The 72,089-nt window shown below is 47.6% G+C and overlaps 1 long non-coding RNA gene across 16 annotated transcripts; it reads left to right on the forward strand.

Moving 5' to 3' along the window:
• The first annotated feature begins 6,853 nt into the window (after window positions 1-6,853).
• On the forward strand, window positions 6,854-17,027 carry LOC109780448 (uncharacterized). Of its 16 annotated transcripts, none has more exons than XR_012187555.1 (11): window positions 6,893-7,670; window positions 7,798-7,920; window positions 8,026-8,116; window positions 11,312-11,411; window positions 11,544-11,621; window positions 11,716-11,803; window positions 12,509-12,598; window positions 13,735-13,869; window positions 14,144-14,246; window positions 15,921-16,126; window positions 16,224-17,027. It is a non-coding gene; the product is annotated as an uncharacterized lncRNA (long non-coding RNA). The 16 variants fall into 16 exon arrangements; XR_012187559.1 differs by having other exon boundaries at window positions 14,144-14,205; XR_012187561.1 differs by having other exon boundaries at window positions 13,808-13,869; window positions 14,144-14,205.
• Window positions 17,028-72,089: the final 55,062 nt, after the last annotated feature.

Genomic DNA, 72,089 nt, shown 5'->3' on the forward strand with positions numbered 1-72,089 from the left:
AAACTGACTTCTGCTCCAGTGCTTGCTCTGCCAGATACTAAGAAGGATTTTGTCATTTACTGCGATGCTTCACGACAAGGATTAGGCTGTGTCCTAATGCAAGAGCGCAGAGTGATTGCTTATGCCTCTCGTCAGTTGCGCCCTCACGAAGAGAACTACCCAGTTCGTGACCTCGAGCTTGCTGCTGTCATCCATGCACTGAAACAGTGGTGACATTATCTTCTTGGTAATCATTGCGAGATCTTCACGGACCACCAAAGTCTGAAGTACCTGTTTACCCAGCCAGATTTGAACCTCCGTCAGGAGAGATGGATGGAGATCGTAGCAGACTTTAACATGGGCATTTCTTATACACCAGGCAAGGCTAATGTAATGGCTGATGCTTTGAGCCGCAAGTCATATTGCAATCACCTCGAGGTCTGAAAAGTTCAGCCCTCGCTTGTTGAAGAATTCAGAAAGTTGAACCTCCATATTGTTCCTCCTGGTGCACTCGCACCCCCTCCTCCAGAATTCTGCAAGATGAACCTCTGTGTTGTTTCCCAGGGTTCCCTCAACACCCTCGCTATCGAACCAGATCTCTTGGACTCCATCAAGAGAATGCAGGGATATGACTCTGAAGTTGAGAAGATTAAACGCTACCTCGCAGAAGGAAAGCCCTCATTCTTCACTGTTACTGATGATGGCACTTTGTACTTCAAAGGCCGCCTAGTGGTGCCGTGTAAGGAGAAAAACCTGGATATGACTAATTTGGTTATGGGAGAAGCTCATGACACTCCGTTGTCTATTCATCCCGGTAGTACCATGATGTACCAAGACATTCGTCAGAGATTCTGGTGGTCTAATATGAAGCAAGACATTGCTCGTTATGTTGCTGAATGTGACGTTTGCCGTCGTATCAAAGCAAAACATCAAAGGCCTGTTGGAACTCTGCAACCTATCTCTATTCCGGAATGGAAATGGGACCATGTTGAAATGGACTTCGTCACTGGATTTCCCAAATCGCAGAAAGGTAATGATGCTATACTTGTCTTCATTGACCGGCTTTCCAAAGTTGCAAACTTTCTGGCCGTCAAAGAAACGATCACTGCTAGTCAGCTGGCAACCCTTTACATGTCCATAATTGTTTCACTCCACGGTATTCCATTGGTTCTCAGCTCAGGCCATGGCAGCTTATTCACTTCAAGATTCTGGGCAAGTTTCCAAGAAGCTATGGGAACTCATCTGTCTTTCAGTACTGCTTTTCACCCTCAGTCGCAGGGACAAGTTGAACGTGTCAATAAAGTTCTCGAAGACATGCTTCGAGCTTGTGTCATTTCCTTTGGCAAGAAATGGGAGGAATCTCTCCCGTATGCTGAGTTCTCCTACAACAATAGCTATCAAGCTAGTCTGAAGATGGCCCCATTCGAAGTGTTATATGGACGAAAGTGCCGAACCCCTCTGAACTGGTCAGAAACTGGGGAACGTCCACTCTTCGGTCCGAATATTATCCAACACGCCGAAGAACAAGTCCGCGTCATTCGCGAGAATCTCAAGACTGCTCAGTCATGTCAAAAGAGTAATTATGACCGTCATCATAAAGACATGGTCTATCAACCTGGCGAAAAGGCTTACCTTCGAGTCACACCAATGAAGGGTGCACACCGCTTCGGGATCAAGGGCAAGCTAGCTCCTCGCTATATTGGTCCTTTCACTATTCTAGAAAGGCATGGAAAAGTGGCATACCAGTTGGAGCTTCCGTCGAACCTTTCTCAGGTTCACGATGTGTTCCACGTGTCACAACTCCGCCGCTGCTTCAAGGACCCAATCCCAGCAGTGGATCATGAAGTGCTTGAGTTGCAACAGGACCTCTCCTATAAAGAGCATCCAGTCCGCATTCTCAACCAAGCTGAACGCCACACACGTCAGAAGGCGATCAAGTTCCTCAAGGTCCAGTGGTCGCATCACTCTGAAGACGAAGCCACCTGGGAACGCGAGGATCGCCTGCGTGATGAATACCCCGCTTTGTTTCCTTCTACCTCCTAAATCTCGGGACGAGATTTCTTGTAGTGGAGGAGAATTGTAACGCCCGGATAGTTATGCTACAGTAATCCCATGCTAATGTTGCCACGTCACCGCATTTACTATTGTTAACCTCGCGATGATTCAATCCCGTTCGTTTTCAAAATTCAAATTTAAATCAAACAACAAAAATGAATAAAAGAAAAGGAGAAAGCAAAAAAACAAAAAACAAAAGAAGACCCCCGGCCCAACTGGGCCAATCAGCCCAGCCGGCCGGCCCACACCCGCTGCCCCTGGCCTATTAGGCCACTCCCACCCGAACCCTAACCACCAAACCCCCACTTCCCCCACGCACCCACGCTCCTCTCCTCCCCCCGATTCAGGATCTGGATCGGGCCACGCCCCGACCCCGCCGCTCGCCCCGACGCCATCGCCCGTCTCCCCGTCGCCTCCCGCACGACGCCCGCCCCCCTCGACCCGAGCTGGATCGGGGGTTCGATCCCGCTGCGCCCCGGCGCTCTCCCGTCGCCCGACAACCGCCACCGCGCGGAGCCCCCCTCGCCGGACCGCCTTCCCGACTACGCCGGATCGTCCCCGTCGTCGACCACCGCCTCCCCGAGCTCACTTTAGCACCTCTACATGGCCTCATGAGCATGCTCTCCCTTTCCCCCTCTCTTCGTTCGCAGTACGGCGCCATCCGCGGCCGCGCTCCGGCCCGCCTCGCCCTGCAGCCGCGTTCGCCTGCTCGCGGACAGCCGTCGCTTCTAGGCCGGCCACACCGCTCGTTCGTCCCGTCCCGCAGCCGCTCGCCACCCCTACCACATCCCCGTGGCTGCTGTGCTTGCCTGCGCATGACCGCGCCGCGCCAGGCCACTTCCTTGCCGCGCGCCGCCGCGCTCCACCGTGCGACGCCCCGCCTGCCTCCGGCTTCCCTCGCCCCGCTCTCACACCGCTCGGCTCACCTCCATGCTGCGCCCCGCGTGGCCTCCGCCGCGCCGCGCCCTGCCGGCCCCTCGCCGCTCCGGCCGGCGCCCCGTAGCCGCGGCCACCCTCGCCAGCGCCTCGCCGAGGCCACGACCTCCGCCGGCGCCCTCTGTTACCCCCGTGCGGGTGCACGGGCACTCCTACCCACACGCCCAGTAAACCCGCCCCGTTAGGCCCGAGTGGGCCACTCATAGTGGCCCAGCCACCCACTGAAAAAAAGTAAAAAATATATTAAAAAATATATTTAATTAGAGTTTGCTTAATTAACTTAACCTGCTAAATAACTACCTAATCTATAATTAGTTAGATGTGTGTATGACAGGGGGTCCCACCCCTGTTGACCAGTCAAACGTTGACTTGTCAACTGGGTCCCCCTGGCCCACCTGCCAGCCACTGGGTACACTCTTGTGTACACTGTGCTGGGTGCGCCTAGCATTTTAGCATTTATTTTCGTATTAAAATTAATTTCAGAATATTAATAAAACTTTGAAAATTAATAGAAATTAAATCGTAGCTCGGATGAAAAAGTTTTCTACATGAAAGTTGCTCAGAATTTCGTGACGAATCCGAATACGCGGTTCGTTCTTCCGCCACACATCCCTAGCATAGAGAACATGCAACTTTCCCCCTCCGTTTCATCTAGCCGAAAAAGCCTAACTTCGGGAAAACTTTCCGGATGTTTTCCCCCTTCGCCGGTATCGTGTAGCACCGCGATAGAACACCCCTAGCCCTGCGTGTTACCGCCGTCATGCATCTGTGTTGCATCTGTTTGCATTATATTTACTGTTTCTTCCCCCTCTTCTCTCCGGTAGACCCCGAGACCGCTGTTGATGCCCCTGTGATGGACTACGTCGACGACGACCCTTGTTCCCTTTCAGCGGAGCTTCCAGGCAAGCCCCCCCCTTTTTGATCATCCCGATATCGCCCATTCTATACCCTCATGCTTGCATTAGATTTTGCTACTGTAATTGATTGCTCCTATTCTGATGCATAGCCTGCTTTTGTACCTGCTATTGTTACCTACCTGCTTATCCTAAACTGCTTAGTATAGGTTGGATAGTGATCCATCAGTGACCTCCACCTTGTCCTTGTTGCCCCTGCTTCATCTTTGATGACTCGATCAACGTGATCGATGACCAGAGCCTGACACCTCACATCACATCACACCCTTTAATTGCTCGACTCTGCAGAGCTATTATCGAGTGCCAAGGGTGATCCCTCATAATGCACTCCTGATGATAATTCTGTAGTGTAGCTATTCGTTCGTGGTCATCGAGGGTGATTTCCTCTTTCACCATTCCCGATACGGCTCTGTCGTTCAACACCTCAAGTGTGAACCTCGAGGGTGGTCCCTCTTACGTTCACCTTGATGATTACATTGAGTGGAATCCTCCGGGGGTGATTCCTCGGGTTTTCCCCTTGATGTTTGGACACACGGTTACCTTGACATTACTTGAGACCTTTGGGAAAGTCGGGCAGGCCCGGAGAGCACCCGCAAGATGGTTACGAGGCACGGCCGGGCAGGCAGGCCGCCCCCGAGTGGGCTGGGCTAGCCCTTGCCGTATTTCCTCGAGACGGGGCGACAGGGTCACATTATCGCGAGTCTCTGCTCGTCTCCGCAAGCTAATAATACACTATGGTTTGGGTATTTGTTCTGAGTTGGCTTTTGGCCTCTACGCACTAACCACCGCGCGAGAATAGTTATGGGCCTCGATGTCGCAGTATCAGCCGAAGCTTTGTCAGACGTCCAGTTCAGCATTGCGGCACGGCTGGGCCGGCACCCAGAGGTGGTGCCTAGGTCCGCCCTGCACGCAACGACACGGAGTGCTACGGGCGATGGGCCCAGACCCCGGAGTGCTTAGGATGTAGACCGGCGGGGACCTCTCTGCTGAGCCTAGGTAGGGCTACGACTTGTTGATCTTCCGAGGCCGGGCATTGACCCAGAAAACTGTGTCCGGCCAGAGTGATCGAGCGTGTTGGAAAACATGGTGCACCCCTGCAGGGAAGATATATATTCGAATACCGTGTCCACGGTAATGGACGTTCAGACTTGTATCCTGATCTTATACAACTAGAAATGGATACTTGATATGTGATGGATATGTGGCTCCGGGATTGCTTTCTCGCAGGGAGTCGAGGAAGGATCTCTGGGCGTTAATGTTACAACATGCTTGTTAATTATAAACTGCTATTCTTTACTCTTCTACATGCTGCAAGATGCTTGGAGCTGCTTGAAGATGCTAGTCTTCGATAGGCTAGGCCTTCCCCTCTATCCTGGCATTCTGCAGTTCAGTCCACAGATACAGCCCTTCCATTTGATACCAATGCATACTTAGTATAGATCTGATGCTTGCGAGTACTTTGGATGAGTACTCACGGTTGCTTTGCTACCCTTTTTTCCCCTTCATTCTTCTTTCCGGTTGATGCAACCAGATGGTGGATCCTTGGAGCCAGATGCCACCGCCGACGGATACTACTACATGGAGACCGACGACGACTAGGAGTAGTTAGGAGGTCCCAGGCAGGAGGCCTTTCCTCTTCGATCGTTAATTTTTATGCTAGCCTTCTTAAGGCATCTTTGTCTAACTTATGTCTGTACTCAGATATTGTTGCTTTCGCTGACTCTTGTGTATCGAGCTTGTATTCGAGCCCTCGAGGCCCCTGGCTTGTAATATGAAGCTTGTATTATTTTATTTGTGTCTAGAGTTGTGTTGTGATATCTTCCTGTGAGTCCCCGATCTTGGTCGTACACATTTGTGTGTATGATTAGTGTACGGTCGAATCGGGGGCGTCACACGGCTGCAGGTGTAGGAGCGGCGGCGGCGGCCCACTGGGGTACCCCGCCTGGAGCGGCACCATCGGCGGCCCGCTAAGTGCAGGCGCGCCCTGGGACGGCCACTGCAGCGGTGGGTAGCTGTAGGCGGAGCCGGCGGGGGCAGTCCGACCCGGTACAGGCGGATGCCCTGGACGGCCGTCACGGGATCCCGCAAGGTGCTGGTTACTTCTTCCGGCGTGAAGACGGCGGCTGACGACACAACAGTAGTGACCGGGGCTGGCGAGATTACAACGGTGGTGTCCCGGGCCGGCGGAATTGCAGCGGTGGTGACCGGGGCCGGCGGAGTTGGGGGCCCGTCGGTGGTGATGGTCATCTGCAAGGTGGAGGTGGTCGGCATCGGCGGCGTTGGCTTTGGAGAAGACATGATCGATCCTGAGTCTCTGGATACTAAATTGGTAGAACCCAGGGTCCTACCGGTCCTGCTCCTCAGGTTGTAGGAGAAGGCAGGGGCTTGACGGAGACGAGGGCGCGGCGGCCGGCGCACGGGCGCCACTCGCGATTGAGAAGGAGGGAGGCGGCGAGAGAGAGAGGGGTGCAGTTAGGGTTTAAGGTCCGGCTCCTCTGGGAGCCGGGCAATAAAATCTCTACTATTAATATATATCTATACCTACTATTAAAGGGAGGTAATATTCTTGGTTTTGTCCCGCTTCGTTTGGTCCCGCTTTAATTAATTTCATGTACGCTATTTGGTTTCGTTACTTGCCACCGTATTGGTCCAATGAAGGAAGCCTATCTGGTGGCATACTGTGGCCCAGGTTCGGAAAAATAAAATAAAATTGCCGATGAATGGATTTTTTTCTCCCGTTGCAACGCACGGGGCTTTTGCTAGTCTACTAATAAAGGGGATTGAACGTCGTGATGGTCCGACCTTCCCACACCACGGATGATCTGTCCTCCACCTCCGCTTCTCCCATCCCCGCTCGAAAAAAAAGCAAAAAAAGAAAAAAAATGAAAAGAGACCCACTGCCCACGAACGCACGTCCCACACCCACCCGTCCTCCTCATCTCCCGCACCCTTCGCTCCCGATCCCGTCTCCCTCCTCATCTCCCGCACCCCACCCCGTCGCTCCAGATGCCGCCTCTCTCTCCGATCCAGAGAAAAACCTTCTCCGGCTCCCCCCTCCTCGCCCGCCCCGCGGTCGCGGCCCTTGCCGTCGGCGGTAGGAGCCAGTCCCATCGATAAACTTTCCACTCCTCCCTCTTATCTCCACCACTCTAGATCACGTTCGTCCATTGGCAAGCTTGGTGGCGGCGCAGAAGGAGAGCTCCTACGCACCACCGGTTCTTTACAGCCTATGTGAACTGCAGCAGCACCAGGTCGACGCTGTCGTTGGTGTACGACGCCTTTGTCTGCGTTGCCGGGGGTGGTCGTACTACAGGCTGTCCAACGGTACGTCGGTGCCGGAGGACGTACTGGGCCTGGGAGTGGTGTGCAGGTGCTGCTCGATTTTGGTTGTTCCGTATGCTGGCCGCCGGGAACGCCGTCAGGGCGGGGTTCTAGGTGCGACGGAAGGCCGACGCCAGGTGGTGCGGCGAGTGCTAGGCCTCCGGAGGGCGCTGCGGGTATGACACGGGGGCGTCGGATGATCACACATGCTTCTGCTTCGGCGGTCAGGCTAGCGGGTCGTGTTCTACTTCTTCGTCAAGTTCAGTTACCCAATAGTTGATCTGAGAGGTAATTGGTTGGTCAGTGATGTTTGATTAATCTAAGCAACCTTGAGATGTGCGATGGGCGAACGTGAGCGGCGGCCAACGGCAGACATGGACTCAAGCCAACACAGGTACACGGCGGAGCAACTCACCTGCTGGTCTCCACTTCGCAGGTGGCAAGCAGGCAACAGCTGCCACCAAGGTATGTGCTTTTTTTATTCCTTTTCAGATCCATTTTGTTCACACGGGCCTCAAAAAAAATTGGGGATCAACAAATTGATCGCTCGGAGTAATGAGCATACATATTCTTTCTTATGTTTTATTGTCAGCACATGGAATTTTTGGTGGTCAACCCATCAGCCAATGCCCTCATGATCTGCGCTTGGTGTACTTACACTTTTTTTGGGACTAAGGCAGTAGTGCGGCTTTAATGAGAAGATTTACAGAATCTGGTGGTGCTTACATTTTGATCTATGCATCTTTTCCCAGATTTGAATAACTGTGAGTTTGTGACCATCGCCCTTGGCATCTTTTATGATGTATTTTTTGTGTGTTAGGTCAAGCAGTTCCTGTGAAATGACTTTGGGAATGGGGTGGTTCACTGGGGTAATTAGCGGTACCACCACATGCTGACATGGATTGTACGAGGTATGTATTTTCAGCTTGTTAATCAGGATGAAGTGGAATACATCATAAATATTCTTTGCATGACCGGTCAGGGACATATCAACACGTCCACTTAATCCAGTTAATCCATGTTCAGTTCCTTAGTTTGCCTACCATTGTCCGGATTTACCATGTATTATTTGACCGGAAAAAATGCATTGTTAATCGCTTCGACGAACAAGTGAATATGTAGGCTGTATCCCTCTTTAGTTTTTTAACAGTCCGTTTCACTGACTCACTACTCCATCATAGATTAAGGTCAAGAATTTTTCATGTATTGTCCCTTCTTAAATATGCTGCACTTGCTTTCTTCTGTCAGCATTTTAGAAATATAAATTTCCTCAGTTGATTTCTTATCCCGTTACCCCCATGTATGTATTGGTTGTTGAGCATAGTTCACTGTTACAAAGATAGGTCAGTAGTCAGTAAGATAACTAACATTTTAAAATAAGGTGGTATTGTTCCAATTTACTGGCGGTGCATTTTCGCCCTTAATGTTGTTGTTCTTGTATCATCTCTGAAGTTCTGATTAAGACTAATGATCTGTTCACACAAGTCTTAAGAAAGGAGTGTGAAATTAATTTGTTAGCAAAGAATCTAGAGTTAGACTTACTCGATGGTTGATCAGTCAAGTGACATAATGATCTGGATGTGTTGGCAAAATTTCTTTGCAAGTGCATGGAGAAGCTAAGGAATATGTCAGCCACTTTCGGATATTGTGATGTTATTGCTATATATTAAATGTGCTAGATCTCAGTTCACATATCATAATCTGTCAAATTGTGATTATGATATTTTGTTTCTCAAAAAAATTAGAGTCAGGTATGATGACTTAATAATACTGAGACTTAAACTCAGCTACCAAGTATTAATAAATTAATGTTGCATCTACTAATAGCCTAAATTAATGTTTCATGTTACATATTCATACAAAGTTTACGTGTAATTAGCATGTGTGTTCTCATTTGTCCATTTTTAAATAGTTTTAGGGAATAACTAAATACTAATTTGAAATGAATAAGATTATTTTAACTAAGACCAAGTGTAGTTTGATTCTCCTTTTAGTTTCTAACAGAGCAAGGAATTAGTTTTCTGTTTAATAGCAGAATAATCAGACTTGTATCACTTTACTCACGTTAGTTGTAAACAAGTTACCTGGGTTTCTAATCGAGCTGACATGCTGCTTCTTTATATAATGCAATCTACTTATAAAGAAGGTGATTTGTTAACCCCTTTCCGTTGTAGACATAGTATGTTGAATTGGTATTCCCAGTCTATCATGTTAATTAGAAAACCTTATGCCTAAAATGCTTTAAAATGTCATCATTTGTTTTTTCCCAGCCATTTTTTTTATCATCACATCGTTGTCATGGCATGCTCAAGAAATTACCAGTGTGACTTGCCTTATCCAGCCATTGTCTGAACTCACTGCTTAGTTTGGTTGCTAATGTAGTCAGTACCGGCTTGCATTGTAGTTCTCTTTAGTCCGAGCAATGGCTGGAACTAATTTTCACGGCTCAAAAGTAGTCCCAGCCACCGCTCCATGGAAGAACTAATACTGCTGCTTTCTGTTTGGTATAATTTTTTTGGTTTGTTAGTCTTTATATGAGGTTTAACTATTGTAGCTAAGAGAGAAACACGAGAAAGAAGCCATTACAATCACTTGTTACATTGGGAAAACATCAAAAGCTTGTAATGTTTGTATTCACGAAACAAAATGATTATTTGGTAAATATATTTTCTTATGTCGTAGCAATACACATGTATCTAGCTTTCTTATTCAACAAGAACGAGAAATACACTTCCAGATCTGACCTGGTTGAGGAGGAAATGTTGACATGTTTTTTGACTTGGTTTTCCTTGATTTCTTACAATTTTTCTTTCCATTTTCTTGAGTTTGTGCAGGTTTATCCCATGTTAGCTGTTGTCAGTGTTCTGATCTGAATCATAGGGGAAGTTGAAGTAGATAGAATAACCATATATGTCCTACTACATGAAGCATTTTTCTGTTTGATAAGCTATGTTGTGCTGCATTACCACATCTCATATGAAAATTAATTCTGATATACCCGAAGTCCCCTACCATGGAGAAGGATATGCTGCTAAGAGATGGAGTTGGTAGTTATACTATCTACTAAAATACCAGTTTGTGGCTTCATACAAGTATAGGCGCTAAAGCTCTTCAATATTTTTTCTGTTGAGATAAATCACCTAGCATGCATTTCTCCATTATGTTGATTTCCTTATTTTCCATGATATGCTGCACAAAGCTAGGAGACAACATTCTTGTAACCGATGGTGTATTGGTTATGCTGGTTTGCCAACAATTCTAGAATTTCCTCTCAAACAATGAATTTTTGAATTAGCAGTCGCTTTGAATGTTAAGCTACCGAGTCATATGCTATTGAGTTGTCATTTATGCAAAAAATTCAAGTACTCAAGGAGAATGTTGAATTATTTCTTTAATTTGATATTCTCAATAATAGACACTATATGTTTTTGTACGTTTCTTGCAGCCACAAAAGCGTTATCTTTATATTGTGTTGAAAGAAACATTGGCATTGCACTATGCGTAAATAAGAAAAAAAATCATGTCATCATCTCTCACGATATGTGAAGATCGTTCCATAGAGTTGCTAACATTAATAAAAGGTTTAAAGCGGTGGTATGGTGAGATGATAAACTTTTAAAGCAACGACAATGCTAAAACTAGGACAGACAAAGAAAATGAAGGTAGAGGGAAGGTGGGGCAGGGAGGTAGATGGTGCTTGTGTAAGGAAAGAAGCGGGAGAGATAATTGGCATTTGTTGCTGGTATATGAATGAAAATCACATGGCGTTATGCTTGACATACAATTCTGAATCAGAACAACTGGGAGATACATGTGTTTTTGTTATTCCATTGCAAACACTCTACAATAATTGTACCATCCATGTGTTTGTATTATTCCGTGGCAACGCACGGGCATCAAACTAGTTACTCTTATTGCTTGATCTTAAAATAGTTTTACAGCTAGTATATATAACCACGATGCTAAAAATAAGATAACTTGTGGGCCAAGCCCCTAACTAAACCTGCCCGGTGGGCCTCCTACGGGCATAAGTCTGCCCGGTCATAACACATATAGTGCATCATTACTGGCTACATTGAATTCAATTTTATTTTGTTTTTCTGCAGATTGTTTCTAGGTGGCTGCTGATGAATCATGTGAGGATGGCGTAGAACTCACCAGAGGGAAAATAACAAACTGTGGGAACCAAATCAAACAACTGAGAAGGTAAAATTAGGGAAGGATTAGCGGTCCAGTGTTTCGGTAATTTCTGGAGTGGTTGAATTGGTCGAACAAACTTCATATCAAACTACCTCAGCTAATCCCCCCCATGTATACTGATGTAAATGCATGTTTAAGGCGAACAATTTATCAGGTGTGGGGTTGTGATGGTTCTGGTGGGTGGCTGCAGCTATGAGGCCGAGCTAATCGAGTTGTGTGAGACCCCTCCAGCGTCCCCAAGATCATGGTTCATACTTTTTTTTGGATGTGTTAAATGGCCGCTGACAAGCAGAATTCTTTGTTTTTGCAGCTATGCACGACAATATTTTACACGTCATAAGTCCTTGTGATGAGGGTCTATAGTACATAGGTTGGGCAGGTCCCGATGGATTGAAAAGGTAAATAGATCTCTTCTTGTGATTGATTTATTTGTGCTTTTGTTTGGATGGGTTTAAGAGGTGAGCGAGGTTTGTGAATTTTTTTCCAGTGTGGTCGATCTTGGTTTCAGACACAATCATGCCTTTATGAGTCTTGTTTTGTGTGTTCGTGCAACTAATTATATGCTTATATTCGTTAGCTATGGAACTCTTCGTACTCACTGGCAGTTTCGTTAGTTCTGAAGTTTGATGAAAAATTGATTTTGCAACTACAGTGGTTAGCGAATGATTTTTTTGGTACTTGTTGAGCATTTAGTTAGAGATGATTCAATATAGGGTGGATTATCCATTTTTGCTAATTATTTTTAGACATTGTCATCTTATTGAAACTTTATTTTATTACCTTCTATCATACTAACACCATGCATAGTATTTGTTTCCATCAGAAAATAACTTCATTATCTGTTTGCTCAAAATTTATAAAGAAAAAAAACATATGATACGCTGGTCTTGTGGAACATTCATGTATTAAGCCTGTCTTAATAATACCGCCTGCTCATTGTTAATGTATGCGCCACCCAATGGTTGCTCCTGCCTAATTATATGGATGATGGCAGTAGACATGCTTGTTCTATGGGTTACCTGCTTGTTGTTTTTATGCATTTTCTCATGGATCATTTTTTTTTCCATTGTAGCCCACTGATTTTGTCTATAACATGCTGGTAGGTTCTTCGCTCAACTGGATTGTAGGTTGCTTTCCGTGCTCTCGTAGCCTTGTCTGCTGAGTACTTTTCGTCTGCTGCTCTACTTACCAAGGTTTGTGCTTGCCCACCCGAATACCCTATTACTCCCAATCTTTCTGTTTCAGTTTTGCTTCTTGATTTATTTTCCTGCTTGCATATATATCATCTATCTCACTTCAGTTTCAGGTTCTCTGGCTGCTACACTGAACATGTGTATTTCACACTACTCACTCTTTGTTGTGCCTACTTCAGTTTTGCATGTTTAAATATTTGTGGTTTGGTCATGTGTATCACATATCTTTCAGCATTTGAGTTTCACAGTTTTCAATGTTTTGTTGGCCACGTGTATCACTAATGACACTTATGCAAGTGCTTATTTTGATTTTATTTTTTGGTATGTTTTACTGGTGACATATATTTCACATATCTCACTTAGTTCAGTGCCTGCCACATAATTACTACTCCCTCCGTCCCATAATATAAGAGCGTTTTTGACACTAGTGTAGTGTAAAAAACGCTCTTATATTATGGGACGGAGGGAGTATTTGTGATTTTGGTATGTACTAGCTTTGATTTGGCTGGTTTCAAGTGAGGAACATGAGTGGGCTGATGTATTAGGCATGCCCATGGGAAGGCAGTGTTTTCTATGGTAGAATTAGTATGGTGATATACTGCACATACTCAAGCCATAAATGCTTCCACGATAGTGTGGCATATTCTCTGACTTCATTCCTGTGTGTTCTGGAAGAGGAAAAACAATTATGTTTGTCTCCCGCCGTGTTCTGGAAGAGGAATAAGTATTCCAACACTGATAGCTCAGTTAGTGTGATATGGAGATGGTTTATTCCATGGAAGAGTAGTCACCACTTTTTGTGAAGATAATTCCCGAGACTCAAGACATTGGTCATGTTAAAGCTTTAGGTGCTTGGAGATTATTTGCTGACAAATCTACTATTGTTTCCTTCTAACTATCTGCTGCCATTTCTCATTATATCGTTCTAATATATCTACCAAAAAGGATTTGAGAATGCTTGCTTATTTATTAAGAATTTCCTCTTTCTTTGACTGGAGCTTTTTTAGTTCATGGTTGATGTCAATTTCATACTATTAGGTGGTTGTCGATAGTGTATGTTAAGATGGAAACATTTTGCCACCAGGTAGCGTGATGGCGTAGTCAATTTTCTATCTGATTATGATCTTATTTTACAGGGTTATAGTGCAAATAAACCATACAACCAAATGATTGTTCCAAAAATTCAAATTTGCCTTTGCACATGTACAGGAGCATCATGGATTGTTTAGTCTTGGAGTTCCAAAAAAATGGTTAACCTGTGTACTACAGAGGTAATGGAACACCTACTTTCACCTATATGGGTTTAATGATAGATAACTATTACAATAGATGGAGCACCTACTTTCAACTATATGGGTTTAATTATAGATAACTGTTACAATAGTTTTGCCATGTTTGACATTGCATAAATATGCTTGGAATATCATATATCAGGTAAACCTTGAAAACAAGAGAAATGGTGGTATTCTCTACACTAGGTTTCAATTTACTGAAAAATGCACTCTTCATTTACTGAGTTTTATGTTTGCTCTTGCTATCTGCCAGCTCCATGATACAACGGTTTGGAAAAAATTATCGAATCACGATGATGTGTGATGAGTAGCAAGGTGATGATCCATAAAGCCCTACGATGTTCTTTTGCTCACCAGTGAGTTTACTACTTTCTGGTTGCATGTCCAGTCGCCGAGCCGACATTTTTTTGCAAATTGATGTAGGATTAGTTGCTGCATTGCTTAGCTGGGCTCTGGAGCAGCGAGTAACTTAGCTGATGCGACAATAGCTTCTTGATGTGTAATGCATATAATATTCTTGCTATAGTCTGGTCTGAGCTCAATGTTTTGCAAAATTCCATGCAAATGCAACAAAAGATCTAGCTTTCTTATATTTGGTACTATGCTTTAGTTACAATGATGCACAAATGGATTTGAGGACTAAATGGAAACATTGGAAGGAAGACATAATTAAATGTACATGCACTCTCTGTTCTTACAAATCTAGCCTTGATTTGATACTGATCTTTCATCACTTCATGCTAATATTTTGGGTATAACAATACATATATACCCATTCAGTGATTTGGTTCCTCTTTACTGAACTTTTATTCTTTCCTGCTCATCTATATAGGTTATGTTATAATTTGTACTCCCTCCGTTCCTAAATATATGTCTTTGCCAGTTTTTTTCTTTTATAGAAGGAAAAATTTGGATTTAAGCTACAAATTGGCAAAGATTATTATAAATTATATGCACATATGTACAAATACATCGATCCATGGTGTATGGTGATCAAGAACATATACAATCTTGGAAGTTAGTGCTAATATATCTTGATCAAAGATAAAACAGTACGTGCTATGAACATGTTCTTGTGTTAAATCTTAGTTGCAGTTCTCAGTAATCAGCTAATTTTAGTTTGTGAAAAGGTTTGATTCAAAAAGAGACGTGTTTGAGATTAATTTATTTGAAGGCACGATTTGGATTTAAGCTACAAATTGGCAAAGATTATTATAAATTATGCACATAAATATACAAATGCATCGGTCCATGGTGTATGGTGATCGAGAACATATACAATCTTGGAAGTTAGTGCTAATATGTATTGATGAAATAATAACCATCACCCAGAACAATGTGAGCATGTCAGGCTGTGTGTATTTAGTAGGACGAAAATAACCAGGCAGCTGTGATCACTCGACTGAATATAGGATAAAGGTAACCAGGCTGCTGCGATCACTCGCCTGTGGCCATCTCTTTCAAAATAAAGTTTTCGACACCTGGATGAGTTCACTAATATGGAAGACATTTGTACTTTCGCCATTGACAGCCCACTGAGCACACCTATCATGAAGAACTGCTTGGACGATGAGGTGATTTTCACTGACCAAACATACAACGATGACTCTACCTAATGTCAATGACTTGATGTTTTGGTCCTATCTACCGGCAGAAGATAAAAAAATCAACCACAAACTGGAAGACCATGACTACCATATAGCTACTACAACTTGCTTTTTAAGACCAATGTAAATAAGCTGTGTGCATAACTTTTTTGGGGGCTATCATGCTATCCGCACTGCAATATAAACAACTATGTTTGAAGATACTATCTAAGTATCTATTTCCTTATGCTAAAGAGATTTTAATACAGTCTTCAGATCACTCTGACCTGCATGCTTTCAATATTTGGTTTGATCTCGCTTTTTGCGCCATGGGCGAACCGACTATCTAAACAATGGTTCATTTGCAACCATTCAGTTTTATCCATCTGAGCACTAACTAAACAATGGATTTTCAAAAAATCAATATCCATCTATGTCTATTAGGGGATGGACGATGATATGGAAGGCATTTCAGCTTTTGGCAATGGTAGCCCACTCAACACACCCACCATGAAGAGCTGCTTAGACGATGAAGTTATTCTTAATACAGATGGCACATGCAGCGATGACTCTACACGATGTTCATCACCGCGTATGGTCCTCACCATAAGCTACATGCAGAAATTGCTCTACCCGATGTTCTTCACCGTGTATGTTTCTCACCATAAGCTAAATGACCAGAACATCTATATGATGTATCTCTGCCTATGAATCCCAACAAAAGTATTGGTCGATGCTATGATGCAGTAGTTAGGCCTCCCAGATGCAGCGTACTCAACATAGAAGGCAAGAGCAATTGGTCTTGACGCAACCATTCACTTATATCCCTCCAAGCATCAACTGGACAACAATTTTCCAAGACAATCAATATCAATCCATGTATCCAACAAACTAGAAGATGCTGAAGACCAACTAGCAAACAAAGCTCTCAAGTACATGAAAAGCATCCACAGTAAAGTGCTCCAGGACATAAACTACGACATGATGCAGCTGCTCCAGCAGAAGTGTGAAGCTCTGGAGCATCAACAGAAAGAAAAGGACAACCTAATAGACTATTTTAGCAATAGCTGGTGCCATAGTCTTGGTAGAGATCACATGGCAGCAAAGGAACTTTACCGTAAATAGATAGCAACTTCACAGCTGGATCAACATCCAAAGACAATGATCTGAATCATATTGTCGCAAGTAAGATATGTTGCTGATTGTCTCATTGATACTACCACACATTCAGAGTATGGACTTCAACAGACAAACAAGTACTACTAGAGCCTGGATGATGATGTTGAAGGAATTTTTACTATGAACAATAAAAATATTCAACCACAACCACTATGAACAATTGCCGGAACAAGTTTTCAGCGCCGATGATCCACCAAGCACACTGACTAATGTTCATCACTTCGTAACGCCTATAAGATGTATCTCTCCCTATCTACCTTCCTTTCTAATAAAATTGTAATATTCTATCGTAAGCTTCTTAGAACACTATGTATCATGAATAATCCATGTGTTCCAATCTGCCTCTAAATATATTTATGTTCACTCTTTCAATACTTGCCTTACTCTAGCCCCTTGCGTCATCGGCGTAACAGGTCATCTTGTCTTATTAAACATAGATGGGCTTTAGCGTCAAATGTATGTGCTTGGATCTAACCAAGCAAGGGTTGTGAAGAGGCCCCTGTAAAGTACATGATTTTGGTTACCATGGGATGCTTGGATGATTATTATTTTGACTGCTTCGATGCCACTTCTTACGTTCCGGTGGTTGAAACCCATTGCGATTCTCATGCCCAAGTGCAATCTGGTGCAGATCACCATGCATGTGATCACATATTTAATACTCCATCCGTCCAAAAAAGCTTTCCTAGATTTGTCTAGATATGGATGTATCGAGACATGTTTGTGTTAGATACATCAGTATCTAGATAAATCTAAGCAAGCCTTTTGAGATGGAGGTAATATAAGAGTATGAAACCTTGTCGGACTGTACTATTTGAACCGAGCTAAAAAGGTGCAAATCACCATACATGTACTCACATATTTATCAATTTTTTTAGAAAAGGAGGAGGACCTCCGGCTTCTGCATCTGGGCGATGCATGCAGCCACTTTATTAATTATTCTCACAAGACCTTATAAAGTCATACAACAGTAAGACTAAAGCCACCGTCTAAGCAACAACTGTCGCTACATCTATCCAATTGATGAAGGAGCGCTGATAGCATGGGCCTAATACCAAACAGACATCGCAGCCAGACCTAACATCTAAGACCTGAGGTCCCAACCAGGACGCCTGCTGGGTATGGGCACCCACCAGTCCGGCGTGCTCCCCAACTAGGATGCCTGCCGGGTATGAGGCCGCCGCAGCCACTTGCCACCAATCCATCTTCAGAGCTGTACTGCTGCATCGACCTTGCCCGGTCTAGCTGCCGCCGATGCCACCACGACGCCAGACAGCGTCGACCTCCTGCGCGAGTCCATCATCGCACATCAGACTCCTAATCTCCAGGACGCCATGCCATCGAGATCTGTCACCATCCATGTGTATGATGAAGCACCACTCCACCAAAGACGTCGTCCACCGGTCCCTCGAGCCCGCGTACACCTCCAAGAAAGACGCCCCCAAGGGGGAAACGACACAATCGCTCCGCCGTCTTCTGATCTATCGATCTAGGGTTTCCCCCCAGGTAGCAGATAGTAGTCTAGAACTTCTCCACTGCGATGCCTTCAAGAAGGGAACGACGTCGAAGAACGCCGCCATCGCCGGCTTTGGCATCTAGCCAAGAGCAGGTTTTCACCCAGATCTGTTCGAAGAACTCCATCCAGCTTCTTGTGCACGGACCGCCGCCTTCTCTGTCGGAGACTAGATCAAAAGGATCCAGCCGCTACCGCCAGATCCATGCAGCCAGCACCGGGAGATGACGACAGTCTCCCTGTACCAGAGCTAGCACGAACCGAAGCAGATCGAGTCGGAGATAATGATACTCCTGGATCTCCGGCAGACCAGCGAGCCGCCGGCACCACCGTGTCCAGATCGCCGGCCACGCCGGGCCGCCGCCACCCCCGCGCCGTCCGGTAGTCACCAGATCCGGGACAAGCTGGAACCGGTCGACCAACGGGCGCGCCGCCACCCAGCCATGGGGTCGCCGCCCCGGCCACCGCCGCCCCTAGGCATCCGGCCGATTCCCACCGGCACCACCATAGCCGCCGCCGTCGGGACGCCGTGCCGCCGTGGGCCGAATTGGGGGCCGCACCTCCGCGGATCTGGGTGCCCGCGCCACCCATAGATCTAGGGGAGAGGGGTGAGGCCTTCCGCCACCGCGTCGCACGCACGGGCTTTGCCCGGCACCGACTACCAACGGCGGCGGAGGGGAGGACGGGGCGTGGGAAGGGTCGCCGGCGGCGGAGGTTGGCCCCCCGTGTCGCCCGCGAGGGGGGCGACGCGAGAGGGAGAGCCGAAGCTAGCGGAGCAGTTGGCGTTCGTTCGTTCACTCACATATTTATCATAAGTCACATAGTTAACATAAATGCATGAAACCTTGCCGATTGCTGTACTATTTGGAGCTGAGCTAAAAAGATGATTTACACGATGTTAAAGTGTTGGCACTGCAATGGTATGGTTTGTGTTTATTTTAGTGTCGGATGTAATTGACATATAATGGTGTAGTTTTGTATATTATCAATGTTCCATTACATTATTTTCGATCATATTGGTAAAAAGGAGAGTGTGTGTTATTTGTAGATTTTAGTGTGTAGCTTGTACTTCTCTGGGATTAGAAGGAATGTAGCTCTAGTGTGGTCGATATTCTAAAGTAAACATGCTTTTTGCTGATGTATTTTTTCCTTTTGTAGCTAAAATGCCACAGATCATCTGAATCTTATTGATACGTGGATGTTAATCTTGATGTGTTTAGTCCAACGATGCTGCACAGGGTTAGCCAACAAATACACAACATAACGGCGAGTTTGGTTGGGCTGTGAATTTTCAAAAAGCTGATGTGAGCTGTGGAAAAACTAGAAGTTTGGTTGAGATATAGCTGTGAAATTGTAGATTTGGCGTGAATTGTCTTAATGCCGTTGCGGCCTAAAAGAATATCTTCATATGCATTTGGCGAAGCATAGATAGAATTTAAGGTAGGGAGAGTTTGTTGACACAAAAGCAGAGTCTAAGCCCATGCATGCCAATGCATTTATATCACTGTAAATAGGTAGTCAAGTGCAAATGCAAATACAAACATATGTAAAAAGAAGTGCAATATCAAGAGGTACCTCACTAAGTGAAGATCACAGAAGTCTCAATTCATCACCGGTTTAGGTAGTGACATGTGGATACACTCATTACAATTGTACGGAGACATTGAGTCAAAGTATCTTGTCAAATCTAAATTTACAACATGAGTACTGTGTATTGTTTGAAAATCTAGAGGGATAAATTCACACAGGCACTCCCTTTCCATTGGTGATGTACACAACATAATTTAAAAGAAAAAATATACCTGTCACTTTGCCACTCCCTTCCTTCCATTTTCTCATTGTTGCTCCTTTTCCATTTGTTGATTTTGTAGCCTTTCAGATAGCCCACCGGCAACAACAGCAGGTCATCATGCACCTGCACCGCCTTGTGCCCTTGTGTGGGGTCTTCCGCGCTGTGTGTTCTCCCAGATGACGCCGTCACATGCCTGCTGATGTAGGATAGAGACCCTAGGGTTCCCAATCTTTCACCCTTTAAGGTGGAGAAGAATGAACACAAGAGAATCAACAAGAGAAACACTCAAAGACGAGAAAGTCACACATCCACTAACTCCACAATCCCATACAAGCACGTAGATCCATAATTAACAAAAGGAAACAAGTAAAAGGTAGTTCTTTCCAAATCATTGGAGGAATTGAGGCTTTGAAGGGGGTAGTCTTCTCCAACCCTAAGGGAGGAGGTCTCGAATCCACATGAGATCTTCTCCATAGGAGGTCTTGATCTCCAATGGACTAGATAAAGGAGCAAAGCTCTCTCTAGTTCATCTTGTACACTTTGCTAACACTAATTCGTCCAAGGGGTATATATATAGTCTAGGGGGTGAGAAGGGGTACATGGGCCAAAACTCGAGTGGTTGCATGCAGGCAGTACCGGACTTCTGTTGGTCACCAGATGTTTAGTGGCTTCTTAGGGACTGGATGTCCGGCGGCTTGTCGGGGTCTAGTCGTCCAGAGGCCTTCAGACTTATGGTATTTTATGTCGATTTGGTTCTGGATAGTCATCGCTAGATTTTCGATAAGGACCGGATGTCCGGTGGCTCGGGACGCTAGATGTCCAGTCACTGTAGAGTTGATCCACGACTTGTTTTCCTAGGAGGTTCTCCCCGCGTTGCACCTGATGTCTGGTGGTCCTATCGGACATCCGGCGGCTGTAGCTTTTCTACAACCTTCGTTCTTGATTCTCTTACTCCGCTTCCATGCCATCTTGTCCATGGCCATCTTCTTGGTACCTAATCACGCATAACACGTCCGCCTTAGGTAGTACCCATGTCTCACATGAATGGAAGGGATAATCATTAAGGAGCGGATTAACCTCCTCTTCAATGGCTTGTGCGTGAGCTCTTGTCAATGGTCCTCTTGGTGCTTGTGGAGTTGGTGTAGTATCCATGGGGATGACCGTTTGTGCTCCGCACCATTGCCCCCACCCCTTGGGAAAGATCCGCTCCCAGACCATGATCTTCATCACCATGGTAAGGGGCCAAGTCGTTGATGTTGAATGTGTCACTCACATTATACTTGTCGAGTGGTATGTTGATCTTGTAGGCGTTCTTGTTGATGCGTTGTAAGATCTTGAATGGACTTTCCGCACGAGGTAAGAGCCTGGACTTGCATGCATTAGGGAAGCGATCCTTTCGTAGATGGATCCATACGAGATCTTCGGGGTCGTATACCACCGACTTCTTGGTTTTGTTTGTTTTGGAGGCATGCCTTGCGACTCGCCACTTGATGGTGAGCCTTGGGTTTTCGTGCATCTTCTTCATGTATGTGGGACGGGCAATCACATCCATGTTCGTGCGTTCTTGCAGCGATAGTGGGAGGATGTCCAATGGGGACAACGCGATGGAGCTGTAAACCACCTCGAAGGGAGACTTCATCACAAAAAAAGGCACATCCGTGACATTTTGGCCCGAACGAATTTTGTGTGTGTCATGGTTATGAAACTTCTATGACGATAATTGTGACAAAAACACGTATCATCATAGATGTGGTGGGCTCCTACTTCTATGACAAAAAATCATGACAGAAAATGGGCTTTTCGTGCTGGGCCGGACAGGGACGCACCTACATGACATTCTTTGGGCCGTCCATGACAGAAAAAATCATGGTAGAAGCGAGGGCGAGGAAAATTTCAGGGAGTTCCCGGTTATGATGGGTGGTCGGGGTTGAGCGATGCACAGAGGTTTGCGCATTTCTCTCGTATACATACGTGCGTGTGTGCGAGGCATTGGGCTCTAACTGAACCCGAGCGATTGCACTAGCTACGTTACTGAACTTGAGCGATCGACCCCTTGCTGTTAACTGAACTCGAGCGATTCCTTTGTTGCTGAATGAACCTGAGCGATTCCTTCGCTATTGATGCTAACTAAATCCTAGTGATCGATCGCTGCTGCTGCTTACTGAAGCCGATCAAACCTGCCTCCCGATGAACAGTGACTGTTGGGGGTTGGTTGAACGAGTCAAGAAATGGTGAGTCTAGCCGGTTGGTTGTGGTTGGATGACCAGTTCCCGATGGGGGTTGGTGTAACGCCCCGGACACACCCGCCGGTGGTCGTTACTCCTGGCAGGATCTAGACTGGCCCCACAGATCAATACTAGTCTTTTCTGCGCACTTTGTCCTCACTCGTGCGCACCCGGGAGCAACTTCCCGGTCGGTCACCCATCCTGAAATTACACCAAGCTGAGCACGCTTAACTTTGGAGTTCTATCCGAATGGGCTTCCGGAAAAGAAGGAATTCCTTATTGATATGAGTAGTCTATCATCCCTAATAAGCCAGGCTATCACATACACCCCCACTCAGAGGAACCGACGTCCTCGTCGGGCCACATGAACGCTCCCTCTTGGCACATACGTCTGTGCATCCAGTCCGGTACATGTGCCATGCCATGTGCCACGACGGGTCACAAACGTCATGAACAACATGACCGCACACCTATCCGCAAACATCCGTGTAACCGCGAGGGTCGGCTCTGATACCAACTTGCTATGCCCCGGACACACCCGCCGGTGGTCGTTACTCCTGGTAGGATCTAGACTGGCCCCACAGATTAATACTAGTCTTTTCTGCGCACTTTGTCCTCACTCGTGCGCACCCGGGAGCAACTTCCTGGTCGGTCACCCATCCTGAAATTACCTCAAGCTGAGCACGCTTAACTTTGGAGTTCTATCCGAATGGGCTTCCGGAAAAGAAGGAATTCCTTATTGATATGAGTAGTCTATCATCCCTAATAAGCCAGGCTATCACAGTTGGATGAACAAGACCTCGTGGTAGTAGGCCGTTATCGCTGGATGAACAGGACCCTGAGGAGGCCGCAACACCCGAGCCGGTTAGGGGTGTATGAACAGGACCCCGTGGAAGGCTGGTTGAACAGTAGCTGGTGGAGGTAGGAGGAAGACGCGGTGGATGAACAGTACCAGGAGGAGGCTGGAGGAAGTTGACGGTGGATGAACAGTAGCCCGTGGAGGCTGGAGCGAGGCAGTAGACGGTGGATGAACAATAGCCCATGGAGTCCCGTTTTGCGGTACGCCACACCCCTCCCGATGAATAGGAGCCCGTTTCGACCGTAGGAGCTCGAACAGAAGTTCGTTTCCTCCGTTTTGCGGTACGCCAGACCCCTCCCGATGAACATGATCCCGTTTCGACCATAGCCGATCGAACAGAAGGCCGTTTCCTCCGTACTGCGGTACGCCAGACCCCGTTTTGGCTATTCCTTCCAAGCCGGTTGGCTCCCATTGAACAAGACGCATTCCGACCCAGTCTGTTGCCTCCCGATGAACATGACGCTGTTTCTCCATTCCGACCCAGCCGGTTAGGTGTCCGATGAACATGATGCCATCACTGTGCGCGTTCGAGACCACGCCCGTATGTACGTACATGGCCGTCATTTTTGCAGCGTGGCTGTCGTATGTGTACACGATTTAGATAAGACCGTCTGAACAGCTACGGCTCCTTACTGGGCCATGGTTCATCATGGCTGAAAGACCGATGGACCAGTATGTACGTACACGTTTGCGACCAGAATGACAACGCTACGTACGCTTCGACCAGGTGGGTCTCGGCTGTCAGGGAGGATAAGGAGGCACTTCCTTGCATGCGAAGATATTGATGGTGGGTCCGAGCTATCAGGGGGAGGATTCATTTTTTTGCGCGTAATAAGGAGGCACTTCCTTGCGTGCGAAGATGTAGCTGGTGGGTCCAGTTGTCAGCCTCACCGCATACAGTCCTCTTCCGATGGTTGTCGTTCGTTGACCACGTTGACCATGCCGCACGGACAACACCCAAGCAGTGGACAACGATGAGGCAGGGAATGACGTGGAGCCTAGGAACACGTGGAGGGTAGTACGAGGGTTGACTAGTTCGACTGCGGTGTGAGGCTACCGTCGCCGTAGAATAACAGGGCGTGTGGGTGAGTAGAGGGATGGCCTGGCCAGCGGTGGGAGTAGTAGGGGGCGGTGAGGCCTACGCAGCAGCACAACCGACCACAGGAGGCATGAGCATGCGGTAGCTTGGACGGCTGAAGCAAGAAAATTAGAGGTTGAAGAAGCAGGACGACCGTTGGATGTTAATAATCCAACGGTCACTGGTGATAGAATCGTTTGTTGACTAAGTTGACAAAGCCCTGTGTACGCATCAACTCAGTAGGGCCACAAGTCAGCCTCCAAATCTGGTGGGCTCCAGCTATCATGGGGAGCAACCGTTATTTTTCACTTAATAAGGAGGCACTTCCTTCCGTGCGAAGATATAGCTGGCGGGTCCCAGCTGTCATCGGGAGGATTCATTTTTTGGCGTAATAAGGACGTACTTGCTTGTGTGCGGCCATGGACCATGTGGGTCCTAACTGTTAGCCTCTCGACGTACATCCCTCTTCCGATGTTGTCGTTTGTTGACAACGTTGACCACGCCGTGCCGAGAACACCAACACGGGGGACGATGGCGAGACCAAGGAAGGGAATGACCCGGAGGCGGCGAAGCCACAACAATGGAGGGATGTGGGTGAGTAGAGGGATGGCCTGGCCAGTGGTGGGAGTTGTAGGGGGCGGTGAGGTCTGCACGGTAGCACAGCCGGCCACGGGAGGCGGGAGCAGGCGGTCCCGCCGACGCTGGATTTGGCGGCTGGATGAAGAAGATCAGGGATTGAAGAAGCACGGCGGCCATTGGATTGACATCCAACGGTCACTTACGCTAGAATCATTTGTTGACGTATATAATAAGTAAAAAAAATCTTGCATACTGATCAACTTAATAGGCCCACAAGTCAGCCCATCTATTTTTTAATAATTTACAGCTCATTTGCAACTTCTTATGCAATTTATTGCAGTCAATTTTCTTTTTGTTGGCCAGGGCCAGGGTTAAAAATTTAAACAAAATTTTGCATATTTTGGTGGGGTCCAAACTATTTTTAATACCGAAATGTCGAGCCAGATCTAAAGTACTTTGAAGATATATTTAAATTAGGTTAAATCCCAATGAAATTGGAATATGAAAAATGTGAAAAATCCAGAAATTTGAAAGTAATTGCCAATTTGTCGTGTGTTTTTATATTTACAGCCCATTTTATATTACTTTTAAGATTTGTAGCAGTCTTGAAAGAGTTGCAACCCCGCAGGGTGGAGAAAAATAAGTAGGCCTGGGTTGGGTATGCTTGGATTGGGTATTCTTCAGAAAAAATAAACTGGGCTAACCATTTTCACAAAGAAAAAATAGCTAGGCTGGTCATGTGGTGAACGTAAAATAGAAGCTTGGGCTAGACGGGCCACAACCCAGTTGAAACCTTGCTCCGTCTCAACAATAACAAAAAAAACTGCTCGAACAACTACGTCCCAGGTGTGAGCCGCTCTTGTGCTGTTCTCTTGTCTATTGACTATACGCTGACAATGTCGTGGGTCCTAGATGTCAGCAAACCACTAGGAGGAATCATTTACTTTTTCTATACGCTGACAATGGAGTATATAAGAAAAAATGAAGAACTTGCTTGCGTACGACCATGGACATGGTGGGTCCCTACTTTCATCCTCTCCATGTATAGTCCTCTCCCGATTCCTCTGGTTTGTTGACCATGTTGACAACGCGAGAGGGCGGCACCGCAACGAGCGCACCAAAGCTCACAGAGGACAACAACGAGGCCTCGATGGGAACAAACAGGAACCGGGGAAGATGCGGTGGTGAAGTCACGGGCGAAGGGGAGTACAAAGGTTGACTGGTTCGGGTGTGGGGTGGGGCTGACGTCAGCGTTAACAATTTATGAGACGGTGGGGCGGCGATGCATGCGCTGAGGCGTAGCCAGGCATGGGAGGCGGGGGCAGGCGGCCCCGCCGGCGCTGGTTTGGTTTTGGCGGCTGGAGGAAGACGAGACTGAAGAAACACGACCGATTGTAAAAGTAGCAGGAGTACTTAACAACCTTAACTGAAACCAGCAGGGGCACTTAACAACCATAGCTGAAAGCAGTATGAGTACCTATACAGGTTCAACCGCACAAAGCACACCTCGAACAGTGCTACTTTGCCTACAATTAACCAAGGTTGAGGCTACCAAGCCCCAGGACAAGGCCCAGGCACCACCCCGTGCATCCACAACCTTCTGAAAGCGGCTTCATCTCGCAATGTGGTCAATAAACAAGATATTCGCCATGGAAAAGCATGGGCATAACCTTTTGTACTATTCTCCAAGATGGACGGGCCTTCATTATTTGAGACCACCCATGAATAAGTATCTTTTCACCTCCAAGGGAAATGGAGTAGGTCGACATAAACATCATGTTGTGACCACGCAAGTCTGACCCGACCATGGCCAGGCATCTGTATAGGAACAATAAAACTGGACAGTTTCTGTTTTAAGATGACAACTGTAAAACTGTGTATAAGCAAGAGTTTATGAACAACATATATAATAGAAAGCAGCTCGTACCATAAGTTTCTTTACACAGTTGGACCTGTTCAACGTGTGGACCAGTGGCACACATATCCCACGTGGCCTTGCACCATTGAAACGCCCCACAAGGACCTCAAGACGATCAATAAAGTGTAGGAGCTGGTGGATGTCGTCCCAGTCAACTTCAGTGCCGTCAATAACAGTAGAGTTCTTATCAAATAACAAATGAGTAGTGTCCTGAACTTTGTAATAACCTACACGTGCCACCAATTATAAGAAATATTAGTTATAAGTAGCATCTTCGTGAGAGAAGGGAATCACAAATTGTGGCTACTTCTAAAGTCAAATTGTGATTAGTTAGACAAAATATGTGGATTAAGAAGTAATCGAGGCAACATGCAAGAACCAGATACAAAACTAACATGGATGAACTACTGGAACGACGTCGGGGTGGAAGGTCACAGTGAAGATGAGACTAGATTCTGCTATTTCCATCAACATTCGTGTGCCAACTTTCAATCCGTAACACTTGAGAAAGTTTATCCAAGTTCGGCCATAAAAAAAGCAGCGATCTTCTTGGTTCATGAACCCAACTAGGAACTTATATCCATGGCGTGTATTCAATGTGACCATTAAACTGGTGTATTCAGTTATGGCAAGGCCGACCATCTTGAGTACATGTGTTCTGGCAGACCAAGGGATGCACTGCAGGAAAAATAATATGAGAACACAATTTATTTGCTATCCAAATCTAGAAATAATTTCCTCTTTCACGTCAGTGTTGACCATGGTACTAGTACCTTTTATCCGAATATAGCAATCCAAATTTCCAAATTAGTTGACATGTTCAAAAACCCCAACCCTCCCAGATAGAAAAGTGGATTGTAGGAACATACTGTGCGCGTTTTAAAATCCTGTGTTAGGATGAGAAGGAACAAGTGTGGCGTCTCGTTGAGGGCGCAGAAACCTGTAGGGTCCTTGCACTTTGGGCACCGCAAATGAAACACAATAGATTCAGTAGGAAGAAAAATGCATCAACGGCGGCGGCTGCCATCCTAGGATTACCGACGACCAAGGGACTAGGATTTATCGGGGATGGATGAAGAATTCGTACCTGGTTCTCCATGAGAAAAACCTAAGCGATCGCCGAGAGGAGGTTTTCTCTGAACAAGTAGACGAGGGAGAAGGGGATTCAAGCCCAGCGAAATATTGCTGCTTCGTCCGTCCAGCTTAGTGCTACCGCTGGAAAGGTGGGGTTTTTATGATTTGACGACTCATTGGGCATTACTACGCGCTACGACCGAGGTGAGTCTACCGTGCAGTTGTGCACTCTAATTTGGTGCATGGCACGTGGACCCGTTGCTGGATGCCCGCATATCAGCGAAAAGAAGTAGAAAGGCAGGAGTAACTAGTTACACATAAATATATTTTTGATAGAGAGATACTCCCTCTGTAAAGAAATACAAAAATCTTTTATATCACAAATTTATACATAAGAAAAATCAAGGGGAATATATAACATAATATGGGGTTCAGATGAGAATAAAATACTCAGATAGGCTGACGGGTCTGCTCTTGGGCCACAAGCCGGTGGGCCTGCATGTTTGGGGGCCCATGTGTTCTAACTCAGTGCACTTCACCCGGTAAATATTGCAAGCAATCAGTATGGCGCTGGTTTTAGATGCTGTCGCAAGGCGAATACAAAAATTAAATAAAGCACGACAGCTGTTAGAATGAAATCAAACGACAGTTCCTAACCACCAATCGGAGTTGCAATTCTTTCACGATATCCTACGTGATAAATAATACTGTTGTACTACTTATACACACAGGAAACTTGTTTCACCATGCCATATTATTACATCAAAAGCTCTGGAGGATAGATCAGTTCGTCAGTTGTGTGCAGCTACTGAAGAATTTCAAAGTTGATTAGGACTAGATCTCCTTACCGAGAAAGTTCAATTTTGACATCATCCCCAACAACAAGATTTGATAGAGTTTTGAACCTTGACCATCCTTTAGCATCAATCATCATGCAACCATCCTTTGTACTTACAGTATATTGAGCAGGTTCATTCACACCAAGGCCGCGCATGGTAAGAGAAACTTGGCCACGGTCGCCCAGATTTTTGAACAACTCCCTCGTTGCCCTAGGAATTCTCTGTTTGCAAACAAGAAGACATACACAAACAGTTAGATCAACATAGTGAATCATGTGAAACAACATGGAAAGAAAGAAGAACGAAGCACTTGGGCTGCCAACGCTGACCAAGAAGTTGGAGATGTCGGTTCTTGTAAGGACTTTGGTATATGCAGTGCGAACTGCAGCCCAGTCTGTTGCCGGTGCAAGTGCTGGTTCCGTTGCCACTGCACAGGCTGGAGCAGATGCAAGTGAAACTTCAAGTGTTGGTGCAGGTGCCAGAGCCGTTGCTGGTGCCCGTGCCGGTGCGACTGGTAGTGTGGCTGCTGCCGGAGATGGTGCTCCTTGTGGAGCTGGTGCCGGTGTTGGAGCAGGTGCCCGTGTCAGTGCCCGATCCTCAGGTAGACCAGCCTGATCCGCTGACGCATTCGGTGCCCAATCCTCTGGTGGATCAGACTGAGCCGCTGCCGCTTTCAGTGCTAGATCCAGTGCCGTCGGAGCAGGTGCTGGTGCTCGATCCGATGCTGAAGGTGCTACTGATGTGCGCGACAACAACGATCATCTCTGGTCTGCTATGATTTCATACTTCAGCTTTCTAACTTCGGTAGGCTCTGTGACCTAGATCTAGTCTTTTTCTTCACTTCTTTTAAACGCGAGAAGGACTAATTGTGGCGTGTTTGTTAAAACAAACTGCAGTTCATCATAGGGCTTCAGATTATACTTAGACAACAGGCTGATCCAATTGTGTCCAATAATATATGTGATGGACAGTGCCTTTGTTACTGAGACGTCATAAGAAGTGAAACCTGCTAAAATAACCATCATAGAGCAAACCAAACAGTTTATTCTGTAACGAATGTGATATGGCAAAACCTGCATCATAAAATTGCAGCAAAAGTAAGAAAACATGACAGTAAATCAATAAGATTTACTTGATGTGACATGAGTGAATCCTTACCAGGATATCACTATGTTCAAGTTCTAAACTGAAGGTTGATCGTCCAATTACGGGTTGCATGCAGGGCCCCCACTTACTCCCACAAGCAGGATAGTCCAAAGGCCGTGACAACTCGTATGGAGCGAACATCCATGGGATTAGAAATCCTGGTGGGTGCGATAAACCCTGTAATGCATACATATATTGGAGTCTAACCATAATTGATAAACCATGCTCACAAAAAAGATGATCTGGATACTTCAAAATATACAGACTGAATTGAGTGGACACACATTAACACGACTGTTCTCAGGACTCACCACACAACAAAAGTGGCAGTACTAAACAATACAAGGTTGACACACACAAATCAAGTACTGAACAATATTATTTACTACAGACAAGCAAAGGTACACTAATTAAACTCTGCAGACTATTTCTTGCCACCGGGGGATGTACCCCACATAATTGACTAGGCCATGGACTTCGTGAGAGATGTCTACCGACACCTTCGCCATCTCATCAACCTTGGAGAACCTAACTAAGTGGTCTTTCCACTCATAAACATGACGATAAAGACAATCCGCATTAGATTTGTCGGGAAGCTTTACAAGAACCACACCCTTCGTAATCGAAGGCATAGCTAGGAAATTGTTGTGGTGAAGTACACCCTCGAGAACACACCTGACAATAATGCTACAGGAAAACACTTGTTCACGACACGTGGTGACAAGGACACATCAGTTGGATAGTTTAGTAGTAGAACACATCCTCAGGTCTTCTAGTTCACACGGCATGACTTTGAGAACTTCATATCCACCGTGGACCTGATTCTAATTCAAACAGAAACCAAATATTTGATTACTACCTCCGTTCAGAAATATAAGATGATTTTTGATATTTTACTCCATATAAGACTACATATACACACAGAAATGAGTGAACAAAGACACTAGAACATGTCTACATGAGATACACAAAAAGTTAGAACATCTTATATTTGTGAACAGAGGATTACTTGCAATATCCATAACACAAGTTACTGAGGCTACTATACTCTCTTTCAAGGCATGAGAGCTAAAATCTTACATTTCCTACAGCTAGCATTGATATTCATAAAGTAGTTGAAAGTAATATATAATAAATCAGTGTTATGTGCAAAAATCATATGTATGTCAACCTCTCGCATGTTTTGGTCAAAAGAGCCATTTAGAACCATCATTTGGCACACAAAAATCACATGCAAGATCACCCAGAAAGTTGTACTACTAGTACTAGTACTGCATGTTAGATGAAAAAACACGATCAAGATCGCCAAAAAGATCATCAAGAAGAGATATTACCTAGATTGGCTTAACGAGGGATCCCGAAGAGGGGGGCTTGGACAGGGCGATTGTCAGGACCCCGATCGTAAGTCACACCGATCTAGCATGTAACACATCATATCACTTTGCGGCCTCACGCACGGTATTCCCACGGGTGCCACCTTTGTCGGTGTCAAAACCGGCGGATCTCGGGTAGGGGGTCCCGAACTGTGCGTCTAAGGTCGATGGTAACAGGAGACAGGGGACACGATGTTTACCTAGGTTCGGGCCCTCTCTATGGAGGTAATACCCTACTTCCTGCTTGATTGATCTTGATGAATATGAGTATTACAAGAGTTGATCTACCACAAGATCGAGATGGCTAAACCCTAAAAGCCTAGCCTGTATGACTATGGTAATGAGTATATCCTCCTCCGGACTAAGTCCTCTGGTTTATATAGATACCAGGAGGATCTAGGGTTACACAAGGTCGGTTATAAAGAAAGGAATCTACAAATTTGATCGCCAAGCTTGCCTTCCACACCAAGGAGAGTCCCATCCGGACATGGGTGCAGTCTTCGGTCTACGTATCTCCACAGCCCATCAGTCCGGCCCATGGCTAACAGGCCGGACGCCCGAGGACCCGTTAGTCCAGGACTCCCTCAGTAGCCCCTGAACCTGGCTTCAATGACAAGGTATCTGGCGCGTAGATCTGTCTTCAGCATTGCAAGGCGGGTTCCTCCTTCCGAACTCTAGAATAGTCTTTGGACGTATCGACGTGTCCGGACCCGTAACACACACACCACACACAGCCGCAGAGAGAATATAATTTTACACGAGTCCAATCCGCTGGCAACTTTTTGTAACATGACATCATATCTGTCCGGTCATAATTTTGAACTGTTTTTTGTCTGCCGCTCCATGTTTCGAGACGCGGTTGCCATTGGCACGTCTTGTCAAAGCAGAGATTGTGTCCCCTTATTGCGAGATTCTCATCAATACGGGCATGGGTAACCCAACCGTACCATTTACACAGTCCTTGGGAATAGGCGAGTTTTGAGGCGAGTGGGGAGGCGTTCAATATTCACTGCCTTTGTAAGGGGATAAGGGTTCCCCCTTCTTCTCCCACGCCTTCTCTCTTCCTCCGCCCTTCCAATCTTGAGCTCCAACGCCCAAGATCTCATCTTCTTCCCACTCAAGCTAGCACTCAACCATGTCTGGATCCGGAGGTCAAGGCAAGTGGATGGTCTCCTCCGTCAAGGTGAAGGACATTACTGAGCTTCGGGCGGCCGGGTACTTGGCGAAGGAAATCGCCCATCGTCTGCCGGCCCAGGGACAAGTCGTCCCCACGCCGAAGCCCAAAGAGAGGGTGGTATTCATCCCTCATTTCTTCCGCGGGCTAGGGTTTCCACCCCACCCTTTCATCCCTGGGCTGCTGTACTATTACGGGATAGACTTCCATGATCTGTCCCCGAACTCCTTCCTCAACATCTCGGCGTTCATCATCGTGTGTGAGGCCTTCCTCTGCATCCAACACCACTTCGGGCTGTGGCTCAAAATCTTCAACGTGAAGCCGAAGGTGGTGGATGGCCAACACGCGGAGTGCGGAGGAGCCATGGTGAGTAAGCTGTCCAATGTCTCCTGGCCGAAAGGCACTTTCGTGGAGACTGTCAAGGAATGGCAGAAATAATGGTTCTACATCATAGAACCCCGTGGTGCCAACTGGGCCGCAGCTGCCGAGTTCAACTCCGGTGCTCCAATGCGGCTCACCTCCTGGGTCGAGAAGAGCCCGAACTGGTGCTCGCCAGACGAGCTGATAGCGCTGTGACACACGTTCAAAGCATGGTGGACAAGGATGTCAAACTTGTCGATATAATCCAGGTGATGCTAGTTCGCCGGATTCTCCCGTGGCAAAGCCGAAGCCTCCCGCTATGGAAGTTCAATCCGAAGAAGCACCAAACCCTGAAGAGGCTCTTCGAGACTACTCACAAAGATGCCTGGAAGTTGCTCTTTAAGGGCAACGAGACACCGCGAGCCACGGATTCGGATCGTGGGCACGACATTAACCACCCCGCCAGTGAGGTGAGTTTCCAACACGTCCTCTACTTGTCCGCTTCAAGGAGGATATCTGAACTTTTGCTGTCATTTCTTCTTCAGGAATGGATGGAGAGGGCGAAGCGGATCCATTGTCCGGCTCCGCTACCTGAAGAACCAGTCATTCCGCGTTTAGCGAAGATGCTGGTGCCGGCGCCCTATACGGCGCCGGTGAAGAAGGCCAAGGGGAAGGCCAAAGGGGTCCGGAGTGGCCCCCGTCGCAAGGGCACTTCGGACGCGACGTCCGAAGACAAGACCCGCTCCTCCGCCGCCGAATATGACGACGATGAGGAGGAGGAGGAGGAGAACAAGCCTCCCCCTGATGAGGGAAGGAAGAAGAGGGCGGCCTTCGCGAACCTGGTGGCGGGGACGTCCAAGAAAGGGAAGGGCTCCTTCGCGGATAACTCCGCGTGGGACGTCGGCAGCAGTCCGGAGCGACACCCCCTCACTAAGCCTCCAGGTGCATCGTAAGTGCTATGATTCCCGCATACCCATATGTCCAGCCTCTCCTCTTCAATGTATTGACATGATTAATTATGCTATTGTAGTCCGGCCCATGACAGCTCCCAGCGATCCTCATCAAGAGGTTCGTTGGACTCAAAGGAGATGGCCAGCGAGACACCGCCGGCCTCTTACTCTCCCAAGGCCAAAGGATACGATGAAGTGCTCTCCCAACGGACCTTCCCAGGCCGAGGGGAGGCTCAAGAGGCGCCCGAAGGCGAAGTCCCCGTCGCTGAACACCAGGGGGAACCAATCCCCCTAGAGACTAGGGAGGAGGGCTGTACTCAGTTTGGCCCTCAACCGGACTTGATTCCGGAGACCGATACGGCTCCGGAATCCGGCACGCAACCTCCTTCGAAAGAAGGGGGTATGCCTATTCCCACGGTGACCCCTGTCCAACTAGGGGCACCAGATAATCTGATGGAAGCGCTGCAAGGCGCTTCCATTGTGGATGAGCACCGTGTTCTTATGGGCACGGTGATTGAAAGGGTTCAGTCCGCCAAGAGCGGACTAACCGAAGCCTGCAGCAGCCTGATGATAGGTTTTGAGGTAAGCGTCAAAAAGAGAAAATCCCAATATAGACAGTAGCCCCTGAGACACTGTCCGGTGTTTCGGAAAGAAAAAACCAGACATAGGATCAATCCTTTATTGTAGGAAACTAACTAAATTTGTCGGGAATGAATATGCAGGCGTCGCTGCTGGCCGCGGCCTCACATGCTGCCGAAGTCTCCGAACTAAAGCGGAGGCTGGAGCAGTCCGGGGAGGAGCTTGGCCAGGTGAAGAGGCAGCTCCAGGAGAATCAAGGTATGTAATAACCCGGGAAATACTCGAAAAGAGTAAGATGATATATATTGACCGAAGTGTCATGATATGTATAGGAGCAACGACCGAGGTCGAGGCCCTGGCCGAAGCCGAGGGGAAGGCTGTCAAGGAGCAGGCCGCCCGTAAGAAGCTTAAGGCGCGGGTCAGCGAGGTTCAACAAGAGCTCCAGGACGCGGTGAGGAAGTGCGAGACCTTGGAGTGCGACGCGTCGGTTCGAGATACTGAACTCGCCAAGGCTCGTCAAAGCGCGGAGACGGCCCAGAATGAGGCCCAGGGCGCCCTCCAAGAGATCCAGGAGGCCAGGAAGATTGCGGCGGGTAAGGCATTTAGTATGCAAAGCAAGTATATGAGGAAGAAGTATTTCTTACTAACCCGGATTCGGAGTTCTCCAGGAGCCTATGCAGATCTACCGCGTAGTGTGTCCGACGCCGCGGAGTTCTTTCGAGCCAACGAAGGGAGCTCCACAGAGAAATTGTTCTGGTCGCAGTTGTCGGTGTCAAAACCGGTGAATCTCGGGTAGGGGGTCCCGAACTGTGCGTCTAGGATCGATGGTAACAGGAGACGGGGGACATGATGTTTACCCAGGTTCGGGCCATCTCTATGGAGGTAATACCCTACTTCCTACTTGATTGATCTTGATGAATATGAGTATTACAAGAGTTGATCTACCATGAGATCGTAATGGCTAAACCCTAGAAGCCTAGCCTATGAGTATATGGTAATGAATGTGTCCTATCCGGACTATGCTCTCCGGTTTATATAGACACCGAAGAGATCTAGGGTTACATGGAGTCGGTTACATAAGAAGGAATCTTCCTAGTTGATCGCCTAGCTTGCCTTCCACGCCAAGGAAAGTCCAATCCGGACACGGTTATAGTCTTCGGTCTTCGTATCTTTACGGCCCATCAGTCCGGCCCATGGATATCAGGCCGGACGCCCGAGGACCCCTTAATCCGGGACTCCCTCAGTAGCTCCCGAACCAGTCTTCAATAGCGAGGTGTTCGGCAAACACATTGTCTTCGGCATTGCAAGGCGGGGTCCTCCTTTGATGATCTCCAAGTAATGTATTCGGCCATTGATCCAATGTCGCCTCCTTGGCTTCTGCGCGTTTTAAATAATCTTCGTCCTCCACGTGTCGAGCGAATGTGGAAAGTCAGGGTATTTTTGCGAATAACACCCCGTCTACGCAAGGAAGAGCGCCTATTTAAAGAGATTGGATCCTAGATCCATTCAGCGCTACGCAGAAGAAATCTCCAGAGACTACTTAGGAGAGACCATTCCAGCATGGCCAACGTTCCTAGCTCGTCCGCTCATCCCGGCCCAGAGAAAGGCGAGTGGGAGAGGTGTTCTGTGTCTCATAGCCAATTGACGAAGTTGCAAACGCAGGGATTCCTTCCCCCTGCAGATCTAGTCCCTGTTCAGATGGGGCTAGCTTCCTTTAATGAGGGGACTCAGGCAGAGGACTTCCCCAATCCGTCCGGGGGAGAGCGAGTGTGTTTTGTCCCTTACCTGCTAAGAGGCATTGGATTTCCAATCCATCTGTTCCTCCGAGGGCTTCTGGAGTACTACGGCCTCCAGCTGCACAACTTCACTCCGGCCTCCATTCTGCACATTGCAGGTTACATCGCTTTGTGTGAACTATTCCTGGGCGTCGAGGCTCATTTTAAGTTGTGGAGGAAGTTGTTCTGTCTCGTCCCGCGCAATCACGAAGGGTCAATATTTGAGGTGGGCGGAGCCGAAGTGTGGCACGTTGCTGATACCGGATATCCATCCGGCACACCAAGGAAGGCACCAGATGGATGGCCCTCCGAATGGTTCTATATTGAGGACGTCCCGCTTGTCGACCCGGTTCGAAAGGGTCTTCCCGAATTTGCGGGCGTCCCGCTGAAGAAACGCCACAGTTGGCGTCCCCGGAGTCCTGAAGAAGAAGACGCCGCGAAGGTTCGTCAGCTGATGAGCAAGATAAAAGAGCTCGCTCAGTCCGGGCTCACAGTAATCGAGGTTATGGCGATCTCCATAGTGAGAGGGGTTCAGCCGCTCCAATACAGAGGGCTTCCCATGTGGCACTACAATGGGGAGGATGACGCCTCTCGCTGTGGCCGGAAAGGTCCGGATACCCCTGCCGCTTTGGCTAAGATATTAGCCGAACTGTTCAAAGGGGAGGAAAAGGAATTTCTTCGCCTCAAGCTCAGAGACGGGTACTCTATGTATAATCCTCCCAGTTGGGTAAGGCCCAACCCCTCTGATTTTACTCCTTCCATCTCCGAATTACCTTTGATAAATTTCTAGTTTGTTTGCTTATGACAGCACTGGTGAAAGGTCACCGAGGGATTCCATAGTCCCACCCCGCAGCCGGAGGACCACAACCGGGAGCTTGATCCCGGGTTCGAAGAGGATCCGGATATATTTGTGGTGCTCGCGGAGGGGGTGTTTTACCAGACGAGCTATGATGGCACAGAAGTGGCCATCATCACCGACTACCCTGGTCTTCTTCCTGCTTCACAGGTAAGTAATCAAGAAGCACCTTTTCTAAAAGGGTGCTCTTACTCTGCCTCACCCACCGCATTGTCACGCGTTCTACAGGGGAGGCGTTCAACGATACCGAGGAAATCTGTTCCTGCGCCGGGCAGGCTTTCGAAGAGGAGGGCCGGTGAAGGCACCGCCGGGCCCTCATCGAGGAGGTATGGATAAATATATTTTTCAGTGGCCGTGTCCAACTATGACCTATGCACCTATTTGATTACAGAAAAAGGTTCGCCGAACTATGTCCGGGGGTCCGGCCGGCCGCGCTCCCAACACCCAAGATTTAGACCCAGTCGGGGAGACGGGAGCCGATGTAGGAACAAAGCCGGACTGCCCTTCGGCCGAGGGTTCGGACAATATGTCTGTTACCAACTCGGAAGTAGAGAGCGCCATGAATCATCGGCGCTGCAAAGCTGTTTTATGAGACCCCAAGTTCTCGGACGAGGCATTTAGTGCCTTTAGCTCGGGCGACGCATACATCCGAGCCACTCGAGACGAGCTTAGAAAAGCCACGAGGCAATATCTGACGGATGTGCAGGTAAGTTTTCTTTGTCAAAAAAGGATAGCCATATACCCGTAGCCCCCAAGACTGAAAGCAGTTGGCACAACTAACTTAAGGATTGTTGAACAACCAGGTCCTCGCGGAGAAGAATAGTCTGCTAGCCCAAGAGCTGGAGCAGTGTCAGGCGCAGCTAAATGCTGCTACCACCGAACTGGAAAATTTGAAGAAGCTGTCCACTGGTAACGTTCCCCTCCATTGAGGAACAATAAATGTATACCAACTTTGCTAATACTGCCACTGATCGTGTAATAGGGTCGCCTAATCAACTTGAGAAGAAGTTGAAGATCGCCCAAGAGGGAGAAAAAGAGGCAAAGAGGCAACACGCCGCAGGCGAGCGTGTGCCGACCCGCGTCAGGGACGAGAAAAACAAGCTACAGGATTCCAACACTAAGTTGGGTGAAGAGTTGAAAGATGTGCGGGCCCAGCTAGCCGACTGCATAAAGGAGAACAAGAAGCTGCGGGGCGGCATGTTCAGTATGTGTCTGAACTTGTTACTTTTTAGTAGTTCGGAGATAAATGGAACTGATATAGCTATGCTTGCAGGTATATTGACAGGCCGTCCTGAAGAGGAGGTGTCCGGATCAGCAAGTGATCTGCTGCAGAGGCTGTCAGAAATGCACGAGCATGCTCGGCTAGCCATGCGGAGTGTGGCTAAGGCCTTATGGCCGTCCGACTCCCCTCCAGGAAGTATGGAGGAGCTTGTAGAGCTATTCAAGGGAGCACGGCGGCGTATCCGGCTATGGAAGATATCGACCTGCCGAGAGGGTGCGCGGGAAGCCTGGGCCATGGTAAAAACGCGATATACCAAGCTGGACCCGAATCACATGGCCAGGGTCGGACCACTAGGGTCAGATGGGGAAGAAATTCCCGTTAGTTTAGTATATGACCAAGTAGAGGTGGCCGCAAAATATTCCCAACAGGATTGTAAGCTAGACTGCCTGTTAGATGGTATAGAGGAGGAAGTGTTTGAGTCCAAGTGACTATGTACTTTCCTCACCATGTGGGATTCTAGCTGAATTGTATATCATTTGTCATGGCAGACCTTTTCGCTTCAACCTCCGGACCCGAAGGTGCGGAGTGTTTCCGAATACTACCACAGCCGAACAGGCCGGGGTATGCATGGAAAACTAAGCGTAGGGGTCATAGTTGCTTGAACAGACAAGTTGTATTCGGCTAGTTATGTTATATTACATTGAGAGTGTAAGAAACATCTTCCAGGGAGAATAGTTCTGTTAAGGGTTCCTTTCCCTGGGTGTGCATGCATTAGTAGACATGTCCGAATTGTGATGTAAGAGTCACAGTGTTTATAGCTGCTGGGGGTTCACAATAAAGTGAGTACAAAGAATATTTTTCATCCACCGACCGAATATTCCCTTAAGAACGCTAGCTTTCGACTTCACCCAGTCTGAGGTACACATCCGGATGACCCGGCAGTAACAATCGCAGAGGTGCTCCCTTTACCACCTAGCCGAACAATCGGGAACGTAGGGGTAAGCACAGGAGCCAGGCAACCCAGCTTGGCCAAAACTTAAGTCATATCGATGCTTATAATGGTGAAGAAAAGACATACAGGAAGAACGCGTATGTATGATGAGCTTGATGCTCGGAAAATAGTATTAACAAGCTTCTGTTAAAGAAGCCCCCAGGTATGATGGGCGTACATATGTAAAAATGTGTACGTCAGTAGTGTTCAGTCGAGCCGAATGAGAGCTTTAAGGCGAAAAGAAGAATTGTGTAAAAGGGAGAAAAAGTAATGGAAACTATAGGGGAGAAGGAGACTAACAAAGAGTTCGGCGCTAGGCATAGAACCTTCGGAGTCTGGCCGCGTTCCAGGGGTTCGGCTCTAGGCGATTGTCTGATGCGTCACGAAGACGGTACGCTCCTCCGTAAGAACTTCGTCAATTATGAAGGGACCTTCCCATTTGGGCTTGAGTTTGTCCTTTTTCTTCTCCGGCAAGCGTAGAACGAGTTCGCCAACATTGTAAGTCTTGGCCCGTACTTCTCTGCTTTGATATCTTCGAGCCTGCTGCTGATAAAATGCTGAACGGGCTTTGGCGACATCACGCTCCTTCTCCAGGGCGTCTAGGCTGTCGTGCCGATCCAACTCGGCCTCTTTCTCTTCGTACATACGCACTCGAGGTGAGTCATGTATAATATTGCAGGGCAATACAGCCTCTGCACCGTACACCATGAAGAAAGGTGTGTATCCGGTAGTACGGTTGGGCGTGGTCCGCAGCCCCAAGAGTACGGAGTCAAGCTCCTCGACCCAGTGTTTGTCTGATTCTTTCAAAGACCGCACTAGCCTGGGTTTGATGCCGCTCATAATAAGACCATTAGCTCGCTCGACTTGACCGTTTGTTTGCGGGTGGTAGACAGAGGCGTAATCGAGCTTAATGCCCAGATTAGCACACCAGGTTTTCACCTCATCAGCTGTGAAATTGGAACCGTTATCAGTGATGATGCTGTGCGGTACACCATAACGGTGCACCACATCGGATATAAATGCGATCACCGGTCCGGACTCGGCCGTTTTGACTGGTCTAGCCTCTATACACTTGGTGAATTTGTCCACCATGACCAGCAGATATTTTTTCTTATGGCTTCCCCCTTTAAGGGGTCCAACCATGTCCAAGCCCCAGACCGCAAAGGGCCATGTAATGGGGATTGTTTGTAGGGCGGTTGGGGGCATATGGCTTTGGTTGGTGGCATCCAACGCAGCGTTGGACGAGGTCCTGTGCGTCCGCCCGGGCCGTAGGCCAATAAAATCCTGTCCGGAAGGCCTTGCTGACAAGTGCCCGGGCTGCGGCGTGGTGCCCACCGAGACCGGCGTGAATTTATGCCAAGAGTTGCCGCCCCTCCTCTTCAGAGATACACCTTTGAAGGACTCCGGTGGTGCTTTTCTTGTAGAGCTCTCCCTCGTGAACTTTGTAGGCCTTCGAATGCCGGACGATGCGGCGAGCCTTGTTCTGATCTTCTAGGAGCTCCTTCCAATTAAGGTAGGCCAAGAATGTTTCGGTCCATGGGGCAATTACTGCCATGATGAGGTGGGCCTATGGTGTTATTCCGGTGGCTGAGCCTCCGATGATGTCAGCGTGTTCGCTATCTGTGTTTGTGTTTGGAACGGGACTGTCGTTGCTGTCCCCCGTTGCCACACCACGGATGGCTTAAAGAGCCTTTTGAGGAAGATGTTAGGTGGGATGGGGTTGCGCTTTGCGCCGATGCGAGCAAGGACGTCTGCCGCCTGATTACTTTCGCAGGCGACGTGATGAATTCGAGCCCCTCGAATCGAGCCGACATCTTCAAGACGACATTGCGGTAAGCTACCATCTTTGGATCTTTGGCGTCAAAGTCTCCATTAATTTGGGATATTGCGAGGTTTGAGTCCCCGCGCACCTCCAGGCGTTGTATGCCCATTGATACGGCCATCCGAAGGCCATGGAGCAAGGCCTCGTATTCGGCTGCGTTGTTGGAGTCTGTGTATAATATTAGGAGTATGTACTGGACGATATCTCCTGTGGGGGACGTTAATACGACGCCCGCCCCTAGCCCTGCCAACATTTTGGAGCCGTCGAAATGCATCACCCAGTTGGAATATGCGCCATACTCTTTAGGGAGTTCGGCCTCTGTCCATTCGGCGACGAAGTTAGCCAGTACGTGGGATTTGATGGCTCGACGTGGTTTGTACGTGATGTCAAATGGTAGGTGCTCAATGGCCCATTTGGCAATCCGGCCCATTGCATCCCGGTTGTTGATTATATCATTGAGGGGCACTTCGGAAGCCACCGCGATCGAGCACTCCTGAAAGTAGTGTCACAATTTTTGAGATGCCATGAAGACTGCGTATGCTATCTTTTGATAGTGAGGGTACCGGGATTTGCATGGTGTGAGGACGGTGGACACGTAGTATATCGGTTTTTGGAGCGGGAATTTGTGTCCGTCCTATTCTTGTTCGACGACGAGTACGGCGCTCACCACTTGATGTGTTGCCGATATGTACAGCAACATGGGTTCGCCCGCGTTTGGTGCAGCCAAGATTGGATTGCTTGCTAGGAGGGTCTTTATTTCCTCCAGTCCGGCAGTCGCCGCATCTGTCCATTCGAAGTTATCTGTGCACTGTAAGAGGCGATAGAGTGGGAGTGCCTTTTCTCCTAGTCTGGAGATAAAGCGGCTTAGTGCTGCCATGCATCCTGCCAGTTTTTGGACCTGTTTGAGGTCTGTTGGTGTAGCTAATTGTGACAGAGCTCGGATTTTAGCCGGATTTGCTTCGATTCCTCTATTGGAAACTATGAAGCCCAGCAGTTTTCCAGCGGGGACGCCGAAGACACTTCTCCGGGTTGAGCTTAATGTCGTATGCCCAGAGGTTGTCAAACGTGAGACGTAAGTCATCTATTAGTGTTTCGACGTGCCTATTCTTAATGACGATGTCATCAACGTAAGCTTCTACCGTTTTGCCGATCTGTTTCTCTAGGCATGTTTGGATCATGCGTTGGTATGTCGCGTCGGCGTTCTTGAGCCCGAAGGGCATAGTATTGAAGCAGAATGGCCCGTATGGGGTAATAAATGCTGTTGCAGCTTGATTGGATTCCTTCATTTTGATTTGATGGTATCCGGAATATGCATCAAGGAAACACAGCGAGTCGTGTCCTGCGGTGGCGTCAATGATTTGATCAATGCGGGGAAGGGGAAAAGGATCCTTAGGGCAAGCCTTGTTGAGATCCTTGAAGTCGACACACAGGCGCCAGGATTTATCTTTCTTTGGTACCATCACCAGGTTTGCCAGCCAGTCCAGATGCTTAATTTCGCTAATGAATCCGGCCTCAATGAGCTTGGCCAGCTCCTCCCCCATGGCTTGTTGCTTGGGTTCGGAAAAGCGCCACAGTGTTTGCTTGACTGATTTAAATCCTTTTAATATGTTGAGGCTATGTTCGGCCAACTTGCGTGGGGTCCCTGGCATATCTGAAGGGTGCCAGGCAAATATGTCCCAGTTTTCGCGCAGGAACTCTCGTAGTGCGGCGTCAACTATTGGTGTCAGTTGAGCTCCGATAGATGCTGTCTTCTTGGGGTCCGTTGGGTGGACCTGGAATTTGACTATTTCTTCTGCTGGTTTGAATGAGGTGGATTTGGGGCGTTTGTCGAGTATCACATCGCCCCTGTCCACTGTGGAGTCTAGTGCAGTTAATTCTTCGGCCGCGAGGGCTTCGGATAGCGCTTCCAGGGCCAGGGATGCGGTTTTGTTTTCAGCACGTGGTGCTATGTCCGGATCACTGACGAGAGTGATTATACCATTTGGTCCGGGCATTTTGAGCTTCATATATCCGCAGTCAGGTATAGCTTGGAAACGTGTGAAAGCATCCCGCCCCAATAAGGCGTGATATCCGCTGCTGAAAGGGGCCACTTGGAAGGTTACTTCTTCGAACCGATAGTTCTCCCGCGTGCCAAATACCACGTCACGTGTGATTTTGCCCGCGCACCGCGCCTCCCGACTAGGAATAATTCCCTGGAAGGTTGTGTTACTTTGTTTGATGCGGCTCCTGTCTATTTCCATTTTATGGACTGTGTCCTCATAAATGAGATTTAGTCCGCTGCCACCGTCCATGAGGACCTTGGTGAGTCGAAACCCATCCACGATGGGGCTGAGGACTAACGCGGCTGGTGCTCGTACTGGTCTGTACTTTGGTTCGTCACCGACATTGAATATTATAGCCGTGTCGTTCCATGGGTTTATTACAACAATTTGGCAGACTTCGTTGAGCTCGTGAAGTGCCCGTTTGCGCTTGTTATTTGAAGCGAATGTCTCAAAGACTGTCAGTACTCTTGAGTCGTCGTCTTTTGGGGGGTACAGTTCTGGGGCATCCTTTATAAGGATGTCCTCGCCGCTCTTGGCTACCTGTCGTGGTATCCAGCATGCTCTAAGGCTGTGGGTTGCCACGGTATCTGTTGTTGCATGTATTTTGCATGGGCCATCGAGCCACCCCTCCAAAACGGTGCCGTGCCGTATGGCGGCTTTGTGTTTTTTGACTGTGGGACTGGGCGTGCCACGAGGGTACGCCCTTTTCTCCTGTAGGGGGACTTGGGTTGGGGCTGGTGGTTCCCAGCGAGCTGCCCGAGTTTCCCAGGCGCTTTCCATCGCGCAGTACTTTTGTACGATGGTTGCTAAGTCAGCAAATTTCAGTATGCGGCGGCGATTGATGGCGTTGAGGATTCCTTCGTCCGTGCAATTTTTGCAGAACGCCGATATTGCGTCCTCGTCATGGCAATCTTTTACCTTGTCCTTGACAAGGAGGAATCTGGCCCAGAAGGGGTGGACCTTTTCCTGAGACTGCTGTTTTATGCTCATGAGAGCCTCTGTGTCCGGGTAGGTGGGTGGAACGAAATCCGAAGCCTGACCCGATTTTGGATCCGGAGTTTGAAGATCTACCAGCCCTGGCAGTTCGGGTTCCGGGATATCGACTGATTTTTTAGGCTCCTCGTCCAACTCCATGTTCGGGGGACAGGGCATGCCTTTCTGCCGGAGAATATCCGGCCCTTCAAGATCGGAGATCCGGACATAGTTCGTCTTCAATATAGTAGAAGAGTTGCCCCGCTCCTCGACTACCGCTATCTGGTGGGTGATCGGCGGAGTTTTAATTTCTCTCCGGTCGGGTTTAAGCCCAACCCAATCGTAGTCTGTAGCGACCCCCAAGGCGGCCATGCGATCCAGGAGTTCGTTCAACGACGATAACTCCGTTGGATCCATCCGGGCGGAGCATTCGGGATCAACACGGAGGCGATTTTCGATGACTTGAGAGGTCATCGTCGGCTTAAGGGCCGACCCGGCGGTCATGACGAAGCTGCCCAGCCGGAGGGTTTGGCCTGGGGCCAGGGTTCCTCCGGAGATGATATTATCCTTGAGAACAAGGCGAGCCATCAACCCTCTTGGCGACGGCACAGTGGAACTCTCAATGAAAGCACCAATGTCGGTGTCAAAACCGGCGGATCTCGGGTAGGGGGTCCTGAACTGTGCGTCTAGGATCGATGGTAACAGGAGACGGGGGACACGATTTTTACCCAGGTTCAGGCCCTCTCTATGGAGGTAATACCCTACTTCCTGCTTGATTGATCTTGATGAATATGAGTATTACAAGAGTTGATCTACCACGAGATCGTAATGGCTAAACCCTAGAAGCCTAGCCTATGAGTATATGGTAATGAATGTGTCCTATCCGGACTATGCTCTCTGGTTTATATAGACACCGGAGAGATCTAGGGTTACATGGAGTCGGTTACATAAGAAGGAATCTTCATAGTTGATCGCCTAGCTTGCCTTCCACGCCAAGGAAAGTCCAATCCGGACACGGTTATAGTCTTCGGTCTTCGTATCTTTACGGCCCATCAGTTCGGCCAATGGATATCAGGCCGGACGCCTGAGGACCCCTTAATCCGGGACTCCCTCAGCAATATCTTGCGTCAGAGCATCCCGTGCCCTTCACCGATCTGCTGAAACAGCTGGTGGAGCTGCATAGGGTGGCCGAACTAGCCATGAAGGATTTGATAATCCGGCTATGGCCAGCCGAAGCTATGCCCGGCAGCTACTTCGGACTCGTGAAGCGGCTGGTGAACGCCTGTCCTCGGCTGGACGTCGTCAAGTGATCAACCTGTATTGAAGGTGCGCGCATGGCCTTCGCCCGTTGCAAGATGTGGTGGGCGAAGATGAACGCCGTCGAGCTGGCCAGGGGGCCGCCGGAGGGAAAGGAGCACCGCACACCCGAGCGCTATTTTGCGAATGTCCTAGAGGGGTCCCGCATTGTGGCAAAGTGTGAGCAGGACATTATTTTCGAATGAATACATTCGTGTTGTCTTTGCCTTGTATGATTAAACAAAGTCGGTTTGTAATATAATGCTTGTTATGTTTTAATTTTTCCTCCTGTGCGACCGTGTTGTATATAATCTGAGGGTTGGCCAGTCGTCGGCTTCTGCCCCCACGTAGGTAGTACAAAGGTGTTCAGGATGGAATCTAAACAATCTTGATCCAATTATATGGTCCTTGAAGGAGTTGTTTAGCGCAACGAACCAGGCAGTCAGACTATGCGGCTTGAACGCCCTCACTTAGCCATAGGAGTTTTACAATAAAACATAGGCGCAACCCCTAGTATCCGAACCAGAGTGCTATGAGCGTCTGATCGGGAAGTACCGATCCTTTGCGTAATGCGGAAGAAATCTCCAACAATTTGCAACCTCCGAACAGCTGACCGGCTCTCGCTGTATCATGACAGTCAGTTTTCGGCTTTCTCTACCGAGGTGCTCCTTTGGATAAACTAGGGCACAATCGCAGTAGTTCTCCCTTTACTACCTTAGCCAATATAGCGGAACGTAAGGTAGCAAGCACAGGAGCCGGGCAACCCAACTATTGACCAAAGACATGATTCGGAGCCGATGCATATAGTGCTAAATTCGGGGTGCCGAACTATAATGTAAAAGTGTTCGGACTTGGGTTGCCATGTTGTGGGGTGCTATGAAGCCCCTGGCAAGGTGGAACACACCGAATGTGCGGGTGTTATATGATAAAATTACCAGGAAGGAAAAGGCAAAAAGAGAGAAAGAGGAAGAACCAGTGGTAAGCTAGAGCCGTGGAATTTTGGGCCGCAAACTGTTTCTACTATAAATTCAGTGGTGTGTTAAAGCGCGTTTATACAAGTAGTGCAATAAGCAGAAAGGCTATTTACTATGCCTTCACCAAGAGAGAGCTGCGCATGGGTCCTGAAAAATAGGTAGAGTGATTGTTTAATGAAACCACCTAGAGACGTCGCCCATATGTGTGCGGCTCTCCCGTGCCGAGCTTGTATAATACCATCCGGCATGGTCGACTATCCCGACCGCTCTTATTCTTGTCGTCTTGGTATGTTTGTCCTTCGAGGGTACCTATGATTAGGCCATCGGATGGGGCCTGCAGGATTGAGACCTGAAAGGAAAAAGTAAAAGTAAAAGTATGTGTGTATCCGGTGGCGATTGAGCGGCACTGTGGGTCACAAGCTAGCTGTGCCTCCGTCGATGCCCATGGAATTTCGAGTGCGTAGTTATGTACGCGCGGCGCGAATGACACCGCCTGATCGGGACTGAGACGGAGGCCGGATTGCTAGTCGAGCTCCTGACGAGCCGAGCTGTCCTGCTGCAGGGTAGTTCGGACCTCTTAACGGTGTTCGTGGGCTCGGCAGCCGAATTAGGGTTCTGCTTGAGAAGGCCGCTCTGTACTTCTGCTGCTAAGGTAGCTGTGTGCTCCTCTGTACGGAGGGAGCGTTCCGTATTTCCGTTGACCGTGATGACGCCGCGTGGACCGGGCATCTTGAGCTTAAGATAAGCATAGTGTGGCACTACATTGAATCGAGCGAATGCGGTTCGTCCGAGCAGTGCGTGATAGCCGCTGCGAAAGGGGACGATGTCGAAGATTAATTCCTCGTTTCGGAAATTGTCCGGAGACCCGAAGACAACTTCTAGGGTGATTGAGCCCGTACAGCGGGCCTCAACGTCTGGTATGACTCCTTTGAAAGTAGTCTTTGTGGGCTTGATCCGTGATGGATTGATGCCCATTTTTCGCACTATATCCTAATAAAGCAGGTTGAGGCTGCTACTTCCGTCCATGAGGACTCGCGTCAGGTGAAATCCATCGATGATTGGGTCGAGGACTAGTGCGGCTGAACCGCCATGACGGATACTAGTCGGGTGGTCTCGGTGATCAAAGGTGATCGGAAATGACGACCATGGATTGAATTTTGGGGCGACTAGCTCTATCGCATAGACGTCCCTTAGTGCGCATTTGCGCTCCCTTTTGGGGATGTGTGTAACATATATCATGTTCACTGTTTTCACCTGAGGGGGAAACTTCTTCTGTCCCCCTGTGTTCGGTTGCCGGGGCTCCTCCTCGTCGTCCTCGCTTTCTGATCCCTTTTCCCTGTTCTCGGCGTTTAATTTGCCGGCCTGTTTAAAAACCCAACAATCTCTGTTGGTATGATTGGCTGGTTTGTCTGCGGTGCCATGTATCTGGCACGGGCGATCGAGTATGCGGTGTAGGCTGGATGGTCCCTGATTGTTTCTCTTGTATGGTTTCTTCCGCTGGCTGGATTTGGAGCCACTGAATCCGGCGTTGACTGTAGTGTCGTCGGTATTATCACCATTGCTTCGGCGTTTGTGTCTGTTACGTCGGAGCTTGCCGTTGTTGTTCTTAACCTTGGAGGGGCCTGCCTCGCTGGCTGTGTTTTTGCTGCGAGCCAACCAACTATCTTCACCCGCGCAAAAGCGGGTCATGAGTGCCGTGAGGGCTGCCATAGATTTTGGCTTTTCTTGGCCGAGGTGGCGGGCGAGCCATTCGTCGCGGATGCTGTGTTTAAAGGCTGCTAGGGCTTCGGCATCCGGACAGTCGACGATCTGGTTCTTTTTAGTTAGGAACCTAGTCCAGAACTTCCTGGCTGACTCCTCAGGCTGTTGAACTATGCGGCTTAAGTCATCAGCGTCTGGTGGCCGGACATATGTACCTTGGAAGTTGTCGAGGAAGGCCTCTTCCAAGTCCTCCCAGCCGCCAATAGAATTTTCAGGCAGGCTATTTAGCCAGTGTCGAGCTGGCCCTTTAAGCTTTAGTGGGAGGTATTGATAGCGTGGAGGTCATCTCCGCGGGCCATGTGGATGTAGAGGATAAAGTCCTCGATCCATACCGCGGGATCAGTTGTTCTGTCGTATGATTCACTATTCACGGGTTTGAACCCTTCGGGGAATTCGTGATCCATTACTTCATCAGTGAAGCAAAGAGGGTGTGCGGCGCCTCTATATCGGGCCGCGTCGCAACGTAGTTCTGATGGAGTCCGTCTACGGTTGTCAGCCCAGGTGTGACTAGGTTTGTCTCGTCCGAATAGGTAGCCATCATCACGTGTCAAGGAACGTCCCCACGATCCGTAAATCGATCGAGTGTATCCTGCTCTGCTATCCAGGGTTTGCCGGAGGTCGTATGTATGACCCCGAGCTGTTTTGTCTCTATTTTTCGTGGCGGTGGGGCGGGCTGCTGTTCGGCTTGAATTGTCGCTTTATCCTGACCACGAGGTGGTCGGTCCGCCGCACTATCCCGACCGCATAGTGTTTGGCCAGCCGCCTTACGCGAGGGAGGTATGGGCTCCAGCACCTCTTCATCGAACTGAGGTAGCAACCTTCGCTTTGGGTAACTCTTGGCTGGGCGTCTGAGGCCATGTTCTTCGGCTGCCAGGACATCAGTCCATCTGTCGACGAGCAGATCTTGGTCAGCTTGAAGCTGCTGCTGCTTCTTTTTCAGGCTCCTTGCGGTGGCTATTAGCTGGCGCTTGAAGCGCTCCTGCTCGAGTGGTTCCTCAGGCACGATGAAATCTTCATTGCTGAGGCTTTCCTCATCCTCGGAGAGCGGACGGTAACTACCGTCCTCCGAGTCATTGGGCCTGGCCTGTTCATCGGGACTGGCGTGCCCATTTTCTTGCTCCTCCTGTTCGGATGTTACCTCAGCAAGGTCTTCCTTGTTTTCGGCGTCATCCGGAGTATTATTTTCTCTGGTGCCAGCATTGCTGTCTCTTGAACAACGTGACTTAGAGCGGCGCCGCAGACGCCGGCGTTTTTGCTGTGTCTCAGGAGGTTTATTCTCAACTGGACTTTCTTTGTCATCGTCGCTGGTTGTTTTGGGTGTATCCACCATGTACACATCGTACGAAGTGGCCATCCAGCGTCCAGTAAATGGCGGATTTTGGTCTTGCTCCTCATCAGCATCGTCGTCCATGCCGTCGATGTCTTCGGAGTCGTAATCAAGCGTGTCGGTTAAATCCTCGACTGTGGCTATGAAGTGGTGGCGGGTGGGAAGCAAGATTCTCCATCGTCAGCCCCTAGTTCGAACCAAAGATAGTTCGGCTGTGAGCCCCCCCGCCAAGGACAAGTTCTTTAATGAGTTTAGCACATCGCCCAAGGGCGAGTGCTGGAAGATGTTGGGGAACGTAGTAATTTCAAAAATTTTCCTACGCACATGCAAGATCATGGTGATGCATAGCAACGAGAGGGGAGAGTGTTGTCCACGTACCCTCGTAGACCGACAGCGGAAGCGTTATCACAACGCGGTTGATGTAGTCGTACGTCTTCACGATCCGACCGATCAAGTACCGAACGTACATCACCTCCAAGTTCTACACACGTTCAGCTCGATGACGTCCCTCGAACTCAGATCCAGCCGAGTGTTGAGGGAGAGTTTCGTCAGCACGACGGCGTGGTGACGATGATGATGTTCCACCGACGCAGGGCTTCGCCTAAGCTCCGCAATGGTATTATCGAGGTGTAATATGGTGGAGGGGGGCACCGCACACAGCTAAAATATCGTATATCAAGTGTGTAGAGAGGTGCCCCTGCCCCCGTATATAAAGGAGCAAGGGGGAGGCTGGCTGCCTATGGGCGCGCCAAGGAGAGGGGGGGAGTCCTCCTCCTAGTAGGAGTAGGACTCCCCTTTCCTAGTCCTACTAGGAAAAAAGGGGGGAAGGAAACAGAGGGAGAGGGAGAGGGAAAGGGGCTGCGCCCCCCTCTCCTAGTCCAACTAGGACTCCTCCTGGGAGGGGGCGCGCCACCTCCTGGCTGCTACCCTCTCTCTCCCCTCAAGGCCCACTAAGGCCCAATACTTCCCCGGGGGGTTCCGGTAACCCTCCGGCACTCCGGTTTAATCCGAAACTTCTCTGGAACACTTCTGGTGTCCGAATATAGTCGTCCAATATATCAATCTTTATGTCTCAACCATTTCGAGACTCCTCGTCATGTCCGTGATCACATCCGGGACTCCGAACAACCTTCGGTACATCAAAACATATAAACTCATAATATAACTGTCATCGTAACTTTAAGCGTGCGGACCCTTCGGGTTCGAGAACTATGTAGACATGACCGAGACACCTCTCCGGTCAATAACCAATAGCGGGACCTGGATGCCCATATTGTCTCCCACATATTCTACGAAGATCTTTATCGGTCAGACCGCATAACAACATACGTTGTTCCCTTTGTCATCGGTATGTTACTTGCCCGAGATTCGATCGTCGGTATCTCGATACCTAGTTCAATCTCGTTACCGGCAAGTCTCTTTACTCGTTCCGTAATACATCATCCTGCAACTAACTCATTAGTCACAATGCTTGCAAGGCTTATAGTGATGTGCATTACCGAGTGGGCCTAGAGATACCTCTCCGACAATCGGAGTGACAAATCCTAATCTCGAAATACGCCAACCCAACAAGTACCTTTGGAGACACCTGTAGAGCACCTTTATAATCACCCATTTACGTTGTGAAGTTTGGTAGCACACAAAGTGTTCCTCCGGTAAACGGGAGTTGCATAATCTCATAGTCATAGGAACATGTATAAGTCATGAAGAAAGCAATAGCAACATACTAAACGATCGAGTGCTAAGCTAACGGAATGGGTCAGGTCAATCACGTCATTCTCCTAATGAGGTGATCCCGTTAATCAAAAGACAACTCATGTCTATGGCTAGGAAACATAACCATCTTTGATTAACGAGCTAGTCAAGTAGAGGCATACTAGTGACACTCTTGTTTGTCTATGTATTCACACATGTATTATGTTTCCGGTTAATACAATTCTAGCATGAATAATAAACATTTATCATGATATAAGGAAATATATAATACTTTATTATTGCCTCTAGGGCATATTTCCTTCAGTCTCCCACTTGCACTAGAGTCAATAATCTAGTTCACATCGCCATGTGATTTAACATCAATAATTCACATCACCATGTGATTAACACCCATAGTTCACATCTCTATGTGACCAACACTCACAGGGTTTACTAGAGTCAATAATCTAGTTCACATCGCTATGTGATTAACACCCAAAGAGTACTAAGGTGTGATCATGTTTTGATTGTGAGATAATTTTAGTCAACGGGTCTATCACATTCAGATCCGTAAGTATTTTGCAAATTTCTATGTCTACAATGCTCTGCACGGAGCTACTCTAGCTAATTGCTCCCACTTTCAATATGTATCTAGACTGAGACTTAGAGTCGTCTAGATTAGTGTCAAAACTTGCATCGACGTAACCCTTTACGACGAACCTTTTGTCACTTCCATAATCGAGAAACATATCCTTATTCCACTAAGGATAATTTTGACCGCTGTCCAGTGATCTACTCCTAGATCACTATTGTACTCCCTTGCCAAAATCAGTGTAGGGTATACAATAGATCTGGTACACAGCATGGCATAGTTTATAGAACCTATGGCCAAGGCATAGGGAATGAATTTCATTCTCTTTCTATCTTTTGCCGTGGTCGGGCTTTGAGTCTTACTCAATTTCACACCTTGTAACACATGCAAGAACTCTTTCTTTGACTGTTCTATTTTGAACTACTTCAAAATCTTGTTAAGGTATGTACTCATTGAAAAAACTTATCAAGCGTTTTGATCTATCTCTATAGATCTTGATGCTCAATATGTAAGCAGCTTCACCGAGGTCTTTCTTTTGAAAAACTCCTTTCAAACACTCCTTTATGCTTTGCAGAATAATTCTACATTATTTCCGATCAACAATATGTCATTCACATATACTTATCGGAAATGCTGTAGTGCTCCCACTCACTTTCTTGTAAATACAGGCTTCACCGCAAGTCTGTATAACACTATATCCTTTGATCAACTTATCAAAGTGTATATTCCAACTACGAGATGCTTGCACCAGTCCATAGCTGAATCGCTGGAGCTTGCATATTTTGTTAGCACCTTTAGGATTGACAAAACCTTCTGGTTGCAACATATACAACTCTTCTTTAATAAATCCATTAAGGAATGCAGTTTTGTTTATCCATTTGCCAGATTTCATAAAATGCGGCAATTGCTAACATGATTCAGACAGACTTAAGCATAGATACGAGTGAGAAACTCTCATCGTAGTCAACACTTTGAACTTGTCGAAAACCTTTTTGCGACAATTCTAGATTTGTAGATAGTAACACTACTATCAGCGTCCGTCTTCCTCTTGAAGATCCATTTATTCTCAATTGCTTGCCGATCAACGGGCAAGTCAACCAAAGTCCACACTTTGTTCTCATACATGGATCTCATCTCAGATTTCATGGCCTCAAGCCATTTGCGGAATTTGGGCTCACCATCGCTTCTTCATAGTTCGTAGGTTCGTCATGGTCTAGTAACATAACCTCCAGAACAGGATTACCGTACCACTCTGGTGCGGATCTTACTCTGGTTTACCTACGAGGTTTGGTAGTAACTTGATCTGAAGTTACATGATCATCATCATTAACTTCCTCACTAATTGGTGTAGGAGTCACAGGAACAGATTTCTGGAACTACTTTCCAATAAGGGAGCAGGCAGTTACCTCATCAAGTTCTACTTTCCTCCCACTCACTTCTTTCGAGAGAAACTCCTTCTCTAGAAAGGATCCATTCTTAGCAACGAATGTCTTGCCTTCGGATCTGTGATAGAAGGTGTACCCAACTGTCTCCTTTGGGTATCCTATGAAGACACATTTCTCCGATTTGGGTTTGAGCTTATCAGGATGAAACCTTTTCACATAAGCATCGCAACCCCAAACTTTTAAGAAACGACAACTTTGGTTTCTTGCTAAACCACAGTTCAAAAGGCGTCGTCTCAACGGATTTCGATGGTGTCCTATTTAGAGTGAATCCAGCCGTCTCTAAAGCATAACCCCAAAACGATAGTGGTAAATTGGTGAGAGACATCATAGATTGCACTATATCCAATAAAGTATGGTTATGACGTTCGGACACACCATTATGCTGTGGTGTTCCAGGTGGCGTGAGTAGTGAAACTATTTCACATTGTTTTAACTGAAGGCCAAACTCGTAACTCAAATACTCTTCTCTACGATCAGATCGTAGGAATTTTATTTTCTTGTTACGATGATTTTCAACTTCACTCTGAAATTCTTTGAACTTTTCAAATGTTTCAGACTTATGTTTCATTAAGTAGATATACCCATATCTGCTCAAATCATCTGTGAAGGTGAGAAAATAACGATATCCGCCACGAGCCTCAATATTCATCGGACCACATACATCTGTATGTATGATTTCCAACAAATCTGTTGCTCTCTCCATAGTTCCGGAGAACGGTGTTTTGGTCATCTTGCCCATGAGGCACGGTTCTGAAGTACCAAGTGATTCAAAATCAAGTGATTCCAAAATTCCATCAGTATGGAGTTTCTTCATGCGCTTTACACCAATATGACCTAAACGGCAGTGCCACAAATAAGTTGCACTATCATTATTAACTTTGCATCTTTTGGCTTCAATATTATGATTATGTGTATCATTACGATCGAGATCCAACAAATCATTTTCGTTGGTGTGTATGACCATAGAAGGTTTTTATTCATGTAAACAGAACAACAATTGTTCTCTAACTTAAATGAATAACCGTATTGCAAAAAACATGATCAAATCATATTCATGCTCAACGCAAAACACCAAATAACACTTATTTAGTTTCATCACTAATCCCGAAAGTACAGGGAGTGTGCGATGATGATCATATCAATCTTGGAACTACTTCCAACACACATCGTCACCTCGCCTTTTACTAGTCTCTGTTTATTCTGCAACTCCCGTTTCGAGTTACTACTCTTAGCAACTGAACCAGTATCAAATACCGAGGGGTTGCTATAAACACTAGTAAAGTACACATCAATAACATGTATATCAAATACCGACGACAGATTTAGGTCATGTTCATCGAGGTGGTCAGGAGCGGTTGCCGCGGTCTCGAATCCGGCGAAGATCAAATCTCCGCGGACGTCCGCGACGTAGTTCAAGATCCCAAATCTGACCTGATGGCCAGGGGTGTAGCTATCGATCTGCTCCAGATGGCCAAACGAGTTGGCCTGCAATACGAAGCTGTCGAATATGAAGATCTGTCCGGGGAGAAAGGTTTCTCCTTGGACAGCATCATTGTTGACGATTGAGGGGGCCATCGAAACCTTTCGGGGACGGCACAGTGGAACTCCCAATAAAGCACCAATGTCGGTGTCAAAACCGGCGGATCTCGGGTAGGGGGTCCCGGACTGTGCGTCTAAGGTCGATGGTAACAGGAGACAGGGGACACGATGTTTACCCAGTTTCGGGCCCTCTCTATGGAGGCAATACCCTACTTCCTGCTTGATTTATCTTGATGAATATGAGTATTACAAGAGTTGATCTACCACGAGATCGAGATGGCTAAACCCTAAAAGCCTAGCCTGTATGACTATGGTAATGAGTATATCCTCCTCCGGACTAAGTCCTCTGGTTTATATAGACACCAGGAGGGTCTAGGGTTACACAAGGTCGGTTACAAAGAAAGGAATCTACATATTTGATCGCCAAGCTTGCCTTCCACGCTAAGGAGAGTCCCATCCGGACACGGGTGCAGTCTTCGGTCTACGTATCTCCACAGCCCATCAGTCCGGCCCATGGCTAACAGGCCGGACGCCCGAGGACCCCTTAGTCCAGGACTCCCTCAACCTTACCTGGCCCGGGACCGTTTGCGCCTTTTGGCTCACGTATATGATAGTGTCGCTAGCATCCATATGACAGAGAACCCGGGCCGACATGAATAGTCGTAAACCCAAAGTGGCACTAACTTACAGGGACAGGCATACATGACCCAACAACGAATGTGTCGGTCATCAGCGAGTGAATCCGGGCTGTAGCAACTAGGCTAAGAGGACTCCGGAGAATTCGGGCTGTAGCAGGCTAACCGGACTCCGGTAGACACCGCGTGACATTTCCCCGAAGGGACAGACACAGGAACGAAGAAGGACACATGCCGGCCAGCCAAAGTTTTCCGGAGCATTAGCAAGCTACCATGGCTCAGTGGAAGCACTAGGAGACATTTCCCGGTAAGAGAGGCTACCAAGGATAAACAACTAGGTTGTCGGATCCCACACATACCAAGCATTTCAATAACATACACACAATATGCCCGATATGTGCAAATACAACATGGCATCACAACAAAACTCTACGATTCAAGTATTTATTCATTAGGCTCCGAGGAGCCAGATATTATAAACATGGGTCTGATGACCTAGCATTCAAGTCATACAAGCAATAAGCACATGCGGAAGCTTAACCTTGTCTGAGTACAGACAACTACAAATGAAAAAGGCTAAGAAGCATGGCTATCTACAAGACCCTGCTGAGGGCACATGATCGTACCTGAGGTAACAAGCTAAACGTCGAAGTCCATGCGGAACTACTAGTGAGACTGAAGTCTCTCTGCAAAAACATAAATTAAGCAAACATGAGTACAAATGTACCCAGCAAGACTTACATCAGAACTAGCTACATATGCATCAATATCAACAAAGGGGGTTGGTGGAGTTTAACAGCAACAAGCCAGCTTTGACTCGGTGGCTATCCTGAACTACGACTGCAAGTAACTCTTTTGAGGTGGCGCACACGAGTCCACATATTCACCAATCAATACACCACTATGGACCCGCTCCCGTCTCCCTACGAGAACGCCATCCATAGCACTCACGCTTATCTTGCGCATTTTAGAGTATCCACTTTCACTTGTCTATGAACTGTATAGGCAACCCAGAAGTTTTTTACCGTGGACGCGGCTATTTGAATAGATCATTTATAACCCTGCAGGGGTGTACTTCTTCACACATGTTTCCACCACTTAGCGTCCGCACACGACATGTGCTCGGCAGACTTCAAGCGAAGGCCGACGTGGGTGTAGACCACGAACTGACTAACCACACAAGTCCCTAGTCCAGGTTTATCACCTATTCAGGTTCCATCCGAGGGGAGTCCGGCCGAGGTTTCCACTTACGGCCCCGAACGATGTGTGCAGGGTTCCCGAGGCACCAAACGGGCGTCCCGGTACACCATGCCACGTGCCTACCACATCACAGCCCACCCCTCGGGTCAGCGCTGCGCATGGCCTCCAGCATACTACAAACACCAGAAACTACTTGCAACTCCTGGACAGAGGACAGGGGGGTTAATAAGTCGAGCGGGGTCATATTTCAGGGCCCAACGTGTGGTAGTAGCTGTTCATGGATCACAAACACAGAACTCAGTTCCTGAGGATGGCTTCAATGAGACAATCCAGCATGTACTCCTACATGGCCTCTCACCGCTACCTTTACCAAATCGTGTTCACACACTTAGCTCTCAACTGTAGGACATGTTCACCACATTCCAATTCATCCCCGATGAATCAGACCTGACTCAACTATAAGCAGTAGCAGGCATGACAAACAAGCATGAATGAGTAGACACATCAGGGCTCAAACAACTCCTACTCATGCTAGTGGGTTTCATCTATTTACTGTGGCAATGACATGTCATGGAGAGGAAAGGGGTTCAACTACCGCAGCATGTAATAGTTGAATTGTTGTTGTCCTAATGCAGTAAAAGAGAGCAGGAGCGGGAGAGTGGGATTGTATCAGAATGAACAAGGAGGTTTTTGCTTGCCTAGCACTTCTGAAGATAGTATAGCTCTTCATCGGTGTCATCGAACTCATCGTCGGAACAACGTCTACTGAGGGGGAACAACACCGGCAAACAAAGAAGGAACACAATCAATGCAATGCCACAATATGATGCATGATCATGACATGTCAATATGCTGGGACTTGAGCTAATGCAACTAGCAATGATTTAAATGGAGTTGCTTTGAACACTAAATTCAAATTCAAACTCCATATGTGATCATTCAAATGTCATTATTTGATTTTTCCAATTCAGCAGCTATAAGTTGTTCTATCATGCATGAAAATGGTACAGATGGAAAGATTGGATTTTCCTGATCATTTTTCATATATAAATTATTTTTGGAGTTACGAATTATTTTCTATGAATTTTTGAGGTTTAGGGTATTTTCTGAAAATAAATAAATCATTTAGATTTATTTAAATTCCAGAAAAGGCTTTGTGACATCAGAGTGACATTATCACTATGTCAGCAAGTCAAAGGCGCCAGCCCAGGTCAAACCTGATGGCTGGGACCCACATGTCAGTGTAACAACTAACTAACAGAGTTAATTAGTGCTAGGTTAAACACTAACCTAGGTTAATTAGAATCTTGGCCCACATGTCAGTGACTCATTTAGTTAACCAGGGTGCTTAGCACTAATTTATCCTAAACTAAAGGCTGTCAGTGGCCGGGCCCACATGTCATTGACCCAGGGGAGGTCAAACCCCTGGTCAACCGGGCCTAATACGCCGCCGGCTCGTCGCCGGCGACAGCGAGCACGGCAGAGGCTCGGGTCTCGCCCTCCAACGACCAAACAAGCGGCGGAGAGGCTTTACGCGGTGCTGGGACTCGCGCGCATCCACCACGGCTAGCGGCAGCAGCTGGGGTGGACCGAGCTCGCCGGAAAAGAGTTCGTAGCGGCGGCCGGAGTTCGGGCGGGGTCGAGTTTGGCGCTACGGTGCGGGGGCGAGCAAAAGGAGAGAGGGGATACGCAGTGGAGCTCACAGCGAGGGCGATGAGGTGGTCAGCGAGCTCGGGGATGCGCTGGGGTCGGCGAATCGATGGTGACGATCTCCGGCGGCCGAAGCTTCAAGACGAGGTCGGGGACGACGATAAGGGGCTTCCGTCGCTGTGTTTGTTGGCGGAGAGCTTCAGGGCGACGCGGCGGAGCTGATGGATACATCAGGGAGGCGAGGAGGTGGCTCAGGGTGCGGCAGCAGCGAGCGGCGGTGACGGTGGTGCTCGGGTGTGCGAGAGAGAGAGAGGCGAGGGAGAGACGAAGGGGGAGAGTGAGGAGGTCAGGGGGTCCAGACGGCAGCGACGAGTCATTGGCGGCATCGCGCTGGCCAGGGGAGGGCCAGGCAGGCAGCTGCGTGCCGGCGCGCGCGGGCACCGTGCTCGGCCTTGCGTCTGCCAGTAGGTAGAGGTTGAAGACAGGTTTTCCCCTGGTGGGCTGGGCTGCCAGGCCAGTCCTTCTCTCTCTTCTATCTTTCTCTTTTATAATTCTTTCTATTCTCTATTTTTCTGCAGTATGTTTTGATTTAGTTTAAATACCAAATCACTTTATAAAATTCTGCAAACTTTTGTGGGCACTATCTGATTTAAACCAGAGGCCTTCACCAAGTTTCAGAATATTTGGAGCTACCAAATATTTTATAGGAATTAATAGCTCCAATTCAAATACATTAAGAGTTAATTCAAAAATCCAGGAATGACCTAGAAATATGTTCATCATTTTTGGCAGAGGTTTTCACCTTTATCATAAACCATGAACATTTTCAAAGGGCATTTTGGGTTCATTGAAAGTATTTTTTTGTTTGAACCTGGTTGAATTCATTTTGTGCTAGGGTTTCAACATCCCCAATTCAAATTCATTTAAGGTTAGACATGATGCATGGATGCTTGATGCAACTAATTACAACATTATTCAGGGCTGTGACAACTCACCCCCACTAAACAAGAATCTCGTCCCGAGATTCAAGACGTGAGGTAAGAGGAAAGGGGCACAAAACTATCACAATCTTCATGATCCATTTGCTCTTCTCGAAGACGTTGATTCATTGCATCATCTTGATCTTGACATCTTTGCTTTCGAGACATTCATGCCAACACTATGTCGACAAAAGGAAACTCTACAGGAATCGATCTTCTTGGAGATCGAGCAACTCACGATCAACTCACAGAATGAGGCATTGAATCATCTCTTGAGATGAGACCCTAACACACACCAAGAGGGATGGAAAGAAAGAGATGACGAAGGTTCAATTTGGTAGGCAACAATTCCACGCTTTAGTGAGATGGTGCATTGGTTTCAAATTAGCGCGGAGATAATTGCCATGATTCCATAAGGGGACACCTTGGGGAAGGTGACTCGTAGAAATATTCCCTTGAGTGGCAAAAAGAATTACTTTTGATTCAGAGATAATTTAAATTCTCTATACCAGCCTAAGGCAATTTACCAACAGTCATTTGGTGGAGTTCAAAGGAATGGCATACTCAGATCAGAAAGGAAACTATGGTTATAGAACAACTCAGCAAATGGGAGGCACATCCCAATTGATATCGAGTATATAACCTAGTGACTGAATGTGCTCTCAAGAACTTGAGCATTTCCATACTCATCAAGGTCTTACCAACATCCGTGCCGAGGATCCTGGCAACACATCTTACTACCATGATGAATAGTGATGGACAATGCAGATGCAAAGGAAGACAACACTTTCTCATATTTCACCTTAGCGAGGCCAAGGGAACGAAATCTGGATGATTGACCGGGAGACATTTAGCACTCCGCTTCTAATGTTCTCCTTGATGTTCTAGCTACCACTGTCATGCTTAAAAGCTCAACATGGCAATCAAGTGAAGGTCGGACTTCGGGAGCACAAAGAACCCATGAGGAACAACTTATAGACTAAGTCATACCAACTCCTCATGGAAGAATGGCCAAATTGCTGAATCAAGATACTACATTAATAGATCACCCGGATAAGTGTGTTAACTATGACATCCACTTATCGGTTCAAAAGACCAAAATTATAATTCTTGGGAATGTCCCAACCATCATATCTGCCTGAGATTCCGATTTGGTTGGTGTCATGATATTCCAGACTCATCATGTCTGAAAGTGAAAGGTTGCAACACAGATCGACGAGATGACGTTGCAAGATTCTCGGGAAACGAACTGCGGTGATAAGCTCCAAAACATGAGCTAGTTCTGCTACAGACATGTGAACACGCTGTCGCAGACAAACATGACCACATGGTAGTCTTACAACAAAACGCTACCGAGTTCTGGTTGGGAGCCATCATCGAGGATAACGGAATCTTGTACAAATCCGTCTGGTACCTTCAGGACTAGCACTTAGAACTTATTATCCTTGAACAAATCAATCAGTGGCTTGGTGTGCTAGGAAATACATGTGGAATGGAGGTAGCTAATCTCTCAAACCAAAGTATACTTCGCACATGCATGACTGACTTGAGATGATTCCAGAGGAGGCAAAAATAAACTTTCTCTCTCTAATTCACGGCGGCAACTTGCATCGGATGCACGTGAATTGGAGGAAATTACTTCTTTCATCCAAGCATAGGCTTCATGAACGGAACATGAAGATAATGCTCAAAAAAGTTTCCAACACTAGCTTGATGTTCAACATGAATCCTGGAGGAGACAAAATGCTGTTGATGGGCTCAACAGCAACTCATTGGAATTTCCGTATCACTAGACTTCCACCATTATGTGAACAATGTGATAGTATTGGTCAGACCAAAAGATCTAATGGTGTATGATCGAGGGATCAACCACGAGTAAGACAACATTACAAATATTGTTGGTTCTGATTTGATTTGACGATATCCCACACTCAAATCAAAGATTGGATAAGACAATAGTGCCGGCAACTGATCACGAGGATCAATCAATGAGGATACCATCTTTTTTCAACGCACACCCACAGAAGATATCCCTTAGAACGAACTAAGTTAGGCAAGTTTTTATCTTCCAACTCTCCAAGTTGTTGTTTAGCTTAACCAACTAGCTCAGGGGTATTCAACACAGATTCTTGGAGAATGGATGGTTTAGAGAAAAACCAACATGATCACGAACTCAACATAGCGGCCAGGGAACAACCTGGTAATACTTCCAAGAAGATATTCGGAAAATCACGAACCACCGATATGTTATTAAGTTCGAGAACAATCTTGCTTTTTAGGGCAAGACGATATGATCAAAAGAGTGAGGGATTGACACAATCCTAACTCACTGACCGAAGAGTGCACCAGAAATAAGGACTAGGTAGCACTATTAATCTTAGAATGATAATTCAATAACCAACACGCTAAGAATGAAATTATTGTCCATTAGCTACCAAGCAACGGGGTTGCTGGGAGTATTGATTTCACACATCACGGTTCACTTGTCGGCATTCCGGTTACGACAACACGGGACCGAGGAACGAATAATGCTGGCGAGAGGTATCACTACTACAAGAATTCGTAAGAGGTTGTGCAATTCTCATGACATTCCTGACATAAAAGAGGGTAATACTCAAGGGTAGAACAGAGCAAAAGCTGGATTGGCATTTTGATCCGCGGAATACAATTGCTTTGACCCAATCCTAGATATGGATGAGGTACTGGAGTTTGTTTCTCCTAGTCATTCCAGAATAGAATGGCTTGACGGACCACAAGAGTAAAAGGCATCGATGAACATGAATGCACAACTACTCCTGACTATCAATTGATAGACGAAGGTCAGAAGACAACTAAAGAGGTACAACTCAAAGGGACCTACGATTATCTGAGTTGTGGGTGCATAGATTAGCATGTCGAACGAGTTCAACATATTTCTTCCGGATAACCCATGCAGAAAGGTAGAACTGGCAGAGTCACAACATAGAATCGAGAACTCATCAAGAGCACTCTTGTTGTGATCTTTCGGTTCAACGAGGAACTTCTGACATAAGTAGTTCATGGTATTTGGAAGAAGGAAATACCATGGACCTCGAGGACTATCGCAAAGGTTACTAATATCCTAAAGGAACGAGCAAACACTATCTACACGAATTAAGTAGAGTGAATCTTGGGTTCAAGAACCCAGGAATAGAATGCCTACTAACTAAATGACATCACGGGATGCTTTCGAGAATAATGGCCAGAATCATCACACTGGGAATACAATTCAGAGCTAGATTACTGGATGGTTCCCTAAGACACCTAGGGTCATAATAATAGCTTCAACATATATGTCAAGGCAATGGAGTACCTCAACATGGCGATTAGTGTGGTTAATCTGGCCCAAAGGAACATCGAGAACGGAAAGAAGGGATTTACAAATGTATCAGACTATTTAGAAACCTGGGATGACTCGGACAGCATAACAGCTGTAAATGCTCAAAAAGATTTGAGACATCCTGCAAAAAGGTGGCATAACCACTCAACATCACAATATCAAGGTTCCGAGACCAACTGTTAACACACAGAAGTACTAGAAACTGAACTGAGACTTGAATCTATCAATCCTATAAGTCTCTATCATAGTAACTCATCATCCTGATAGATAGATGAGAAGGCCTAGTTCTTAATCCCCATAGAAAAGAAGAGGTTGACTCAGATCAGAAGGGCATAAGGTAAAGGAGTAAAAAGAGCCTTACGTTCCCTTCCACAATCAATTCCCTTATATAACTAAAGCATTTCTAGACTCGACTTCGACCAGTTTGGCTTGGTAATCCTACAGGCAGTCAGGCTCTGATAGCAAAGCTGTCAGGACCCCGATCCTAAGTCACGCCGATCTAACATGTAACACATCATATCACTTTGCGGCCTCACGCACGGTATTCCCACGGGTGCCACCTTACCTGGCCCGGGACCGTTTGCACCTTTTGGCTCACGTATATGATAGTGTTGCTAGCATCCATATGACAGAGAACCCGGGCCGACATGACTAGTCGTAAACCCAAAGTGGCACTAACTTACAGGGACAGGCATACATGACCCAACAACGAACGTGTCGGTCATCAACGAGTGAATCCGGGCTGTAGCAACTGGGCTAACAGGACTCTGGAAATCCGGGCTGTAGCAGGCTAACAGGACTCCGGTAGACACCGCGCGACATTTCCCTAAAGGGACAGACACAGGAACGAAGAAGGACACATGCCGGCCAGCTAAAGTGTTCCGCAGCAGTAGCAAGCTACCATGGCTTAGTGGAAGCACTAGGAGACATTTCCAGGTAAGAGAGGCTACCAAGGATAAACAACTAGGTTGTCGGATCCCACACATACCAAGCATTTCAATAACATACACACAATATGCCCGATATGTGCAAATACAACATGGCATCACAACAAAATTCTACGACTCAAGCATTTATTCATTAGGCTCCGAGGAGCCAGATATTACAAACATGGGTCTGATGACCCAGCATTCAAGTCATACAAGCAATAAGCACATGCGGAAGCTTAACTTGTCTGAGTATAGACAACTACAAATGAAAAAGGCTGAGAAGCCTGGCTATCTACAAGACCCTGCCGAGGGCACATGATCGTACCTGAGGTAACAAGCTAAACGTCGAAGTCCATGCGGAACTACTAGTGAGACTGAAGTCTCTCTGCAAAAACATAAATTAAGCAAACATGAGTACAAATGTACCCAGCAAGACTTACATCAGCTACATATGCATCAATATCAACAAAGGGGGGGGGTGTGGTGGAGTTTAACTGCAGCAAGCCAGCTTTGACTCGGTGGCTATCCTGAACTACGACTGCAAGTAACTCTTTTGAGGTGGCACACACGAGTCCACATATTCACCAATCAATACACCACTATGGACCCGCTCCCGTCTCCCTACGAGAATGCCATCCATAGCACTCACGCTTATCTTGCGCATTTTAGAGTATCCACTTTCACTTGTCTATGAACTGTATAGGCAACCCAGAAGTCCTTTACCGCGGACGCGGCTATTCGAGTAGATCATTTATAACCCTGCAAGGGTGTACTTCTTCACACATGTTTCCACCACTTAGCATCTGCACACGACATGTGCTCGGCAGACTTCAAGCGAAAGCCGACGTGGGTGTAGACCACGACCTGACTAACCACACAAGTCCCTAGTCCAGGTTTATCGCCTATTCAGGTTCCATCCGAGGGGAGTCCGGCCGAGGTTTCCACTTACGGCCCCGAATGATGTGTGCAGGGTTCCCGAGGCACCAAACGGGCGTCCCGGTACACCGTGCCACGTGCCTACCGCATCACAGCCCACCCCTCGGGTCAGCGCTGTGCACGGCCTCCAGCATACTACAAACACCAGAAACTACTTGCAACTCCTGGACAGAGGACAGGGGGGTTAATAAGACAAGCGGGGTCATATTTCAGGGCCCAATGTGTGGTAGTAGCTGTTCATGGATCACAAACACAGAACTCAGTTCCTGAGGATGGCTTCAATGAGACAACCCACCATGTACTCCTACATGGCCTCTCACCGCTACCTTTACCAAATCATGTTCACACACTTAGGTCTCAACAGTAGGACATGTTCACCACATTCCAATTCATCCCCGATGAATCAGACCTGAATCAACTCTAAGCAGTAGCAGGCATGACAAACAAGCATGAATGAGTAGACACATCAGGGCTCAAACAACTCCTACTCATGCTAGTGGGTTTCACCTATTTACTGCGGCAATGAGAGGTCATGCAGGGGAAAGGGGTTCAACTACCGCAGCATGTAACAGTTGAATTGTTGTTGTCCTAATGCAGTAAAAGAGAGCAGGAGCGAGAGGGTGGGATTGTATCGGAATGAACAAGGGGTTTTTGCTTGCCTTGCACTTCTGAAGATAGTATAGCCCTTCATCAGTGTCATCGAACTCATCGTTGGAACAACATCTACTAAGGGGGAACAACACCGGCAAACAGAGAAGGAACACAATCAATGCAATGCCACAATATGATGCATGATCATGACATGTAAATATGCTGTGATTTGAGCTAATGCAACTAGCAATGATTTAAATGGAGTTGATTTGAACACTAAATTCAAATTCAAACTCCATATGTGATCATTCAAATGTCATTATTTGATTTGTCCAATTCAGCAGCTATAAGTTGTTCTATCATGCACGAACATGGTACAGATGGAAAGATTGGATTTTCCTGATCATTTTTCATATATAAATTATTTCATTTGGAGTTATAGATTATTTTATTTGAATTTTTGAAGTTTAGGGTATTTTCTGAAAATAAATAAATCATTTAGATTTATTTAAATTCCAGAAAAGGCTTTGTGACATCATCACTACGTCAGCAAGTCAAAGGCGCCAGCCCAGGTCAAACTTGAGGCTGGGACCCACATGTCAGTGTAACAACTAACTAACAGAGTTAATTAGTGCTAGGTTAAACACTAACCTAGGTTAATTAGAGCATGGGCCCACATGTCAGTGACTCATTTAGTTAACCAGGGTGCTTAGCACTAATTTATCCTAAACTAAAGGCTGTCAGTGGCCGGGCCCACATGTCATTGACCCAGGGGAGGTCAAACCCCTGGTCAACCGGGCCTAATACGCCGATGGCTCGTCGCCTGTGACAGCGAGCACGACGGAGGCTCGGGTCTCGCCCTCCGACGACCAAACAAGCGACGGAGAGACTTTACGCGGTGCTGGGACGCGCGCGCATCCAACACGGCTAGCGGCAGCAGCTGGGGTGGATCGAGCTCGCCGGAAAAGAGCTCGTGGCAGCGGCCGGAGTTCGGGCGGGGTCGGGTTTGGTGCTACGGTGCGGGGGCGAGCAAAAGGAGAGAGGGGAAACGCAGTGGAGCTCACAGCAAGGGCGATGAGGTGGTCAGTGAGCTCGGGCATGCGCTGGGGTCTGCGAATTGACGGCAACGATCTCCGGTGGCCGAAGCTTCAAGACGAGGTCGGAGACGACGAAACGGGGCTTCCGGCATCGTGTTCGTTGGCAGAGAGCTTCAGGGCGACGCGGCGGAGCCGATGGATACGTCGGGGAGGCGAGGAGGTGGCTCAGGGCGCAGCAGCGGCGAGCGGCGGCGACGGTGGTGCTCGGGTGTGCGAGAGAGAGGCGAGGGAGAGACGAAGGGGGAGAGTGAGGGGTCAGGGGGTCCAGACGGCAGCGACGAGTCATTGGCGGCATCGCGCTGGCCAGGGGAGGGCCAGGCAGGCAGCTGCGTGCCGGCGGTTGAAGACAGGTTTGCCCCTGGTGGGCTGGGCTGCCAGGTCAGTCCTTCTCTCTCTCTCTTCTGTCTTTCTCTTTTATAATTATTTCTGTTCTCTATTTTTTGAAGTATGTTTTGATTTAGTTTAAATACCAAATCACTTTATAAAATTATGCAAACTTTTGTGGGCACTATCTGATTTAAACCAGAGGCCCTCACCAAGTTTCAGAATATTTGGAGCTACCAAATATTTTATAGGAATTAATAGCTCCAATTCAAATACATTAAGAGTTAATTAAAAAATCCAAGAATGACCTAGACATATGTTCATCATTTTTGGCAGAGGTTTTCACCTTTACCAGAAACCATGAACATTTTCAAAGGGCATTTTGGGTTCATTGTAAGTATTTTTTTATTTGAACCTAGTTGAATTCATTTGGTGCTAGGGTTTCAACATCCCTAATTCAAATTCATTTAAGGTTAGACATGATGCATGGATGCTTGATGCAACTAATTACAACATTATTCAGGGTTGTGACAGCGATGGCCTTGAGCTTGTCTGCGGTAGTCTTGGCGGGGTGCTTGCGCTTCTTCGTACCCAGAGCCTCGACGGTTTCGGCCAGAGCCATAGACATCACTTCGGCCGGTGCTCTAGTGTCCATCAAGAAACTGTCAAATAGAAATAAAAGAAAAGAAACCAAAATCACAAACCCAAAAGAAGAATAAAGAGGGAGTTAGGATCGGTCGCGGGGTTGCAAGACCGGGCCTTGGCCAGAAGCAACACCATTGATGCACTCACCTTTCCTTCTTTGGGAGAGAAGAACAATGGTAGAAACTCATCGCGGTTTTCTCGAAGAAATGAGGAACAAGATGAGGGAGAAGTGAGTTGGTGTTTTCTTCAAGAGAGGAAGATGAGGGATAAGAGTGAAATGATGGTTGCTTTGTCCATCCAACTTACTCCTGGAAAGGTGGGGGTTTTGTGATTTGACGGCTCATTGGGCATTACTGTGGCGATTCGACCGGTGTAGTCTACCGTGCAGTTGTGCACTCTAGTACAGAGTAATTTTGTGCATGGCAAGTGGACCCCGATGCTGGCTGTCCCACACATCGGCAAAAGTGAGTAGCAAGGTTTGCGACGACCGTCCAGGAGGATCCGTGCGGTAGAGCGTGTCCACTATTTCTGAAAAAATGATTACAACAAGCATTTCCACTCTTACGACGGAGGAGTGTGTTGGGGGCTACGACACCTATGGGCCCACGAAGAATCCCTTTTGCTACGGTTGGCGGGGGCGAGGCTGTGGGAAGAGCGGGATTAGCAGAACAACGCAGGGGGATTATCCAGGTTCGGGCCGCAAGCGATGCGTAATACCCTACTCTTGCTGGTTTATGTTTACCTGGTGTTCTTGGACTAGCTACAAGGCGTGCAGGGTCCAAAGAGTCCGAATCCTCTCTCAGTACGCCGCGGGCCTCCTTTTATAGACAAAGGGGCTGCCACAGTGGCACACAGGAGGTGGAAAGCTATACAGTGGCCGAGTCTATCCTCTGGCACCGTAGGACAAAACACATTTAATGCGGTGCCGACGTGCCCTTCTTGCTTTATCGGGGACGGCAAGGAAGCTCGTTGTCGGTGTCAAAACCGGCGGATCTCGGGTAGGGGGTCCCGAACCGTGCGTCTAAGGTCGATGGTAACAGGAGACAGGGGACACAATGTTTACCCAGGTTCGGGCCCTCTCTATGGAGGTAATACCCTACTTCCTGCTTGATATCTTGATGAATATGAGTATTACAAGAGTTGATCTAGCACGAGATCGTAGTGGCTAAAACCCTAGAAGTCTACCTGTATGACTTTCCAGACTAAGCCCTATGGTTTATATAGACACCGGAGGGGACTAGGGTTGTACAAAGTCGGTTACAGAGAAAGGAATCTTCATATTTGGCCGCTAAGCTTGCCTTCCACGCCAAGGAGAGTCCCATCCGGACATGGGAGAGAGTCTTCGGTCTTGTATCTTCACAGCCCATTAGTCCGACCCATGTCCAACAGGCCGGACGCCCGAGGACCCCTTAGTCCAAGACTCCCTCAGTAGCCCCTGCCAGGCTTCAATGACGAGGTGTCCGGCGCGCAGATTGTCTTCGGCATTGCAAGGCGGGTTTCCCTTTCCAAATACTCCAAGATAGTCTTCGGACGCAACGAACGTGTCTGGATCTGCAACACAAATACCACACACACAGCCGTAGAGAGTATAGTATTTCACGAGTCCCATCCGCTGACAACTTTTTGCAAGATGACATCACGTCTTCCCGGTCATTATTTCGAACCGTTTTCGTCTGCCGTTCCGCGCTTCGAGATGCGGTTTCCATTGGCACATCTTGTCAAAGCAGAGATCGTGTTATTGCAGTCCGGCCCACGACAGCTCCCCGCGAACCTCATCGGGAGGTTCGCTGGATTCAAAGGCGATGGCCAGCGAGTCACCGCCGGCCGCTCACTCTCCCAAGGCCAAGGGCGACGATGAGGTGTTGTCCCAAAGGACCTTCCCAGGCCAAGGAGAGGTTCAGGAGGCCGTCAGGGTGGCGTTGGAGGGCGAAACCTCGGTCGCCGAACACCTGGGGGAGCGGGTCCCCATGGAGACTGGTGATGAGGGCCATGTTCAGTTCAGTACCCAGCCGAACACGGATCCGGAGACCCATACGGCTCCGGAATCCGGCAAGCAGCCTCCTCCGAGAGAAGGAGGTGTGCCTGTCCCGCCGGTGACCTCTGTCCAACCAGAGGCACCGGATAATCTGCTGGAAGCGCTACGAGGCGCTTCCATTGTGGAGGAACACCGTATCCTCATGGGTACGGTGATTGAGAGGGTACAGTCCATCAAGAGCGGACTGACCGAAGCCTGCAGCGGCCTGCTGACAGGTTTTGAGGTAAGCAACGCAAAAGAGAAAATCCCAATATAGACAGTAGCCCCTGAGACACTGTCCGGTGTTCGGTGAGAAAAGCCGGACAGAGGATCAATTAAATTTTGCAGGAAACTAACTGAATATGTCTTATGTTAATAAGCAGGCGTCGTTGCTAGCCACGACCTCACACACTGCCGAAGTCTCCAGACTAAAGCAGAGACTGGAGCTGGCCGAGGAAGAGCTCGGCCAAGCGAGGAAGCAGCTAGAAGACCAGCAAGGTATGCAATGACTCGCTATATATTCGGAAAGAATAAATGATGTGTATTGACCGTAGTGTCATGATATGTGTAGGAGCGACGACTGAGGTCGAGGTGTTGGGGAACATAGCAATAATTCAAAATTTTCCTACGTGTCACCAAGATCAATCTAGGAGATGCTAGCAACGAGAGAGAGGGAGTGCATCTTCATACCCTTGAAGATCGCTAAGCGGAAGCGTTACAAGAACACGGTTGATGGAGTCGTACTCGCGGCGATTCAAATCGCGGAAGATCCGATCTAGCGCCGAACGGACGACGCCTCCACGTTCAACACACGTACAGCCCGGGGATGTCTCCTACTTCTTGATCCAGCAAGGGGAGAGGAGAAGTTGAGGGAGAACTCCAGTAGCACGACGGCGTGGTGGCAATGGAGCTCGTGATTCTCCGGCAGAGCTTCGCCAAGCTTCGCGGGAGGACGAGGAGGTGTTGGGGAGGGGGAGGGCTGCGCCTTGGATGTGGTCCAGCTGCCCTCCCACCCCCCTCTATTTATAGGGGCAAGGGAGAGGGGGGCCGGCCCCCTCCAGATGGATCTAGGGGGGGGGGGGGGCCAAGGGGGGAGGCTTGCCTCCCAAGCCAAGGGGGGCGCCCCCTTTAGGGTTTCCCCCCAACCCTAGGCGCATGGGCCCTAGGGGGGTTTGGCGCCCAGCCCACCTAGGGGCTGGTTCCCCTCTATATTCAGCCCATAGGGCCCTCCGGGGCAGGTGGACCCTCCCGGTGGACCCCCGGAACCCTTTCGGTGGTCCCGGTACAATACCGATATACCCCCGAACACTTCCGGCGACCGAATAAGGACTTCCCATATATAAATCTTCGTCTCCGGACCATTCCGAAACTCCTCATGATGTCCGGGATCTCATCCGGGACTCCGAACAACCTTTGGTAACCACATACTATTTCCCATAACAACTCTAGCGTCACCGAACCTTAAGTGTGTAGACCCTACGGGTTCGGGAACCATGCAGACATGACCGAGACATTCTCCGGCCAATAACCAATAGCGGGATCTGGATACCCATATTGTCTCCCACATGTTCCACGATGATCTCATCAGATGAACCACGATGTCGGGGATTCAATCAATCCCGTATACAATTCCCTTTGTCCATCGGTATGTTACTTGCCCGAGATTCGATCGTCGGTATCCCCATACCTCGTTCAATCTCGTTACCAGCAAGTCTCTTTACTCGTTTCGTAACGCATGATCCCGTGGCTAAATCCTTAGTCACATTGAGCTCATTATGATGATGCATTACCGAGTGGGCACAGAGATTCCTCTCCGTCATACGTAGTGACAAATCCCAGTCTCGATTCGTGCCAACCCAACAGACACTTTCGAAGATACCTGTAGTGCACCTTTATAGCCACCTAGTTACGTTGTGATGTTTGGTACACCCAAAGAATTCCTACGGTATCCGGGAGTTGCACAATCTCATGGTCTAAGGAAACGATACTTGACATTAGAAAATCTCTTAGCAAACGAACTACACGATCTTGTGCTATGCTTAGGATTGGGTCTTGTCCATCACATCATTCTCCTAATGATGTGATCCCGTTATCAATGACATCCAATGTCCATGGTTAGGAAACCATAACCATCTATTGATCAACGAGCCAGTCAACTAGAGGCTCACTAGGGACATGTTGTGGTCTATGTATTCACACATGTATTACGTTCTAGTTAATACAATTATAGCATGAACAATAGACAATTATCATGAACAAGGAAATACAATAATAACCATTTTATTATTGCCTCTAGGGCATATTTCCAGCAGTCTCCCACTTGTACTAGAGTCAATAATCTAGTTCACATCACTATGTGATTGTAATGAATACAACACCCATGGTGTTTGATCATATCTCTCTTGTGAGAGAGGTTATTAGTCAACGGGTCTGAACCTTTCAGATCTGTGTGTGGTTTACAAATCTCTATGTCATCTTGCAAATGGAGCTACCACGCACTATTTTGAAGTTATTCCAAATAACTGCTCTACTATATGAATCCGGTTTACTACTCAGAGTCATCCAGATTAGTGTCAAAGTTTGCATCGACGTAACCCTTTACGACGAACTCTGTTACCACCTCCATAATCGAGAAAATGCCTTAGTCCACTAGTTACTAAGGATAAGTACGACCGCTGTCATGTGATCCATTCCTGGATCACTCTTGTACCCCTTGACTGACTCATGGCAAGGCACACTTCAGGTGCGGTACACAACATAGCATACTGTAGAGCCTACGTCTAAAGCATAGGGGACGACCTTCGTCCTTTCTCTCTCTTCTGCCGTGGTCAGGTCTTGAGTCTTACTCAATACTCACACCTTGTAACACAGCCAAGAACTCCTTCTTTGCTGATCTATTTTGAACTCCTTAAAATCTTGTCACGGTATGTATTCATTTGAAAGTACTATTAAGCGTTTTTGATCTATCCTTATGGATCTTGATGCTCAATGTTCAAGTAGCTTAATCCAGGTTTTCCATTGAAAAACACTTTTCAAATAACCCTATATGCTTTCCAGAAATTCTACATCATTTCTGATCAACAATATGTTAACAACATATACTCATCAGAAATTCTATAGTGCTCCCACTCACTTCTTTGGAAATATAAGTTTCTCATAAACTTTGTAAAAACCCAAAATCTTTGATCATCTCATCAAAGCGTACATTCCAACTCAGAGATGCTTACTCCAGTCCTTAGAAGGATTGCTGGAGCTTTGCGTACTTGTTAGCATCTTTCAGGATTGACAAAACCTTCTGGTTGTATCA

This window comes from Aegilops tauschii, chromosome 6, assembly GCF_002575655.3.
Source record: "Aegilops tauschii subsp. strangulata cultivar AL8/78 chromosome 6, Aet v6.0, whole genome shotgun sequence".
Classification (NCBI taxonomy): Eukaryota; Viridiplantae; Streptophyta; class Magnoliopsida; order Poales; family Poaceae; genus Aegilops; species Aegilops tauschii.